The 72,089-nt window shown below is 36.7% G+C and overlaps 2 protein-coding genes across 3 annotated transcripts; one reads left to right on the top strand and one right to left on the bottom strand.

Annotated features, from left to right (window-relative positions):
* Nucleotides 1–44,193: 44,193 nt before the first annotated feature.
* Nucleotides 44,194–61,711, top strand: LOC131177740 (probable protein phosphatase 2C 44). Of its 2 annotated transcripts, none has more exons than XM_058142835.1 (5): nucleotides 44,194–44,430; nucleotides 44,523–44,771; nucleotides 44,866–45,142; nucleotides 45,223–45,377; nucleotides 61,124–61,711. In XM_058142835.1, the coding sequence occupies exons 1-5, from the start codon at nucleotides 44,374–44,376 to the stop codon at nucleotides 61,262–61,264; spliced, it is 879 nt and encodes a 292-aa protein (XP_057998818.1). In that variant the 5' UTR covers nucleotides 44,194–44,373; the 3' UTR covers nucleotides 61,265–61,711. The 2 variants fall into 2 exon arrangements, with proteins under 2 accessions (XP_057998818.1, XP_057998819.1); XM_058142836.1 differs by having other exon boundaries at nucleotides 44,196–44,430; nucleotides 61,127–61,711.
* A 2,232-nt stretch (nucleotides 61,712–63,943) lies between these two features.
* On the bottom strand, nucleotides 63,944–66,497 carry LOC131177741 (leucine-rich repeat extensin-like protein 4). The gene has a single exon (XM_058142837.1). The coding sequence runs from the start codon at nucleotides 66,480–66,482 to the stop codon at nucleotides 64,116–64,118; it is 2,367 nt and encodes a 788-aa protein (XP_057998820.1). The 5' UTR covers nucleotides 66,483–66,497; the 3' UTR covers nucleotides 63,944–64,115.
* Nucleotides 66,498–72,089: the final 5,592 nt, after the last annotated feature.

Below are 72,089 nucleotides of genomic sequence, written 5' to 3'. Positions count from 1 at the left end.
GTATACCATGAATTTCGGCAGCCCTAAGGAAAGAATGAATTTGATTGTTTTAATAGACTTAGAATGAATTAGAGATTATATTTAAAGTGCATATATATATATATATATATAAGGAATGAAAGAGTGAGATTATATTTCAAGTGCATATATATATATATATATATATATATATATATATATATAAGGAATGAAAGAGTTAACTAAGGTGTGTGGTGTGAACCTTGAATTTGAGCTACGGTTTGGGAGTGAAATTTAGATTGGGCTTATGAAGTGGTAAGTGAACATTATAATGGTAAATTAGTGACTATTTGAGGTAAGTTGACCATAATTTGAAGAGATTTAGAGTAATACAAACTGAATTGGTGGGCTGCCTAGTGAGTGCAGCAGGGAGGCTGGGTATCCAGCCTGTTTGGACTGCCATATCTTTGGCTGTGTAGGTTCAATTGGTGTTTGGCCAATTGAACATGAAACTAGACATATAATGGCACAATTTTTCTGAAGAAACCATGCCCAAAAGACCAAAGCAAGTGGACCAAAAGTTGGCCCCAATCCGGATACCCTGCAAGCAGATTCTGCAGAATGACCAAATGAATAGTAACTGTTCATTTGGCCATAACTCACTGTAAAATGGTCCATTTGACCTGAAATTTTTACAGCAACAAGATAAGATATAAACAAACAACTTTCATGAAGAAACCTATCCCAAATTATGACCAGAACCTATCCAACAAGGCACTCACAATCACTGTTCATTGTACTGTAGATTTGGTAAATTCTGCAGTTTTCCAATCCGGCCAGCTGTGGTTTTTGGACCATATCTAGAGCTACAAAACTCCAAATGGAGTGATTCAAAAAAAGAAATTCAACTAGACAAAATAAGGAACAACTTTCATGTTTACCATTTCCTCAAATTTCCACTGTAACAGTCCCTAATGGAACAGTAAATTTATGGTACAAAAACTGAAAATTCTGCCCCTTAGTGCTAAGTTTGGAAATGGATTTGGTGATTAATTCCAACAAGTTTTAAATACAAAATGTGATATACTGGGAGTGTTAAAACCAATACACCTATTTTCTATCCAAAAGTCAACATTTTTGTTGACTAATGAAGTGAATAGTGACACCAAAACTTGAAATTCACAAATTGAAGAATTTTAAAGTATCAAATGCCCTAGTATACCTAACAAGATTGGTTTGGATAGTTTGGCATGCCAATAGGGTTCAGTTAGCAGTACTGCACATGGCATTATGCCATTCTGTGATTTTATGGCTTTTAGCCATTTTGATATTGTGTTGAGACTTGGCCTCGTGCCTAATATTATTTACAGCTTGTTAGTCGCTGTACACCGGGAGATACATATGTAACCGATGGTGTGACGGCCCGAGGTACTTGATACCCAGTGCCAGTTTACCCGCTTATCCAGTCCAGTCGTCCAGTATAGGTTACTTGGGCAACCAAATGAATGAAAATGGACAAATTTAAAGAAATAAATGAATATAACAAATACAAAACAAATAAGACATATACATTCAATACATATTTATTTTCTGCTATTTTCTTTTATTTTATTATTGCACCACTAAGCATCATTGCTTAGCGCGTTGCTTTTGCCACGCGTAGGTTCTGGAGATCCTGATCGTGAGCCCAGTAGACCGCAGACTGGGTGAGTCCATCCTGCAGCTCTGCATAGTGTCCGTGTCACCTCACCCTCCACAGTGCATTGGTAGGACACTAGGTTTCATTTTGGTATTTTGTAACTAAATTTTTATTTTCTCATATGTAATTGAACTTATGTAATGTATTTTGATGTTCATGTAAATAATGAGAATTGGGTTTGTGAATGGAAAAGTGAATGTTTATCTGTGATTTATACATGATCATCACATGAGATGCATGACTGAGAAATAGTGAGATTTTGATATTGGAGTTTGAGGTGATTGAATATGATTATTGGAAGTGTTTTTCACAGGTTCCGAAGAACTGTTTTCTCCATGTATAGTCGGTACTCTGCCGGATTTTCTTTAAAATCTTCGGAACCTCAAATAAATTATAATTTCGATAAATGGCTCAAATATATTATATTTCACAAGTTATATTCAAAACCATGATAAAAATTAATTAAGGTAAAATAGAGTGTGCCGATACACCGTGTGACATTGCTTACTCGGATATTCTGTACACGGGTAAGGGGTGTCACATTTAGTGGTATCAGAGCACGGTTTAGGCGTTTCTGGGCCTAGATTGAGTCCATACCATGCATTGCATTTGTAGGAGTCGAGGTGACATTAATGCAGATCTGTTTGTCTTTCTTATTTTGAATAGGATATGGACCCTACATCCCAGAGAGCAGTTGAGGAGGAAGTGGAGAGTCATGCTCCACCTACAGCAACTGAGACTGGGGGTATGGGAGAACCTGCTCCGCCAGCTCAAGCAGAGCCTGCTCAGCCTCCACAGGCCATGTTGCATTAAATGGCCGAATTCTTTAAACAAATGGTGGGGTAATACCACCACCACCACCACCTCCACAACCAAAATCACATCTGGAAAAATTGAGAAAGTTTGGAGCAGCGGATTTCTTTGGCAAGAGAGAAGATGATTACATTGCGTAGAAAATTGGTTGAATGCAGAGCAGAGTTCTAAAACAACTCCACTGCACTCCAGAGCAAAATCTAGAAGCTGCTGTATCTTTGCTGCAAGACGATGCATATGAATGGTGGGGTACTGTGTCTAGTGAAGTACAGCCAAAAATAGTAACTTGGGACTTCTTCCTCTCTAAATTTAAGAAGAAATATGTGGGTAGTGTATACCTAGAAGAGAGAAGAAGAGAGTTCATTAACCTGAGGCAGAGGCAGCTGTCAGTGGCCGAGTATGAGAAGGAATTCGTTAGATTGAGCCGCTATGGAAGGGAGATAGTCCCTAATGAAGCTGAAAGGTGCAAGAGATTTGAAGAGGGACTAAATGACAACATAAAGATCATGATCACTGCCTTGGGAATCACAGACTTTACCAAGCTAGTGGAAGCTGCAATAAAGGTTGAAAAAGTAAGAATCAGTGAGCAGACTAGAAGGGAAAGACAGCAGAAGAGGGGCCCAGGTCAGTCTAGTTCAGCTCCTGCATCTGGGAAGAGGTTCAAGGGTCCACCGCATGCAGTTCAGTCAACCACAAGGTCGTGGTCTCAGGGCCCAGGCCACGCTTACCCCTAGGAGAGGTCACCCACACTATCGCGCCTCTCGTGGATGGGGTTCAGGGGACCAGCCCCAGCATCTTCTGCATGTCCACACTGTTTGAAATGGCATAAGGGGGAGTGTTGGAGAGTGACTGGTGCCTGCTTAAGGTGTGGGTCAACAGAGCATCAGTTGAAGAACTGTCCACGCAGAACTACTACAGCTGCTCCAACACAAGCAGACAGACCTGCTCCTGCACCACAAAGGGGTAGGAAATCTGGCAAATCTGACGCAGTGGGACCATCACAGAGGCCTGCATCTGAGCCAGCAGAGAGGCCAGATAACAGACCACCTGCCAGAGCCTATGCCATTAGAGCTCAGGAGGAGCAAGATGCCCCGGACGTCATCAGGGGTACGTTCTCCCTCTACAATACATCTGTGCATGCATTAGTGGATCCAGGATCCACTCATTCATACATCTGCATCAACTTACCCGTAGAAAGGGGGATACTAGTAGGGGAGAGTGACCAAGACATTCTGGTCACTAATCCATTGGGCCACAGTGTGGTAGTGAACAAAGTGTACAAGGGTTGCCCGTTAAGGATTCAGGGGTATGAATTCTTGGCAAACCTGATTGACTTGCCCTTCCACGAGTTTGACGTGATTTTGGGAATGGATTGGTTGTCACGTCATCAGACAATAGTTGATTGCAAATTGAAGAGAATTTCTCTGAAAACTTATAAGGGTAATGAGATCACTGTTGTGGGTGAAAGGACAGATTTCTTATCCAATGTCATCTCAGCCACGGTTGCAAGAAGAATGATGAGAAAAGGCTGTGAAGCCTACCTAGCACATGTGGTGGATACTAGGCAGGCTAAGCCAGATCTGTGTGACATACCCACAGTAAGAGACTTCCCAGATGTATTTCCTGAAAAATTGCCTAGTTTGCCACCAGAAAGGGAAGTCGAATTTGCTATTGAGACACTGCCGGGTACAACACCCATTTCTATTGCTCCTTATAGGATGGCACCCACTGAATTGAGGCAGTTGAAAATTCAGTTGCTAGAGTTGCTTGATAAGGGGTTCATACGCCCCAGTGTGTCACCATGGGGAGCTCCAGTGCTGTTTGTAAAGAAAATGGATGGGACTTTGAGGCTATGCATCGATTACCGGCAGTTGAATAAAGTGACTGTGACGAACAAATATCCGTTGCCTAGAATTGATGATTTGTTTGATCAATTGAAGGGAGCAGGAGTGTTTTCCAAAATTGATCTCAGATCAGGGTATCATTAGTTGAGGGTGAAGGATGCAGATGTGCCAAAGACTGCATTCAGGACCCGATATGGGCATTATGAGTTTCTTGTGATGCCCTTTGGCCTAACTAATGCACCAGCGGCATTCATGGACCTAATGAACCGTATCTTCCATCCACACTTAGATCGGTTCGTAGTGGTCTTTATTGAAGATATTTTGGTGTATTCCAAGACCAGGGAAGAACATGATGAGCATTTGAGGATTGTTCTGCAAACCCTGAGAGAAAAGAAGTTGTATGCTAAGTTGTCCAAGTGTGACTTTTGGTTGAATGAGATTGCATTTCTTGGACACATAGTGTCAGCTGATGGGATTAGGGTGGATCCCAAGAAAATAGAAGCAGTGATGGAATGGAAGCCTCCCAGGAATACAACTGAGGTCAGAAGTTTCTTGGGGATAGCTGGGTATTACAGGAGATTTGTGAAGGGATTTTCCTTAATAGCTGCTCCAATGACCAAGTTGTTACACAAGAATGTTAGATTTGACTGGAATGATAAATGTCAGACCAGTTTTGAGAAGTTAAAGGCTATATTGACGGAGGCACCAGTGTTAACACAGCCAGTGTTAGGAAAGGACTTTGTGGTCTTCAATGATGCCTCACATAATGGGCTAGGGTGTGTATTGATGCAAGAGGGGAAAGTGATTGCCTATGCTTCCAGGCAGTTAAGGCCACATGAACAGAACTACCCTACCCATGATCTAGAGCTTGCAGCAATTATCTTCGCACTGAAGATATGGAGGCATTACCTGTTACAGTATTGGTGGCCTGGTATGAAGAACGGACAGCTAGAACGTTCTGAAAAATATTTAAACTAAAGTGAGGAACCATAATTAACTCAAATATTAATAAGAAAAATTTAGAAAAAAATTTTAGAAATAAAATACAACCAAGTTAAATGAGCCGGTGCCCAAGCGATGGGTAACCCAGAGGGAAGTTGCGATTCTCGCAACTAGGAGCCCTAGACCCGGGTAAAAATTCATAAAATAATTTTTGGGACTCCAGAGAAGGGTCATTGAGGTTCCTATGGCATTAGAATTCCAAGAAAATATTTAGAAAAATTTTTCAATCGGTACAGACAATTTTGACCCGTTAAGCCAAACGGAGGGCATTTTGGTCATTTCGCCTTCAGAGGTGATTTTTGGCCGACTTGTCCAGTTGAGTAAATAATTATTATGACATAAAATATGAATTAATGTTGATGAAAATTTAATTTAAAGTTAGTAGAAAAGAAAAGAAAAAAAAAATGGAATCAAATTAGATTTATGACATAGGATGACATCATTAAAAAGCTTCCCACCAATTAGAAATTGACAAGCCAATTAAAATGAGATAAATATAACTAAAATGAACTAAAAAAATAAACACAATTTCTGCAATTCTCTTCCATTTCCCGTAACCCATTTTCCCTTCCACCCAAACCACCATTAAAGCTCCCTGAAACTTCATTTCCCACTTCAATTCACCTCAAAACCTTATCCTCCCTTCACAAAAAATTATACCCACATCAAGGAGAAGTGTTTGACAGCCAAGAAAACAAAAGAAAGTGGAAGAAAGTGAGGTTTGAACAAGCTTAGAAAATCACCAAAGAGGTTAGTGCCATAACCTTTGCTTTTACATCTTTCTAATCATGAATTTGAGCTAAGTTAAGTTAAAAATTTGACAAAAATTGAATTAATGAAGCATGGTTATATTCCATGAAGTTTTGGCAGCCTTGACATGAGTTAGGGTTAGGAGAAATCTTTGGTTTAAAGTGACATATTGCTGCCCCTCTTATAAATTATATGATTAGTATAGCAAATTAGGAGTGGGATGCATGAATTGGAGGCTTGGTCAATTAGGGTTAGGGTTTTGGGAGTGAAACTTGGACTTTGCTTATGAAATGGTGAGTGAACATTCTAATGGTCAATTAGTGACCATTTGAGGTAAGTTGACCATAATTTGAAGTGAATTAGAGTATTACAAACTGAATTGGTATGCTGCCTAGTGAGGGCAGCAGGGAAGGCTGTGAGTCCAGCCTGTTTGGACTGCCATATCTTTGGCTGTGTAGGTTCAATTGGTGTTTGGCCAATTGGACATGGCCAATTGGACATGAAAGTAGACATATAATGGCACAATTTTTCTGAAGAAACCATGCCCAAAAGACCAAAGCAAGTGGACCAAAAGTTGGCGCCAATCCGGATACCCTGCAAGCAAATTCTGCAGAATAACCAAATGAACAGTAACTGTTCATTTTGCCATAACTCACTGTAGAATGGTCCATTTCACCTGAAATTTTTACAGCAACAAGATGAGATATAGACAAACAACTTTTGTGAAGAAACCTATCCCAAATTATGAGCAGAACCTATTCAACAAGGCAGTAGCAGTCACTGTTCATTGTATTATAGATTTGGTAAATTCTGCATATTGGAAATCCGGCCAGCTGTGGTTTTTGGACCATATATGGAGCTACAAAACTCCAAATGGAGTGATTCAAAAAAAGAAATTCAACTAGACAAAATAAAGAACAACTTTCATGTTTACCATTTCCTCAAATTTCTAATGTAACAGTCCCTAATGGAACAGTAAACTTATGGTACAAAAACTGAAAATTCTGCCCCTTAGTGCTAAGCTTGGAAATGGATTTTGTGATTAATTCCAACAAGTTTTAAATGCAAAATGTGGTACATTGGGAGTGTTAAAACCAATACACCTATTTTTTATCTAAAAGTCAATATTTTTGTTGGCTAATGAAGTGAATAGTGACACCAAATCTTGAAATTCACAAATTGAAGAATTTTAAAGTATCAAATGCCCTAGTATACCTAACATGATTGGTTTGGAAAGTTTGGCATGCCAATAAGGTTCAGTTAGCAGTACTGCACATGGCATTATGCCATTTTGTGATTTTATGGCTTTTAGCCATTTTGATATTGTGTTGAGACTTGGCCTCGTGCCTAATATTATTTACAGCTTATTAGCCGCTCATGCACACCGGAGATACATATGTGACCGATGGTGTGACGCCCGAGGTACTTGATACCCAATGCGGTTTGCGTTTATCCATCCGATCGCCCAAAGATAGGTTACTTGGGCAACTGAAAGATTGAAAGTGGACAAAGTTAACGAAATAAATGAATATAACAAACACAAACAAATAAGACATATACATTCAATACATATTTATTTTCTGCTATTTCCTGTTATTTTATCATTGCACCACTAAGCATTATTGCTTAGCGCATTGCTTTTGCCACGCGTAGGTTCTGGAGATACTGATCGTGAGCCCAGTAGACCGCAGACTGGGTGAGTCCATCCTGCAGCTCTGCATAGTGTCCGTGTCACCTCACCATCCACAGTGCATTGGTAGGACACTAGGTTTTATTTTGGTATTTTGTAACTAACTTGTCTTTTCTCATATGTAATTGAGCTTATGTAATGTATTTTGATGTTCATGTAAATAATGAGAATTGTGTTTGTCAATGGAAAAGTGAATATTTGTTTATGACTTTTACATGATTATTACATGAGATGAATGATTGAGAAATGGAAATGTTATTGAAAAATATATTGAGATTTTGATATTGGAGTTTGAGAATAATTGAATATGATTATTGGAAGTATTTTTCACAGGTTCCGAAGAACTGTTTTCTCCATTTTTAGCCGGTACTCTGCCGGATTTTTTTTTTTTATAAAATTTTCAGAACCTCAAATAAATTATAATGTCAACAAATGACTTAAATGAATTATATTTCACAAGTTATATTCAAAACTATTATAAAAATTAATTAAGATAAAATAGAGTGTTCCGGTACACCGTGTGACATATCTTACTCGGATATACTGTAGACGGGTAAAGGGTGTCACAAGTGTTAACACAGCCAGTGTCAGGAAAGGACTTTGTGGTCTACGGTGATGCCTCTCATAATGGGTTAGGGTGTGTATTGATGCAAGAGGGAAAGGTGGTCGCTTATGCTTCCAGACAGCTAAGGCCACATGAACAGAATTACCCTACCCATGATCTAGAGCTTGCAGCAATTATCTTTGCACTGAAGATATGGAGGCATTACTTGTATGGTGAAAAGTGCTACATTTACACATACCACAAGAATCTAAAATATTTGCCAACTCAGAAGGAGCCCAACCTTAGACAGAGGCGATGGATTGAGTTCCTGAAGGACTATGATTGTGTGATTGACTATCATCCTGGGAAGGCAAATGTTGTTGCTGATGCTTTGAGCAGAAAATCCATGACAGCCTTGAGATCATTGAATGCCTGTCTATCTTTGGTTCGAGATGGAGCTATTTTGGCTGAGTTGCAAGTGAGGCCAAACCTGCTACAGCAGATTTTAAATGAGCAGAAGGTAGATGAGAAGCTAATGGCTATTATGAGCAAAATCTCAGAAGGAAAAGCAACTGACAATGGGGTGAAAGCAGATGGGTGTCTGTATTACAAAGGAAGACTGTGTGTACCAAATGATGGGGAATTAATGGCCAGTATTCTAAAAGAGGCACACACCAGTGTATATGCTATGCACCCAGGAAGTACAAAGATGTATCATGATCTGAAGTTTCAGTATTGGTGGCCTGGTATGAAGAAAGATATAGCTGACTATGTGACTAAATGTTTGACATGTCAGCAAGTCAAGGCAGAACATCAAGTTCCATCAGGTTTGCTACAGCCTATACTCATACCTGAATGGAAATGGGATCTGGTCACCATGGATTTTGTAAGTGGTCTACCTCTCACCCAGAAGAAACATGAGGCAGTATGGGTGATAGTTGATAGATTGACAAAGTCAGCACACTTTCTGCCAGTTAGGACTGACTACTCACTGGAGAAGTTAGCAGAATTGTACATCAGTGAGATAGTTAGATTGCATGGAATTCCACTTTCCATCATATTTGATCGAGACCCAAGGTTTACATCGAGATTTTGAAAGAAGTTGCATGAGTCCTTGGGTACACAACTCCACTTCAGCACAGCATTCCATCCTCAGACGGATGGGAAATCCAAAAGAGTAATCCAGGTAAACAATTGAAACTAATTAAACAAATACACATATTGAACTGAAATGATAATAATAACATGAAATATATGTCAGGTCCTTGAGGATATGCTGAGGAGTTGTGTCATTGAATTTGAGGGAAGTTGGGATAGATACCTCCCACTGGCAGAATTTGCATACAACAATAGCTACCAAGCTAGTATCCAAATGGCCCCGTATGAAGCACTGTATGGGAGGAAATGTAGAACTCCAGTGTGCTGGACTGAATTGGGTGAAGACAAACTGGTAGGCCCAGACTTGGTGAAACAGACTGAAGAGAAAGTGAAACTAATCATAGCTAATCTGAAGGTTGCCTCGCATGCATGTAAATCTTATGCCGACCTGAAGAGAAAAGAAATAGAATATGCGGTTGGTGACAAAGTGTTCCTCAAGGTGTCACCGTGGAAGAAGGTATTGAGGTTTGGAAGAAAAGGTAAATTAAGCCCTAGGTTCATTGGCCCATATGAAGTCATTGAACATGTGGGTCCAGTGGCCTATAGGCTAGCTTTACCACCAGAGCTGGACAAGATTCACAATGTGTTCCACGTGTCCATGCTCAGAAGATACCGCTCAGATCTTTCACATGTCATCTCCAGGGAAGAAATTGAAATACAACCAGATTTGACATATGAAGAAGAAACTCTACGGATCCTAGCTCGGGAAGTAAAAGAATTGAGGAATAAGCAGATTCCACTGGTGAAAGTGCTTTGGAGGCACCACAACACCGAGGAGGCAACTTGGGAAAGTGAAGAAACGATGAGGCAACAGTTCCCTCAACTGTTTGCATCAGGTAAATTTCGAGGACGAAATTTAAATTAGAGGGGAAGAGTTATAACACCCTCCCGGTAGAAACTCCGTACATTCTACTGTTTCGGTGACCAGTGTCGGTCCGGACAGCTAGAACGTTCGGAAAAATATTTAAACTAAAGTGAGGAACCATAATTAACTCAAATATTAATAAGAAAAATTTAGAAAAAATTTTAGAAATAAAATACAACCAAGTTAAATGACCCGGTGCCCAAGCGATGGGTAACCCAGAGGGAGGTTGCGATTCTCGCAACTAGGAGCCCTAGACCCGGGTAAAAATTCATAAAATAATTTTTGGGACTCCAGAGAAGGGTCATTGAGGTTCCTATGGCATTAGAATGCCAAGAAAATATTTAGAAAAATTTTTCAATCGGTACAGACATTTTTGACCCGTTAAGCCAAACGGAGGGCATTTTGGTCATTTCGCCTTCAGGGATATTTTTGGCCGACTTTTCTAGTTAAGTAAATAATTATTATGATCTAAAATATGAATAAATATTGCTAAAAATTAAATTAAAAATGAATAGAAAAGAAAGAAAAAGAAAATGACTTAAATCCTTAATTATGACATCACTATGATGTCATTTAAATGCCCTCCACTAATCACCATTCAACAACACAACAAAAATTATTTAAAAAGGGAAAAATGACAAATTAAGAAACCATTTTCTGGTTTCTTCTTCTTCCAAAGCCGTGACCCTCTCTTCCACTCCCTCCATGAAAATTTTCTTTCACTACTTCCATTTCTCATGAATTTCTACTACTAAACCCTAGACACCTTTCATTAAAGCTTGTCCATACCTCTTGGGAAAGTGTTTGGCAACCTAGAAAAGGAAAGAAAGTGAAGTTTAAGTTTGGAAAATTCTGCCCTACAAGAGGTTAGTGCTTACTTATGCAAATATTTCTTTATTTCCATGTTAGGGACTTCAATTTGGCATGAAATTGTAAATTAAATGGACTAAAACTCATGTGTATGTATACCATGAATTTCGGCAGCCCTAAGGAAAGAATGAATTTGATTGTTTTAATGGACTTAGAATGAATTAGAGATTATGTTTAAAGTTTATATATATATATATATATATATATATATATATATATATATATATATATATATATATATATATATATATATATATATATATATATATATATATATATAGGGAATGAAAGAGTTAACTAAGGTTTGTGGTGTGAACCTTGAATTTGAGCTAGGGTTTGGGAGTGAAATTTAGATTTGGCTTATGAAGTGGTAAGTGAACATTATAATGGTCAATTAGTGACCATTTGAGGTAAGTTTACCATAATTTGAAGAGATTTAGAGTAATACAAACTGAATTGTTGGGCTGCCTAGTGAGTACAGCAGGGAGGCTGGGAGTCCAACCTGTTTGGACTACCATATCTTTGGCTGTGTAGGTTCAATTGGTGTTTGGCCAATTGGACATGAAACTAGACATATAATGGCACAATTTTGCTGAAGAAACCATGCCTAAAAGACCAAAGCAAGTGGACCAAAAGTTAGCCCCAATCCGGATACCCTGCAAGCAGATTCTGCAGAATGACCAAATGAATAGTAACTGTTCATTTGGCCATAACTCACTGTAAAATGGTCCATTTGACCTGAAATTTTTACAGCAACAAGATAAGATATAAACAAACAACTTGCATGAAGAAATATACCCCAAATTATGACCAGAACCTATCCAACAAGGCACTCACAATTACTGTTCATTGTACTGTAGATTTGGTAAATTCTGCAGTTTTCCAATCCGGCCAGCTGTGGTTTTTGGACCATATCTAGAGTTACAAAACTCCAAATGGAGTGATTCAAAAAAAGAAATTCAACTAGACAAAATAAGAAACAACTTTCATGTTTTCCATTTCCTCAAATTTCCACTGTAACAGTCCCTAATGGAACAGTAAATTTATGGTACAAAAACTGAAAATTCTGCCCCTTAGTGCTATGTTTGGAAATGGATTTGGTGATTAATTCCAACAAGTTTTAAATGCAAAATGTGGTATGCTGGGAGTGTTAAAACCAATACACCTATTTTCTATCCAAAAGTCAACATTTTTGTTGACTAATGAAGTGAATAGTGACACCAAAACTTGAAATTCACAAATTGAAGAATTTTAAAGTATCAAATGCCCTAGTATACCTAACAAGATTGGTTTGGATAGTTTGGCATGCCAATAGGGTTCATTAGCGATTACACATGGCATTATGCCATTCTCGGATTTTATGGCTTTTAGCCATTTTGATATTGTGTTGAGACTTGGCCTCGTGCCTAATATTATTTGACTTGTTAGTGCTCTATTGCACACCGAGAGATACATATGTGACCGATGGTGTGACTACGAGGTACTTGATACCCAAAGGCGGTTACCGCTTATCGATCCGATCGTCAAAGATAGGTTACTTGGGTAACCAAATGAATGAAAATGGGCAAAGTTAAAGAAATAAATGAATATAACAAATACAAAACAAATAAGACATATACATTCAATACATATTTATTTTCTGCTATTTTCTTTTATTTTATTATTGCACCACTAAGCATCATTGCTTAGCGCGTTGCTTTTGCCACGCGTAGGTTCCGAGATACCGATCGTGAGCCCAAAGAGACCGCAGACTGGGTGAGTCCATCCTGCAGCTCTGCATAGTGTCCGTGTCACCTCACCCTCCACAGTGCATTGGTAGGACACTAGGTTTCATTTTGGTATTTTGTAACTAAATTTTTATTTTCTCATATGTAATTGAACTTATATAATGTATTTTGATGTTCATGTAAATAATGAGAATTGGATTAGTGAATGGAAAAGTGAATGTTTATCTGTGATTTATACATGATCATCACATGAGATGCATGACTGAGAAATGAGATTGAAAAATATTGAGATTTTGATATTGGAGTTTGAGGTGATTGAATATGATTATTGGAAGTGTTTTTCACAGGTTCCGAAGAACTGTTTTCTCCATGTATAGCCGGTACTCTGCCGGATTTTCTTTAAAATCTTCGGAACCTCAAATAAATTATAATTTCGATAAATGGCTCAAATATATTATATTTCACAAGTTATATTCAAAACCATGATAAAAATTAATTAAGGTAAAATAGAGTGTGCCGATACACCGTGTGACATTGCTTACTCAGATATTCTGTACACGGGTAAGGGGTGTCACATTTAGTGGTATCAGAGCACGGTTTAGGCGTTTCTGGGCCTAGATTGAGTCCATACCATGCATTGCATTTGTAGCAGTCGAGGTGACACTAATGCAGATCTGTTTGTCTTTCTTATTATGAATAGGATATGGACCCTACATCACAGAGAGCAGTTGGGGAGGAAGTGGAGAGTCATGCTCCACCTGCAGCAACTGAGACTGGGGGTATGGGAGAACCTGCTCCACCAGCTCAAGCAGAGCCTGCTCAGCCTCCACAGGCCATGTTTCATCAAATGGCCGAATTCTTTAAACAAATGGCTGGGGTAATACCACCACCACCACCACCTCCACAACCAAAATCACACCTGGAAAAATTGAGAAAGTTTGGAGCAGTGGATTTCTTTGGCAAGAGAGAAGATGATTCTGTTGCAGCCGAAAATTGGTTGAACAGAACAGGCAGAGTTCTAAAATAACTCCACTGCACTCCAGAGCAAAATCTAGAAGCTGCTGTATCTTTGCTGCAAGACGATGCATATGAATGGTGGGATACTGTGTCCAGTGAAGTACAGCCAGAAATAGTAACTTGGGACTTCTTCCTCTCCGAATTTAGGAAGAAATATGTGGGTAGTGTATACCTGGAAAAGAGAAGAAGAGAGTTCATTAACCTGAGGCAGAGGCAGCTGTCAGTGGCCGAGTATGAAAAGGAATTCGTTAGATTGAGCCGCTACGGAAGGGAGATAGTCCCTAATGAAGCTGAAAGGTGCAAGAGATTTGAAGAGGGACTAAATGACAACATAAAGATCATGATCACTGCCTTGGGAATCACAGACTTTACCAAGCTAGTGGAAGCTGCAATAAAGGTTGAAAAAGTAAGAATCAGTGAGCAGACTAGAAGGGAAAGACAGCAGAAGAGGGGCCCAGGTCAGTCTAGTTCAGCTCCTGCATCTGGGAAGAGGTTCAAGGGTCCACCTGCACAGAGTTCAGGTCAACCACAAGGTCGTGGTCACCTCAGGGCCCAGCCACGCTTTACCCCTAGGAGAGGTCACCCACACCATCGTGGGCGCTCTGTGGATGGGGCTCAGGACCAGCCCCAAAGATCTTCTGCATGTCCACACTATTTGAAATGGCATAAGGGGGAGTGTTGGAGAGTGACTGGTGCCTGCTTAAGGTGTGGGTCAACAAAGCATCAGTTGAAGAATTGTCCACGCAGAACTACTACAGCTGCTCCAACACAAGCAGACAGACCTTCTCCTGTACCACAAAGGGGTAGGAAATCTGGCAAATCTGACGCAGTGGGACCATCACAGAGGCCTGCATCTAAGCCAGCAGAGAGGCCAGATAACAGACCACCTGCTAGAGCCTATGCCATTAGAGCTCAGGAGGAGCAAGATGCCCCGGACGTCATTAGGGGTATGTTCTCCCTCTACAATACATCTGTGCATGCATTAGTGGATCCAGGATCCACTCATTCATACATCTGCATCAACTTACCCGTAGAAAGGGGGATACTAGCAGGGGAGAGTGACCAAGACATTCTGGTCACTAATCCATTGGGCCACAGTGTGGTAGTGAACAAAGTATACAAGGGTTGCCCGTTAAGGATTCAGGGGTATGAATTCTTGGCAGACCTGATTGACTTGCCCTTCCACGAGTTTGACGTGATTTTGGGAATGGATTGGTTGTCACGTCATCAGGCAATAGTTGATTGCAAATTGAAGAGAATTTCTCTGAAAACTTCTGAGGGTAATGAGATCACTGTTGTGGGTGAAAGGACAGATTTCTTGTCCAACGTCATCTCAGCCACAGTTGCAAGAAGAATGATGAGAAAAGGCTGTGAAGCCTACCTAGCACATATGGTAGATACTAGGCAGGCTAAGCCAGATCTGTGTGACATACCCACAGTAAGAGACTTCCCAGATGTATTTCCTGAACAATTGCCTGGTTTGCCACCAGAAAGGGAAGTCGAATTTGCTATTCAGACACTGTCGGGTACAGCACCCATTTCTATTGCTCCTTATAGGATGGCACCCACTGAATTGAGGGAGCTGAAAATTCAGTTGCAAGAGTTGCTTGATAAGGGGTTACGCCCCTATGTGTCACCATGGGGAGCTCCAGTGCTGTTTGTAAAGAAAAAGGATGGGACTTTGAGGCTATGCATTGATTACCGGCAGTTGAATAAAGTGACTGTGAAAAACAAATATCCGTTGCCTAGAATTGATAATCTGTTTGATCAGTTGAAGGGAGCAGGAGTATTTTCTAAGATTGATCTCAGATCAGGGTATCATCAGTTGAGGGTGAAGGATGTAGATGTGCCAAAGACTGCATTCAGGACCCGATATGGGCATTATGAGTTTCTAGTGATGCCGTTTGGCCTAACTAATGCACCAGCGGCATTCATGGACCTTATGAACCGTATCTTCCATCCACACTTAGATCGATTCGTAGTGGTCTTTATGGATGATATTTTGGTGTATTCCAAGACCAGGGAAGAACATGATGAGCATTTGAGGATTGTTCTGCAAACCCTGAGAGAAAAGAAGTCAGATGCTAAGTTGTCCAAGTGTGACTTTTGGTTGAATGAGATTGCATTTCTTGGACACATAGTGTCGGTGATGGGATTAGGTGGATCCCAAGAAAATAGAAGCGATGATGGAATGGAAGCCTCCCAGAATACAACCGAGGTCGAAGTTTCTTGGGGCTATTTGGGTATTACAGGAGATTTGTGAAGGGATTTTCCTTAATAGCTGCTCCAATGACCAAGTTGTTACACAAGAATGTCAGATTTGACTGGAATGACAAGTGTCAGACTAGTTTTGAGAAGTTGAAGGCTATGTTGACAGAGGCACCAGTGTTGTAACACCCTCCCGGTAGCAACTTCGTACATTCTACTGTTCCGGTGACCGGTGTCGGTCCGGACAGCTAGAACGTCCGGAAAAATATTTAAACTAAAGTCAGGAACCATAATTAACTCAAATATTAATAAGAAAAATTTAGTAAAAATTTTAGAAATAAAATACAACCAAGTTAAATGAGCCGGTGCCCAAGCGATGGGTAACCCAGAGGAAAGTTGCGGTTCTCGTAACTAGGAGCCCTAGACCCGGGGAAAAAATCATAAAATAATTTTTGGGACTCCAGAGAAGGGTCATTGAGGTTTCTATGGTATTAGAATGCCAAGAAAATATTTAGAAAAATTTTTCAATCGGTACAGACAATTTTGACCCGTTAAGCCAAATGGAGGGCATTTTGGTCATTTCGCCTTCAAAGGCGATTTTTGGCCGACTTGTCCAGTTGAGTAAATAATTATTATGACATAAAATATGAATTAATATTGATGAAAAATTAATTTAAAGTTAGTAGAAAAGAAAAGAAAAAGAAAATGGAATTAAATTAGATTTATGACATAGGATGACATCATTAAAAAGCTTCCCACCAATTAGAAATTGACAAGCCAATTAAAATGTGATAAATATAACTAAAATGAAGTAAAAAAATAAACACAATTTCTGCAATTCTCTTCCATTTCCCGTAACCCATTTTCCCTTCCACCCAAACCACCATTAAAGCTCCCTTAAGCTTCATTTCCCACTTCAATTCACCTCAAAACCTTATCCTCCCTTCACAAAAAATTATACCCACATCAAGGAGAAGTGTTTGACAACCAAGAAAACAAAAGAAAGTGGAAGAAAGTGAGGTGTGAACAAGCTTAGAAAATCACCAAAGAGGTTAGTGCCATAACATTTGCTTTTACATCTTTCTAATCATGAATTTGAGCTAAGTTAAGTTAAAAATTTGACAAAAATTGAATTAATGAAGCATGGTTATATTCCATGAAGTTTTGGCAGCCTTGACATGAGTTAGGGTTAGGAGAAATCTTTGGTTTAAAGTGACATATTACTGCCCCTCTTATAAATTATATGATTAGTATAGCAAATTAGGAGTGGAATGCATGAATTGGAGGCTTGGTCAATTAGGGTTAGGGTTTTGGGAGTGAAACTTGGACTTTGCTTATGAAATGGTGAGTGAACATTCTAATGGTCAATTAGTGACCATTTGAGGTAAGTTGACCATAATTTGAAGTGAATTAGAGTATTACAAACTGAATTGGTATGCTGCCTAGTGAGGGCAGCAGGGGAGGCTATGAGTCCAGCCTGTTTGGACTGCCATATCTTTGGCTGTGTAGGTTCAATTGGTGTTTGGCCAATTGGACATGAAACTAGACATATAATCGCACAATTTTGCTGAAGAAACCATGCCCAAAAGACCAAAGCAAGTGGACCAAAATTTGGCCCCAATCCGGATACCCTGCAAGCAAATTCTGCAGAATGACCAAATGAACAGTATAACTGTTCATTTGGCCATAACTCACTGTAGAATGGTCCATTTGACCTGAAATTTTTACAGCAACAATACTGTGGCAGTGGCAGTCACTATTCATTGTACTGTAGATTTGGTAAATTCTGCAGATTGGAAATCCGGCCAGCTGTGGTTTTTGGACCATATCTGGAGCTACAAAACTCCAAAAGGAGTGATTCAAAAAAAGAAATTCAACTAGACAAAATAAGGAACAACTTTCATTTTTACCAATTCCTCAAATTTCCAATGTAACAGTCCCTAATGGAATAGTAAACTTATGGTACAAAAACTAAAAATTCTGCCCCTTAGTACTAAGCTTGGAAATGGATTTGGTGATTAATTCCAACAAGTTTTAAATGCAAAATGTGGTACATTGGGAGTGTTAAAACCAATACACCTATTTTTTATCCAAAAGTCAACATTTTTGTTAACTAATGAAGTGAATAGTGACACCAAATCTTGAAATTCACAAATTGAAGAATTTTAAAGTATCAAATGCCCTAGTATACCTAACAAGATTGGTTTGGATAGTTTGGCATGCCAATAGGGTTCGATTAGCGATCGCACATGGCATTATGCCATTCGTGATTTTATGGCTTTTAGCCATTTAGATATTGTGTTGAGACTTAGCCTCGTGCCTAATATTAATTACATCTTGTTAGCTGTTATATTTCACACTGGGAGATACATATGTGACCGATGGTGTGGCGAGTACTTGATACCCGGTGCCATTTTACGTTTATCGATCCGATCGTCGGTATAGGTTACTTGGGCAACTAAAAGAATGAAAGTGGACAAAGTTAACGAAATAAATGAATATAACAAAAACAAACAAATAAGACATATACATTCAATACATATTTATTTTCTGCTATTTCCTGTTATTTTATCATTGCACCACTAAGCATTATTGCTTAGCGCGTTGCTTTTGCCACGCATAGGTTCTGGAGATACTGATCGTTAGCCCGCTTGATCGCAGATCGGGTGAGTCCACCTGTGACTCGCATAGTGTCCGTGTCACCTCACCATTCACAGTGCATTGGTAGGACACTAGGTTTCATTTTGGTATTTTGTAACTAACTTGTATTTTCTCATATGTAATTGAACTTATGTAATGTATTTTGATGTTCATGTAAATAATGATAATTGTGTTTGTCAATGGAAAAGTGAATATTTATTTATGACTTTTACATGATTATTACATGAGATGAATGATTGAGAAATGGAAATGTTGTTGAAAAATATATTGAGATTTTGATATTGGAGTTTGAGAATAATTGAATATGATTATTGGAAGTGTTTTTCACAGGTTCCGAAGAACTGTTTTCTCCATTTTTAGCCAGATACTGCGAATTTTTTTTTATAAAATTTTCGGAACCTCAAATAAATTATAATGTCAATAAATGACTTAAATGAATTATATTTCACAAGTTATATTCAAAACTATGCTAAAAATTAATTAAGATAAAATAGAGTGTTCCGGTACACCGTGTGACATATCTTACTCGGATATACTGTAGACGGGTAAGGAGTGTCACATTTAGTGGTATCAGAGCACGGTTTAGGCGTTTCTGGGCCTAGATTGAGTCCATACCATGCATTGCATTTGTAAGAGTCGAGGTGACACTAATGCAGATCTGTTTGTCTTTGTTATTTTGAATAGGATATGGACCCTACGTCACAGAGAGCAGTTGAGGAAGAAGTGGAGAGTCATGCATCACCTGCAGCAGCTGAGACTGGGGGTATGGGAGAACTCGCTCACACTCAAGCGAGCCTCGCCACCTCACAGGCCATGTTTCAGCAAATGGCCGAATTCTTCAGACAAATGGCTGGGGTAATGCCAGCACCACCACCACCACCTCCACAACCAAAATCACACCTAGAAAAATTGAGAAAGTTTGGAGCAGTGGATTTCTTTGGCAAGAGAGAAGATGATTCTGTTACAGCCGAAAATTGGTTGAACAGAACAGGCAGAGTTTTAAAACAACTCCACTGCACCCTAGAGCAAAATTTGGAAGCTGCCGTATCTCTGCTGCAAGATGATGCAAATGAATGGTGGGACACGATATCCAGTGAAGTGCAGCCAGAAGTTATAACTTGGGACTTCTTCCTCTCCGAATTTAAGAAGAAATATGTAGGTAGTGTATACCTGGAAGAGAGAAGAAGAGAGTTCATTAACCTGAGGCAGGGACAGCTGTCAGTGGCCGAGTATGAGAAGGAATTTGTCCGATTGAGCCGCTATGGAAGGGAGATAGTCCCTAATGAAGCTGAAAGATGTAAGAGATTTGAAGAAGGATTAAATGATAATATAAAGATCATGATTACTGCCTTGGGAATCACAGACTTTACCAAGTTAGTGGAACCTGCAATAAAGGTTGAAAAGGTTAGAATCAGTGAGCGGACTAGAAGGGAAAGACAGCAGAAGAGGGGCCCAGGTCAGTCTAGTTCATCTCCTGCATTTGGGAAGAAGTTCAAGGGTCCACCTGCACAGAGTTCAGGTCAGCCACAAGGTCACGGTCAGTCTCAGGGGCCTAGGCCACAGTTTACCCCTATGAGAGGTCAGTCCACACCGTCAGTGGGCAGCTCTCCAGGGATGGGGTTCAGGGGACCAGCCCCAGCAACTTCTGCATGTCCACACTGCCTGAAGTGGCATAAGGGGGAGTGTTGGAGAGTGACTGGTGCCTGCTTAAGGTGTGGGTCAACAGAGCATCAATTGAAGAACTGTCCACGTAGAACTACTATAGCTGCTCCAACACAAGCAAACAGACCTGCTCCTACACCACAAAGGGGTCGAAAATCTGGCAAATCTGATGCAGTGGAACCATCACAGAGGCTCGCATCCGAGCGGCCAGAGAGGCGGATAACAAACCACCGCCAAAGCTTATGCCCTGAGAGCTCAGGAGGAGCAAGATGCCCCGGACGTCATCAGGGGTACGTTCTCCCTCTACAATACACCTGTGCATGCATTGGTGGATCCAGGATCCACCCATTCATACATCTGCATCAACTTACCCGTAGAAAGGGGGATACTAGTAGGGGAGAGTGACCAAGACATTCTAGTCACTAATCCATTGGGCCACAGTGTAGTGGTGAACAAAGTATACAAGGGTTGCCCATTAAGGATTCAGGGGTATGAATTCTTGGCAGACCTGATTGAGTTGCCCTTCCATGAGTTTGACGTGATTTTGGGAATGGACTGGTTGTCACGTCATCAGGCAATAGTTGAATGTAAATTGAAGAGAATTTCTTTAAAAACTTCTGAAGGTAATGAGATCACTGTTGTGGGGGAAAGGACAGATTTCTTGTCCAATGTCATCTCAGCCACAGTTGCAAGAAGAATGATGAGAAAAGGCTGTGAAGCCTACCTAGCACATGTGGTGGATACTAGGCAGGCTAAGCCAAACCTGAGTGATATACCCACAGTAAGAGACTTCCCAGAGGTATTTCCTGAAGAGTTGCCTGGTTTGCCACTAGAAAGGGAAGTTGAATTTGCTATTGAGACACTGCCGGGTACAGCACCCATTTCCATTGCTCCTTATAGGATGGCACCCACTGAATTGAGGGAGTTGAAAACTCAGTTGCAAGAGTTGCTTGATAAGGGTTTCATATGCCCCAATGTGTCACCATGGGGAGCTCCAGTGCTGTTTGTAAAGAAAAAGGATGGGACTTTGAGGCTATGCATCGATTACCGGCAGTTGAATAAAGTGACTGTGAAGAACAAATATCCGTTGCCTAGAATTGATGATTTGTTTGATCAATTGAAGGGAGCAGGAGTATTTTCCAAAATTGATCTCAGATCAGGGTATCATCAGTTGAGGGTGAAGGATGCAGATGTGCCAAAGACTGCATTCAGGACCCGATATTGGCATTATGAGTTTCTAGTGATGCCCTTTGGCCTAACAAATGCACCAGCGGCATTCATGGACCTTATGAACCGTATCTTCCATCCACACTTAGATCGGTTCGTAGTGGTCTTTATTGATGATATTTTGGTGTATTCCAAGACCAGGGAAGAACATAATGAGCATTTGAGGATTGTTCTGCAAACCCTGAGAGAAAAGAAGCTGTATGCTAAGTTGTCCAAGTGTGACTTTTGGTTGAATGAGATTGCATTCCTTGGACACATAGTGTCAGCTGATGGGATTAGAGTGGATCCCAAGAAAATAGAAGCAGTGATGGAATGGAAGCCTCCCAGGAATACAACTGAGGTCAGAAGCTTCTTGGGGCTAGCTGGGTATTACAGAAGATTTGTGAAAGGATTTTCCCTAATAGCGGCTCCAATGACCAAGTTGTTACTCAAGAATGTTAGATTTGACTGGAATGATAAATGTCAGACCAGTTTTGAGAAGTTGAAGGCTATGTTGACGGAGGCACCAGTGTTAACACAGCCAGTGTCAGGAAAGGACTTTGTGGTCTACAGTGATGCCTCACATAATGGGCTAGGGTGTGTATTGATGCAAGAGGGGAAAGTGATTGCCTATGCTTCCAGGCAGTTAAGGCCACATGAACAGAACTACCCTACCCATGATCTAGAGCTTACATCAATTATCTTCGCACTGAAGATATGGAGGCATTACTTGTATGGTGAAAAGTGCTACATTTACACAGACCACAAAAGTCTGAAATATTTGCCAACTCAGAAGGAGCTCAACCTTAGACAGAGGCGATGGATTGAGTTCCTGAAGGACTATGATTGTGTAATTGACTACCATCCTGGGAAGGCAAATGTAGTTGCTGATGCTTTGAGCAGAAAATCCATCACAGCTTTGAGATCATTGAATGCCCGTCTATCTTTGGTTCGACATGGAGCTATTTTGGCTGAGTTGCAAGTGAGGCCAAACCTGTTACAGCAGATTTTAGATGGGCAGAAGGTAGATGAGAAGCTAATGGCTATTATGAGCAAAATCTCAGAGGGAAAAGCAACTGACTATGGGGTGAAAGCAGATGGGTGTCTGTATTACAAAGGAAGACTGTGTGTACCAGATGATGGGGAATTGGAGGCCAGTATTCTGAAAGAGGCACATACCAGTGTTTATGCTATGCATCCAGGAAGTACAAAGATGTATCATGATCTAAAGCTTCAGTATTGGTGGCCTGGTATGAAGAAGGACATAGCTGACTATGTGACTAAATGCTTGACATGTCAGCAAGTCAAGGCAGAACATCAAGTTCCATCAGGTTTGCTACTGACCATACGCATACCGAATGGAAATGGGATCGATCACCATAGATTTTGTAAGTGGTCTACCTCTCACCCGTAAGAAACATGATGCAATATGGGTGATAGTGGATAGATTGACGGTCAAGACACTTTCTCGCCGATTAGGACCGACTACTCACCGGAGAAGTTAGCGAATTGTATATCGCTGAGATAGTTAGATCGCATGGAATTCCACTTTCCATCATATCCGATCGAGACCCAAGGTTTACATCGAGATTTGGAAGAAGTTGCATGAGTCCTTGGGTACACAACTCCACTTCAAAGACAAAGATTCCATCCTCAGACGGATGGGCAATCCAAAAGAGTAATCTGTAAACAATTGAACCAATTGAATTAATACAACTATTGAACTAAAATGATAACAATAACATGAAATATATGTCAGTCCTTGAGGATATCCGAGGAGTTGTGTCATTGAGTTTGAGGGAAGTTGGGATAGATACCTCCCATCGCAATTTGCATACAACAATAGCTACCAAGCTAGTATCCAAATGGCCCCGTATGAAGTAATCGTATGGGAGGAAATATAGAACTCAGCAGGTCTGGACTGAATTGGGCGAAGACAACCGGTGGGGCTGCACTGTGAAACAGATCGAGGAGAAAGTAAAACTAATCAAAGCCAATCAAGGTTGCCTCGCATGCATGTAAATCTTATGCCGACCTGAAGAGAAAAGAAATAGAATATGTGGTTGGCGATAAAGTGTTCCTCAAGATGTCACCGTGGAAGAAGGTATTGAGGTTTGGAAGGAAAGGTAAGTTAAGCCCTAGGTTCATTGGCCCATATGAAGTCATTGAACGTATGGGTCCAGTGGCCTATAGGCTAGCATTACCACCAGAGCTAGACAAGATCCACAATGTGTTCCACGTGTCCATGCTCAGAAGATACCGCTCAGATCCTTCACATGTCATCTCCAGGGAAGAAATTGAAATACAGCCGGATTTGACATATGAAGAAGAACCTCTACGGATCCTGGCTCGGGAAGTGAAAGAGTTGAGAAATAAGCAGATTCCACTGGTGAAAGTGCTTTGGAGGCACCATAACACCGAGGAGGCAACTTGGGAAAGTGAAGAAACGATGAGGAAACAGTTCCCTCAACTGTTTGCATCAGGTAAAATTTCGAGGACGAAATTTAAATTAGAGGGGAAGAGTTGTAACACCCTCCCGGTAGCAACTCCGTACATTCTACTATTCCGGTGACCGGTGTCGGCCGGATAGCTAGAACGTCCGGAAAAATATTTAAACTAAAGTCAGGAACCATAATTAACTCAAATATTAATAAGAAAAATTTAGTAAAAATTTTAGAAATAAAATACAACCAAGTTAAATGAGCCGGTGCCCAAGCGATGGGTAACCCAGAGGGAAGTTGCGGTTCTCGCAACTAGGAGCCCTAGACCCGGGGAAAAATTCATAAAATAATTTTTGGGACTCTAGAGAAGGGTCATTGAGGTTCCTATGGCATTAGAATGCCAAGAAAATATTTAGAAAAATTTTTCAATCAGTGACATAATTTTGACCCGTTAAGCCAAACGGAGGGCATTTTGGTCATTTCGCCTTCAGAGGCGATTTTTGGCCGACTTGTCCAGTTGAGTAAATAATTATTATGACATAAAATATGAATTAATGTTGATGAAAAATTAATTTAAAGTTAGTAGAAAAGAAAAGAAAAAGAAAATGGAATTAAATTAGATTTATGACATAGGATGACATCATTAAAAAGCTTCCCACCAATTAGAAATTGACAAGCCAATTAAAATGAGATAAATATAACTAAAATGAAGTAAAAAAATAAACACAATTTCTGCAATTCTCTTCCATTTCCCGTAACCCATTTTCCCTTCCACCCAAACCACCATTAAAGATCCCTTAAGCTTCATTTCCCACTTCAATTCACCTCAAAACCTTATCCTCCCTTCACAAAAAATTATACCCACATCAAGGAGAAGTGTTTGGCAGCCAAGAAAACAAAAGAAAGTGGAAGAAAGTGAGGTGTGAACAAGCTTAGAAAATCACCAAAGAGGTTAGTGCCATAACCTTTGCTTTTACATCTTTCTAATCATGAATTTGAGCTAAGTTAAGTTAAAAATTTGACAAAAATTGAATTAATGAAGCATGGTTATATTCCATGAAGTTTTGGCAGCCTTGACATGAGTTAGGGTTAGGAGAAATCTTTGGTTTAAAGTGACATATTGCTGCCCCTCTTATAAATTATATGATTAGTATAGCAAATTAGGAGTGGGATGCATGAATTGGAGGCTTGGTCAATTAAGGTTAGGGTTTTGAGAGTGAAACTTGGACTTTGCTTATGAAATGGTGAGTGAACATTCTAATGGTCAATTAGTGACCATTTGAGGTAAGTTGACCATAATTTGAAGTGAATTAGAGTATTACAAACTGAATTGGTATGCTGCCTAGTGAGGGCAGCAGGGGAGGCTGTGAGTCCAGCATGTTTGGACTGCCATATCTTTGGCTGTGTAGGTTCAATTGGTGTTTGGCCAATTGGACATGAAACTAGACATATAATGGCACAATTTTGCTTAAGAAACCATGCCCAAAAAACCAAATCAAGTGGACCAAAAGTTGGCCCCAATCTGGATACCCTGCATGCAAATTCTACAGAATGACCAAATAAACAGTAACTGTTCATTTGGCCATAACTCACTGTAGAATTGTCCATTTGACCTGAAATTTTTACAGCAAAAAAAGGAGATATAGACAAACAACTTTCATGAAGAAACCTACCCCAAATTATGACCAGAACCTATTCAACAAGGTAGTGGCAGTCATTGTTCATTGTACTATAGATTTGGTAAATTCTGCAGATTGGAAATCCGGCCAGCTGTGGTTTTTGGACCATATCTGGAGCTACAAAACTCCAAATGGAGTGATTCAAAAAAAGAAATTCAACTAGACAAAATAAGGAACAACTTTCATGTTTACCATTTCCTCAAATTTCCAATGTAACAGTCCCTAATAGAACAGTAAACTTATGGTACAAAAACTGAAAATTCTGCCCCTTAGTGCTAAGGTTGGAAATGGATTTGGTGATTAATTCCAACAAGTTTTAAATGCAAAATGTGGAACATTGGGAGTGTTAAAACCAATACACCTATTTTTTATCCAAAAGTCAACATTTTTGTTGACTAATGAAGTGAATAGTGACACCAAATCTTGAAATTCACAAATTGAAGAATTTTAAAGTATCAAATGCCCTAGTATACCTAACATGATTGGTTTGGATAGTTTGGCATGCCAATAGGGTTCAGTTAGCAGTACTGCACATGGAATTATGCCATTCTGTGATTTTATGGCTTTTAGCCATTTTGATATTGTGTTGAGACTTGGCCTCATGCCTAATATTATTCTGACTTGTTAAGCGTTACATTTGCACACCGGGAGATACATATGTGACCGATGGTATGACAGCCCGAGGTACTTGATACCCAGTGCCAGTTTACCCACTTATCCAGTCCAGTCGTCCATTATAGGTTACTTGGGCAACCAAATGAATGAAAATGGACTGATCGTGAGCCCAGTAGACCGCAGACTGGGTGAGTCCACCCTGCAGCTCTGCATAGTGTCCGTGTCACCTCACCATCCACAGTGCATTGGTAGGACACTAGGTTTCATTTTGGTATTTTGTAACTAACTTATATTTTCTCATATGTAATTGAACTTATGTAATGTATTTTGATGTTCATGTAAATAATGAGAATTGTGTTTGTCAATGGAAAAGTGAATATTTATTTATGACTTTTACATGATTATTACATGAGATGAATGATTGAGAAATGGAAATGTTGTTGAAAAATATATTGAGATTTTGATATTGGAGTTTGAGAATAATTGAATATGATTATTGGAAGTCTTTTTCACAGGTTCCAAAGAACTGTTTTCTCCATTTTTAGCCGGTACTCTGCCGGATTTTTTTTTTTTTATAAAATTTTCGGAACCTCAAATAAATTATAATGTCAATAAATGACTTAAATGAATTATATTTCACAAGTTATATTCAAAACTATGATAAAAATTAATTAAGATAAAATAGAGTGTTCCGGTACACCGTGTGACATATCTTACTCGGATATACTGTAGACGGGTAAGGGGTGTCACAAGTGTTAACACAGCCAGTGTCAGGAAAGGACTTTGTGGTCTACAGTGATGCCTCTTATAATGGGTTTGGGTGTGTATTGATGCAATAGGGAAAGGTGGTCGCTTATGCTTCCAGACAGCTAAGGCCACATGAACAGAATTACCCTACCCATGATCTAGAGCTTGCAGCAATTATCTTTGCACTGAAGATATGGAGGCATTACTTGTATGGTGAAAAGTGCTACATTTACACAGACCACAAGATTCTAAAATATTTGCCAACTCAGAAGGAGCTCAACCTTAGATAGAGGCGATGGATTGAGTTCCTGAAGGACTATGATTGTGTGATTGACTATCATCCTGGGAAGGCAAATGTTGTTGCTTATGCTTTGAGCAGAAAATCCATGACAGCCTTGAGATCATTGAATGCCCGTCTATCTTTGGTTCGAGATGGAGCTATTTTGGCTGAGTTACAAGTGAGGCCAAACCTGCTACAGCAGATTTTAAATGGGCAGAAGGTAGATGAGAAGCTAATGGCTATTATGAGCAAAATCTCAGAAGGAAAAGCAACTGACTATGGGGTGAAAGCAGATGGGTGTCTGTATTACAAAGGAAGACTGTGTGTACCAGATGATGGGGAATTAAAAGCCAGTATTCTAAAAGAGGCACACACCAGTGTATATGCTATGCACCCAGGAAGTACAAAGATGTATCATGATCTGAAGTTTCAGTATTGGTGGCCTGGTATGAAGAAAGACATAGCTGACTATGTGACTAAATGTTTGACATGTCAGCAAGTCAAGGCAGAACATCAAGTTCCATCAGGTTTGCTACAGCCTATACGCATACCTGAATGGAAATGGGATCGGGTCACCATGGATTTTGTAAGTGGTCTACCTCTCACCCAGAAGAAACATGATGCAGTATGGGTGATAGTTGATAGATTGACAAAGTCAGCACACTTTCTGCCAGTTAGGACTGACTACTCACTGGAGAAGTTAGCAGAATTGTATATCAGTGAGATAGTTAGACTGCATGGAATTCCACTTTCCATCATATCTGATCGAGACCCAAGGTTTACATCGAGATTTTGGAAGAAGTTGCATGAGTCCTTGGGTACACAACTCCACTTCAGCACAGCATTCCATCCTCAGACGGATGGGCAATCCGAAAGAGTAATCCAGGTAAACAATTGAAACTAATTAAACAAATACACATATTGAACTGAAATGATAATAATAACATGAAATATATGTCAGGTCCTTGAGGATATGCTGAGGAGTTGTGTCATTGAGTTTGAGGGAAGTTGGGATAGATACCTCCCACTGGCAGAATTTGCATACAACAATAGCTACCAAGCTAGTATCCAAATGGCCCCGTATGAAGCACTGTATGGGAGGAAATGTAGAACTCCAGTGTGCTGGACTGAATTGGGCGAATACAAACTGGTAGGCCCAGACTTGGTGAAACAGACTGAAGAGAAAGTAAAACTAATCAAAGCTAATCAAGGTTGCCTCGCATGCAGTAAATCTTATGCCGACCTGAAGAGAAAAGAAATAGAATATGTGGTTGGCGACAAAGTGTTCCTCAAGGTGTCACCATGGAAGAAGGTATTGAGGTTTGGAAGAAAAGGTAAATTAAGCCCTAGGTTCATTGGCCCATATGAAGTCATTGAACGTGTGGGTCCAGTGGCCTATAGGCTAGCTTTACCACCAGAGCTGGACAAGATCCACAATGTGTTCCACGTGTCCATGCTCAGAAGATACCGCTCAGATCCTTCACATGTCATCTCCAGGGAAGAAATTGAAATACAACCAGATTTGACATATGAAGAAGAACCTCTACGGATCCTAGCTCGGGAAGTAAAAGAATTGAGGAACAAGCAGATTCCACTGGTGAAAGTGCTTTGGAGGCACCACAACACCGAGGAGGCAACTTGGGAAAGTGAAGAAACGATGAGGCAACAGTTCCCTCAACTGTTTGCATCAGGTAAATTTCGAGGACGAAATTTAAATTAGAGGGGAAGAGTTGTAACACCCTCCCGGTAGCAACTCCGTACATTCTACTGTTTCGGTGACCAGTGTCTGTCCGGACAGCTAGAACGTTCGAAAAAATATTTAAACTAAAGTGAGGAACCATAATTAACTCAAATATTAATAAGAAAAATTTAGAAAAAATTTTAGAAATAAAATACAACCAAGTTAAATGACCCGGTGCCCAAGCGATAGGTAACCCAGAGGGAAGTTGCGATTCTCGCAACTAGGAGCCCTAGACCCGGGTAAAAATTCATAAAATAATTTTTGGGACTCCAGAGAAGGGTCATTGAGGTTCCTATCGCATTAGAATGCCAAGAAAATATTTAGAAAAACTTTTCAATCGATATAGACAATTTTGACCCGTTAAGCCAAACGAAGGGCATTTTGGTCATTTTGACTTCAGAGGCGATTTTTGGCCGACTTGTCCAGTTAAGTAAATAATTATAATGATCTAAAATATGAGTAAATATTGCTAAAAATTAAATTAAAAATGAATAGAAAAGAAAGAAAAAGAAAATGACTTAAATCCTTAATTATGACATCACTATGATGTCATTTAAATACCCTCCACTAATCACCATTCAACAACACAACAAAAATTATTTAAAAAGGGAAAAATGACAAATTAAGAAACCATTTTCTGGTTTCTTCTTCTTCCAAAGCCGTGACCCTCTCTTCCACTCCCTCCATGAAAATTTTCTTTCACTACTTCCATTTCTCATGAATTTCTACTACTAAACCCTAGACACCTTTCATTAAAGCTTGTCCATACCTCTTGGGAAAGTGTTTGGCAGCCTAGAAAAGGAAAGAAAGTGAAGTTTAAGTTTGGAAAATTCTGCCCTACAAGAGGTTAGTGCTTACTTATGCAAATATTTCTTTATTTCCATGTTAGGGACTTGAATTTGGTATGAAATTGTAAATTAAATGGACTAGAACTCATGTGTATGTATACCATGAATTTCGGCAGCCCTAAGGAAAGAATGAATTTGATTGTTTTAATGGACTTAGAATGAATTAGAGATTATGTTTAAAGTGTATATATATATATATATATATATATATATATATATATATAAGGAATGAAAGAGTTAACTAAGGTGTGTGGTGTGAACCTTGAATTTGAGCTAGGGTTTGGGAGTGAAATTTAGATTTGGCTTATGAAGTGGTAAGTGAACATTATAATGGTCAATTAGTGACCATTTAAGGTAAGTTGACCATAATTTGAAGAGATTTAGAGTAATACAAACTGAATTGGTGGGCTGCCTAGTGAGTGCAGCAGGGAGGCTGGGAATCCAGCCTGTTTGGACTGCCATATCTTTGGCTGTGTAGGTTCAATTGGTGTTTGGCCAATTGGACATGAAACTAGACATATAATGGCATAATTTTGCTGAAGAAACTATGCCCAAAAGACCAAAGCAAGTGGACCAAAAGTTGACCCCAATCCGGATACCCTGCAAGCAGATTCTGCAGAATTACCAAATGAACAGTAACTATTCATTTGGCCATAACTCACTGTAAAATGGTCCATTTGACATGAAATTTTTACAACAATAAGATAAGATATAAACAAACAACTTTCATGAAGAAACCTACCCCAAATTATGACCAGAACCTATCCAACAAGGCACTCACAGTCACTGTTCATTGTACTATAGATTTTGTAAATTCTGCAGTTTTCCAATCCGGCCAGCTGTGGTTTTTGGACCATATATGGAGCTACAAAACTCCAAATGGAGTGATTCAAAAAAAGAAATTCAACTAGACAAAATAAGGAACAACTTTCATGTTTTCCATTTCCTCAAATTTCCACTATAACCGTCCCTAATGGAACAGTAAATTTATGGTACAAAAACTAAAAATTCTGCCCCTTCGTGCTAAGTTTGGAAATGGATTTGGTGATTAATTCCAACAAGTTTTAAATGCAAAATATGGTATACTGGGAGTGTTAAAACCAATACACCTATTTTCTATCCAAAATTCAATATTTTTGTTGACTAATGAAGTGAATAGTGACACCAAAACTTGAAATTCACAAATTGAAGAATTTTAAAGTATCAAATGCCCTAGTATACCTAACAAGATTGGGTGGGCTAGTTTGGCATGCCAATAGGGTTGATTAGCAAGATCGCACATGGTATTATGCCATTCTGTGATTTTATGGCTTTTAGCTATTTTAATATTGTGTTGAGACTTGGCCTCGTGCCTAATATTATTCTGACTTGTTAGCTGTACATTGCCTGGAGATACATATGTGACCGATGGTGTGGCCCAAGGTACTTGATACCCAATGCGGTTACCGCTTATCGATCCGATCGTCCAAGATAGGTTACTTGGGCAACCAAATGAATAAAAATGGACAAACTTAAAGAAATAAATGAATATAACAAATACAAAACAAATAAGACATATACATTCAATACATATTTATTTTTTGCTATTTTCTTTTATTTTATTATTGCACCACTAATCATCATTGCTTAGCGCGTTGCTTTTGCCACGCGTAGGTTCTGGAGATACTGATCGTGAGCCCAGTAAACCGCAGACTGGGTGAGTCCATCCTGCAGCTCTGCATAGTGTCCGTGTCGCCTCACCCTCCACAGTGCATTGGTATGACACTAGGTTTCATTTTGGTATTTTGTAACTAAATTTTTATTTTCTTATATGTAATTGAACTTATGTAATGCATTTTGATGTTCATGTAAATAATGAGAATTGGGTTTGTGAATGGAAAAGTGAATGTTTATCTGTGATTTATACATGATCATCACATGAGATGCATGACTGAGAAATGAGATTGAAAAATATTGAGATTTTGATATTGGAGTTTGAGGTGATTGAATATGATTATTGGAAGTGTTTTTCACAGGTTCCGAAGAACTGTTTTCTCCATGTATAGCCGGTAGTCTGCCGGATTTTCTTTAAAATCTTCGGAACCTCAAATAAATTATAATTTCGATAAATGGCTCAAATATATTATATTTCACAAGTTATATTCAAAAGGAAGAATAAAAATTAATTAAGGTAAAATAGAGTGTGCCGATACACCGTGCGACATTGCTTACTCGGATATTCTGTACACGGGTAAGGAGTGTCACATGACAGATGTATACATATTAGACATATGGATATTTAATTAGTATACTCCCGTGCATTTAGTCTTTATAGTCTGTTATAGGTTACTTGGGCAAAGATATCAGTAATAAACCTTAAATTTAAATAATTACATGAAGAGATTACAAATATGAGTAATAAGACTAAATATGGAATAAATAAATAGAAAAGATCTTGATTAACTTAATTGCTTCCAAAGTTCTATAAACATGTAAAAGACTTTAAACTCATGAAATCTATATTTCTTTATAAAGTTATACGTGGAATAATTATTTTAATTATTTAGTTATTTTTATTTCAATTTATGCACTACTAAGCAATATGCTTAACGTGTTGGTTCTTACCACGCATAGGTACGGAGGACCAGTACCAGCAACAGCAGCAGTAGAGATTGAATAGGATTTTGATCAGAACTGCTACAGTGTAGGTTGTCACTTCAACAGTCCACTTTGATAGGGCTCATATATATTTAGATTTTACATTTTAGTTACTGTATGTAAGTAAACAATGTAAATCATTTTGTAATTGTAAATAAAATTATAAATATTGTACTTGATTCTATAAAAATGAAATGAAGTATTTTATTTGCTTGAAATGATTATGTCACACCCTACCCCTCTGTAAGGCATAACATGATCCCGTAGTATACCTAATGAATTACCAACTCCGTCTACTGATAACCCATTAAATACACTACAAGGGATTTTCAAAACTTTTCTTACTTCCTGGTGAGCACTATTTACAGTGCTAAAACCTTTTTGAAGTGATAGAATTGACACATTTGAATTATTTGGAATTTCTATAAAAATTTTGTGAGTGCCCTCTGTATTTTGGATAAAACTTCGCAGTAAAAAAACATTTCAATATGTATTTGCAAATCTCAACTCCAACATATTTCTCAACACAACATTTTTCTCAACTCAAATCCGCAGTGATTTTTCAAAGATTGAGATACAAGAAATATAATACAAAACTATTCAAGTAAATAAAATCTCAAATTTACATTTACAATAATTTACATTTAATTACATACTAAAATATTTTACAAGAGTTTCTATACACCAAATAATTTACATACATATTATTACATGCATACATCAAAACCTATGTACATGGGTATACCTATGATATAATATATCTTCAAGGAAATTTACTTCTATGCTCTTCTTACAAAGCTATCATGAGTGGTGAACTGGTGCACAACTATAATTTAAAACATAGTACAATATACATTGACAAAATTAGAAATAAATTGGGAATCAATACTCATCAAATTTCAAAACTCAAAATATTCAATAATGTAAATCATTTGTATAAATGACTTTGATCACAAAATTCAATTTATCAAATCATGACTAACCATTTAAGTAATTTCAACAAAATCAATTATACATAAACCATAATTAAAATCACCATTCTTTACCATTCAAAAGCCATTCTGTATCTCAAAAATCAAGCTGTATCTCAAAAATCATGTTGTATCTCAAAAATCAATATGTATCTCAAAAATCATGTTGTATCTCAAAAATCAATCTTTATCTCAAAACCATGTTGTATATCAAAAAGCTCAAAAATCATGCTGTATCTCACAAATCATTCTTTATCTCACTAACTATGCAAGACTAATCCGATAGGGCCATCTTCGATGTGATTCTAACTCCCAATGGTCGGGGAGGTCGAATCAGATTCTAACTCCCTATGGTCGGGGAGGTCGAATCATCGACCATCACAATAATGAATCTTCCGCAAGGGCCATAACGATAAAATAAACTTAGATCTAACCTCAAATCAGAGGAAAATCTAAGCCTATGCACGTACCATGGTAATCAAAACACAACTAACTCCATTGTCTTCTCAACAAATGAGAGAGACGGGTAATAACCTAGTCAAGCATCTATAGTGAGATACAAACAATATCACAATCCTTTTAGTGAGCATAAATCACAATATAATTCGATTCAAATTCAATTCCAATATCCAATAATTTTTATGCTCATCACAATTCAAATTATAAATTTGCATTTTTCCATGAAAATTACCATCATAATTCAAAACATGTTCTATCACAATTTTCCAAAACATAATTTATTCAATCCATAATAATGCTTAATACTTGTGGAAATACCATTTCACAAAGCTAAATTCATACATACAATAACAATTTCAATAATCATTGAATTAAATCCAATGCTTGTTAAACATCATACATAAGAAAAATATGTCATTTAATCATATGAAATATTCAAAACAAAGTCAGTTAAAAACTAGTTGTGCACAAACCTGTTTCCTTCCCTTTTCCTGAGTCTTTGATAACTGAGAAACACAATTTGAAGTGTTTTAGTACTAAATTAAATTGTCTCTAACGATAATGTTCGATAAACAATTCATTGAATACCTTTATTTGCTTAATCACCTAATATACGGACCCTCGATGCGTTTTAGGTAAATTAGGTTTTAGCGTCATTAATATGTCACATTCGATAGGGTTTTAGGGTTGGTACGTGTTACCAAACTCAATTCTATGTATATTGCGTTTTCTTGCATTTCATTGCAAATTGCTGGATTTCGGGATACTAGTTTGACCTAGCCGGACGACCTAGTTCCCTCGGTTATCGGGTTTTGGTCAAAACTACAAACTTGTAGATCTATGTCTTATTGCACGCGGGGCAAAATTTTAGGTCAATCCGAGTTAAGTAGACCAAGTTATGGTCATTATACTATTGCTGGTCAATTGATATCAAATTAGGTCAATTTTAGGTCAATTTGGTCAACTTTGGTTCGGCCAGTTTTTGGACCCGAACTTGTGCAAGCTTTTTGACTTACTTCTGGTCATTTCTGGGCTTTTGTGTCTTCATAAGACTTGTAGGTATGGGTCTTAACTATTCATGGTTAAAATTTCAGGTCAATTGGACCTGTTTTGAGTGAGTTATGGCCTAAACACTCACTGCTGCCCAATTGGTCATTTTTCAGGTCCTAATTGTACCTAATCCGAATTGGTCATTTTCTTAGGTCACCTTGCAAGCAGAATTTTGGTATGTTTTCTCAATGAAAGTTGGCACATTTTGTGCCTAGTTTCACCTCCAATTGGTCTCATACCAATTGAGGTTACACATTTAAACTTATTGGCTAAAATGTACACTGCCCTTGGTTACTTTGCTTAACACACATCAATTACACACATTTACCTTGCAATATGTTTACTTCCCTACCAAATCTGTTTTGGTACATTACCAAAACTATATATTACTTTACATTAACATCACTTTGGGCAGATTACAATTATCTTCAATACACCAAATATAACTCTAATTCCCAAAGTCCAAACACAATTACACATACACATAACATTACTAGTTTTTACATACTCTTTACACAACAAGTTCATATACATATCCATCAATCCTTCTATGTCAATATTCTGCCAACACTTCCATGAATACATACATTTATTCAAGTGTCCCCAAGCTGCGAAAATCTTCTTCAACACCAAATTGTCCTACAATTCATCAATTCCCATCCAAGTGCCAAAAATCACCATATAAATATGAAGTAATTCACTAGGTTATTAAATCATCACAACCAACATAATTCTCATCAATTATATGTACAAATACTTCATCAATACATGATTACATGGCTGCCCAAAAATGGATATCTCAATACTCTTCAAACTTAAAAATTTCCCTCACAAAACCAACACCCATAACATGTATACAAAGTTTATCAAAGACATCTTCAAAATGCTAACTTACCTTATGGTTGGAGCTTGTTAAACCTTGCTTAAACTTCTCAAATTTGGTATCAAACTCTTCCTTGTGATGAGTAGACAAACTTTCATGAATGGACTTGTTGGATTTATGGCATGAAAGTGAAGATTGGGGTTCATGCATGGAGCTTGGAAGCTTTGGCCATGGAGTTCTTCTTGGAGGCTCACGGCTGAATTTTTGAGGTTGAAGAAGGAAATGAATCTGCTGTCCAAATGCAGATTAAGTGGTCCACTTTAGGTGTGAGTGGAGCACTAAGTGGAAAGATAATGTTAATTTATTCAAAAGTTTTAATTTCCCACATTTAACTCCCCATTTTGCTATTTACATTAGGTACCCTAAATTAATTTTTCATTATATTTTCCAAGTGTAATATTATTTATTTTTGATGGAAATTTAGGTCAAAAGACAATTCGGGATGTCAAATGACCATAATGCTTGCATTCGATTTTTTTTTGATTTCTCACTTTTCTTTGTACTAATTATTTAATTTTTCTTTGATCTTTCTAATGATATTTATTCTTCTATAAGGGTCTATTTAAGTCCTAAAAATGTTTTCTAGTCAACGGTCCAGTGACTTCCACCCATCGCTAGGTTTCGCTTAACTTGATCACATTTCTTTGCTATTATTTTGTCTTTGTTTTTCTTGTATTTTCTTTTCTTGTATTTCATTATTTTATGTCTCCTCCCTCATGTCAAAGTGTAGTTCTAGGCATCCAACTTTGGGGTGTTACAATTCTCTCTTCAAATAAATTTCGTCTAAATTTTACAGCATTAGTCTCCGAAGTCTCCTCATAACCTCTTCACGTTCCCAAGTAGCTTAATGATGGTTCCACAAACTTTAACCAGTGTATCTGTTTGTTCCTCACCGCTTCACCTCATATGCAATTTTTATGGGTTCTTCCTCATATGAGAGGTCCGGATTTACCTCAATCTCTTGATAATACATGAGATGGGTTCCTTAACATAAACACATGGAAGACACTGTATCCTTGCTAGCTCTGGAGGTAATGCCAACCGATATGCCAAAGGACCCACTCTTTCCGTAACCTCATATGGTCCGATGAAACGAGGATTCAGCTTCTCGCCAAATCTCATAATTCTCTTCCAAGGAGAAACTTTGAGGAATACCTTATCACCATACTCAATATCTCTTCTTTTCAAACCAACATAGGACTTGAGTCTATCTCTAATCAACTGATCTTTTCCTCTGCCCAATCATCTTCCTTTCACCTACCTCATCCCAACATAGGGAATCGCACTTTCTACCATACAAAGCTTCATATGGAGGCATCCCAATGCTTGATTGGTAGTTATAAGCAAACTCAATCAAAGGCAAGTGTGTATCCCAACTACCTTCAAATTCAATCACACAAGCCCGTAGCATACCCTCCAATATCCGAATAACCCTCTGGGTGGAATAAGTTCAATCTAGTTCCTAGGGCTCTAAGACTTCCAATCTAGAAGTGAACCTAGGATCTCCACAATTGATATGGCACTCCATGCAATTTTACAATTTCATATATGTACAATCCGCCAATCTTTTTAGGCTATAGTCCATCCGATGGCAAAAAGTGACTGGTTAGTCTGTCAATTATAACCTATCTTGCATCATGACTATTCTGTGTCTCTCAAATCTCATCACAAAATCCATAGTTATCTGTTCCCTTACAATGTTTCATAGGGTGCCACTTGTATGCTAGCTTGACACTCATTATTGTATACAAATAGTGGGATGTATATGTCCCATCTCCCCTGATTCAGAGGAAGTTCTCAAGATATTCTCGAGGGTTTATTACATTTGTTATTATTATCATTTCATTTCATTATTTATAGAACTCAATGAGTTTCAAAATTTACCGAATCACTTGTTTATTTGTCCATCCATCCGAGGATGATAAGTGATATCTCTAAGCTTATAGCAATTAATTCACATTAATGTAACACCGACTCTAGCTACCTTACAAGTGTAGTCGTTTGATAGGCTAGTTCAAGTCTTAAATTTACTAAAATTTTCATATTTATTCTAGTACTCTATTCTGTGTAATCTGTATCAATTTATAGATTACTTACAAATATTCTTAATTTATTGTACCGAGGGAAGACGTAGCTCTACACAATAATACAATACAAACATTGAGAACACTATATAGTCACTACGTTATAACCTCATGGACTAGGTTTTCTAACATCTTATCTTTCTCGAATCCACTAATATCCCAAACCGATTCTGATTACAATTTCCTTTGACAATTACTAACAGTAACATCTTTGCCCTCATCTAGAGTAATTCTATTACTGTAACTTACTTTTAGGTCCTCTTGCCTTACATTAAGTAGGCTCGCCATTTAGCTTTATAATTTATGGTATGTTAGAAAATACTTTTAGTTAACAATTCTTCCAAATTAATGTCAATCATACTTGTTATTATAGTTATTACCCTAAAGGACTAGTCACTAATACATCAAAATTCATTCCCATGTAAAGGAATAACAAGAACATATAGTTCGACACTAACACACAACTAAGTAGGGATCAAATAATAACTAATTGTTTCTTTCAAAATTAAAAACTTACCCTTTTACTTGGCGCATAGTGGACTCTCTGCGCTACTATATTCGGGTTGATTCATCGTGTTATAATGGTGAGGAGTACCAACTCTATTTCTATCTTGACTGTGAACTGGAGACGAGGTGGTTTAGCACAATCTTTAGCAAAGTGTCCAAGTTTTCCACAATTGGAGGCCTTATGACAAATACCTCCATGATATCTTCTACAAGTTTCACATTGGCGGGAAGGGTAGGAACTTCTAGTTGTTCGACTAGACCTTGGTGGTCTCTGCCTTAATGATCCACCTCTATCGTATCCCCGAGCTCGGGTTCCTCAAATTCTTTTCTCTTTCTCAAATACCCATAGGTTTCTCCTCTTTTCCATTTCTTGTGGGGTTGCCATTTGTTGGAAGAAAGTGGCCATTTGTCGGGCCATTTGTGCAGTAATTTGTACTAGTAAACCTTCGACACTTTGTGGGCCTCAACTTGTACTCTCGCCATCATGGATGGTCTCATTTTCTCTTCCATATCTTTTCACAAGATTCTCTATTCTGTACAACCAACATAAGGAGATTCCTCTCCATTAGTTCATATTTATGATGTAAATGTACTATATGTATCAAACATTTGTAGTTATCGACAAAAGATTTCAAATTCAAAATTTACTTTAAAACCATTGCTCGATACCACTAAACATGTCACACCCTACCAGGCATAACATGATCGTAGTATACCTAATGAATTACCAACTGATAACCCATTAAATACACTACAAGGGATTTTCAAAACTTTTCTTACTTCTTTTACAGTGGTGAGCACTATTTACAGGTGCTAAAGAAAAATGCTCCCAATATGTTTTCTCAAATACAACTTCAGTAACTTCAATTCAATTCACAATTCAATTCTCAATACACAATCAATTCATTTTCAAACTAATCCCATCATAAAGAAATATCTCATTCATTTCAAGACTCAAAATTTATATTACAAACTATTTAGATAATTGAAATCCCAAATTTATATTTACAATAATTTACATTTAATTACATACTAAAATATTTTACAAGAGTTTCTATACAACTGCTCAAATAATTTACATACATATTATTACATGCATACATCAAAACCTATGTACATGGGTATACCTATGATATAATATATCTTCAAGGAAATTTACTAAAGATACAAAGCTATCGAGTGGTGAACACAACTATAATTTAAAACATAGTACAATATACATTGACAAAATTAGAAATAAATTGGGAATCAATACTCATCAAATTTCAAAACTCAAAATATTAATAATGTAAATCATTTGTATAAATGACTTTGATCACAAAATTCAATTTATCAAATCATGACTAACCATTTAAGTAATTCCAACAAAATCAATTATACATAAACCATAATTGAAATCACAATTTCTTACCATTCAAAAGCCATTCCAGATCTCAAAAATCAATATGTATCTCAAAAATCATGTTGTATCTCAAAAATCAATATGTATCTCAAAAATCATGTTGTATCTCAAAAATCAATCTTTATCTCAAAACCATGTTGTATCTCAAAAGCTCAAAAATCATGTCAGATCTCACAAATCATTCTTTATCTCACTAACTATGCAAGACTAATCCGATAGGGCCATCTTCGATGTGATTCTAACTCCCAATGGTCGGGAGGTCGAATCGATTCTAACTCCTATGGTCGGGAGGTCGAATCATCGCATCACAATAATGAATCTTCCCATAACGATAAAATAAACTTAGATCTAACCTCAAATCAGAGGAAAATCTAAGCACTCCACGTACTCATGGTAATCAAACACAACTAACTCCATTGTCTTCTCAACAAATGAGAGTAATAACCTAGTCAAGCATCTATAGTGAGATACAAACAATATCACAATCCTTTTAGTGAGCATAAATCACAATATAATTCGATTCAAATTCAATTCCAATATCCAATAATTTTTATGCTCATCACAATTCAAATTATAAATTTGCATTTTTCCATGAAAATTACCATCACAATTCAAAACATGTTCTATCACAATTTTCCAAAACATAATTTATTCAATCCATAACAATGCTTAATACTTGTGGAAATACCATTTCACAAAGCTAAATTCATACATACAATAACAATTTCAATAATCATTGAATTAAATCCAATGCTTGTTAAACATCATACATAAGAAAAATATGTCATTTAATCATATGAAATATTCAAAACAAAGTCAGTTAAAAACTAGTTGTGCACAAACCTAGTCTTTGATAGAAACACAATTTGAAGTGTTTTAGTACTAAATTAAATTGTCTCTAACGATAATGTTCGATAAACAATTCATTGAATACCTTTATTTGCTTAATCACCTAATATTTTAGGTAAATTAGGTTTTAGCGCCATTAATATGTCACATTCAATAGGGTTTTAGGGTTGGTACGTGTTACCAAACTCAATTCTATGTATATTGTTTTATCTTGCATTTCATTGCAAGGATTCGGGATACTAGTTTTTTTGGTCAAAACTACAAACTTGTAGATCTATGTCTTATTGCACGCGGGGCAAAATTTTAGGTCAATCCGAGTTAAGTAGACCAAGTTATGGTCATTATACTATTGCTGGTCAATTGATATCAAATTAGGTCAATTTTAGGTCAATTTGGTCAACTTTGGTTCGCCAGTTTTGGACCCGAACTTGTGCAAGCTTTTTGACTTACTTCTGGTCATTTCTGGGCTTTTGTGTCTTCATAAGACTTGTAGGTATGGGTCTTAACTATTCATGGTTAAAATTTTAGGTCAATTGGACCTGTTTTGAGTAAGTTATGGCCTAAACACTCACTGCTGCCCAATTGGTCATTTTTCAGGTCCTAATTGTACCTAATCCGAATTGGTCATTTTCTTAGGTCACCTTGCAAGCAGAATTTTGGTATGTTTTCTCAATGAAAGTTGGCACATTTTGTGCCTAGTTTCACCTCCAATTGGTCTCATACCAATTGAGGTTACACATTTAAACTTATTGGCTAAAATGTACACTGCCCTTGGTTACTTTGCTTAACACACATCAATTACACTCATTTACCTTGCAATATGTTTACTTCCCTACCAAATCTGTTTTGGTACATTACCAAAACTATATATTACTTTACATTAACATCACTTTGGGCAGATTACAATTATCTTCAATACACCAAATATAACTCTAATTCCCAAAGTCCAAACACAATTACACATACACATAACATTACTAGTTTTTACATACTCTTTACACAACAAGTTCATATACATATCCATCAATCCTTCTATGTCAATATTCTGCCAACACTTCCATGAATACATACATTTATTCAAGTGTCCCAAAGCTGCCGAAAATCTTCTTCAACACCAAATTGTCCTACAATTCATCAATTCCCATCCAAGTGCCAAAAATCACCATATAAATATGAAGTAATTCACTAGGTTATTAAATCATCACAACCAACATAATTCTCATCAATTATATGTACAAATACTTCATCAATACATGATTACATGGCTGCCCAAAAATGGATATCTCAATACTCTTCAAACTTAAAAGTGAACACCCATTTCCACAAAACCGACACCCATAACATGTATACAAAGTTTATCAAAGAAATCTTCAAAAATGCTAACTTACCTTATGGTTGGAGCTTGTTAAACCTTGCTTAAACTTCTCAAATTTGGTATCAAACTCTTCCTTGTGATGAGTAGACAAACTTTCATGAATGGACTTGTTGGATTTATGGCATGAAAGTGAAGATTGGGGTTCATGCATGGAGCTTGGAAGCTTTGGCCATGGAGTTCTTCTTGGAGGCTCACGGCTGAATTTTTGAGGTTGAAGAAGGAAATGAATCTGCTGTCCAAATGCAGATTAAGTGGTCCACTTTAGGTGTGAGTGGAGCACTAAGTGGAAAGATAATGTTAATTTATTCAAAAGTTTTAATTTCCACATTTAACTCCCCATTTTTGCTATTTACATTAGGTACCTAAATTAATTTTTCATTATATTTTCCAAGTGTAATATTATTTATTTTTGATGGACATTTAGGTCAAAAGACAATTCGGGATGTCAAATGACCATAATGCCCGTTTTGCTTTTTTGATTTCTCACTTTTCTTTGTACTAATTATTTAATTTTTCTTTGATCTTTCTAATGATATTTATTCTTCTATAAGGGTCTATTTAAGTCCTAAAATATTATTTTTCTTTGTTTTTCTTGTATTTTCTTTTCTTGTATTTCATTATTTTATGTCTCCTCCTCATGTGATTATGAGTATTATGATGACATGACATGGTTTGTGGAAAATTATATGAATATGAGATTTTAACAGGTAAATAATAGAACTCGCTAAACATAAATAAAACAGAGGAGACTCTGTCTGGGTCTTCATAAAATTGAAATGGGATAAAAAAAATTTCACACGTAAGATAATATAATTAAATTAATATTGTACACGATAAGACATGATAGAATGCTCCTACACTGAATATAGTACGCCTTACTCGACTACACTGTAGAAGTGTGAGATATGTTACATTGGCTTTCTAATTATTAATTATTATAATTTTCTTCAATATTATTATATTAATGTTTAATAGCTATCACATGACAAGTTTTTCCTTGAAACTACTGGGTGTCACAACAAAAGTTTGACTTACTTATTATTAATTATTATTTTTTCTAAAATGTTGTTATATTAATATTTTAATTTTTTATTTAATTATTTAAGTTATATTTAAAAATAATACATATTGTAACTTATATAATTAATTAATAAAAAAATAATAAATTTTTTATAATATTAATTGTCATTCAATAATAATAATAATAATAATAATTATTATTTAAAATAAAAAAATAATTTAATTTAATACTATTTTCTTGCTGACTAACTCAGCTTATGGAGTTGTTACTCTCTTGCTATAAAAGAGATTTGCATTCCAAGATAATACCATCAAACTCAATTTGATCATCAGAAGATTCCATAGCCGAGATAACATTTTGAGATTCAACCTCTATATCCACATCATCGATTCCAGAATCCATCAATCAAAAGGCAATATAATTTAGTTTAACGCTACAATTATGACTAAAACCTACAAAATATGTAACTATATATAATTAATTAAATTTGAATAAATGAATAATTCTATGATTATTTATTTATTAATCATCATAATAATATTTTTATATTATTTATTTATTTATTTTTATAAGAGATAATATATTTTAATTATATATATTAACTAATTTTTTTAAAAAAATAGATTATAAAAAAGCATAAAAAAATATAATTTCATTGAAATATCTAAATGAGGTAAGTAAGGATTAAAAATAAAATATTAAAATGAGATTATTATAATTATATACTATAAATTTTAATAATTAATTATATAAAAATATTAAAAATATAATATTAAGATTTAAATTAAATATAAAAAATATTAGTTTTTACTGAACTTAAACTTGTAGCACAAGTATTTAGCTAGATTATTGATAAGAAGAAAAAAGGGAAATTGCCAATGGGAATCCGCGTGATTTGATTTTAATATTATTAAAAAAAATCTGAGGTTTGACCGACGAAGAATTCTAATAAGAAAAATTAAAAAAAAAAAAAATTGGTAAACGCTCCTTTCTTCGTCTTCTTCGTCTTCTCCTCTGTAATTTGTTTGTTTCTGCGCTTCCTCAACACGATACAAGGGAAGAGAAAGCAAGTGATTTTTGTTTATATGTGTGAAATTGGAAGATAATACTATGAGTAGGCACTCAGTTGCAGGTGCTTCTCGCACCACCTTCTTCCAAAGGATCAAGGTTCGTTTTCCTTCATTACGATTGTTTGATTTTTCTTGATTTCTTCATCAAAATCGATCAATCAATCAATATTTCTGTTGTTGTTGTTGCAGAATACATGCCTCAATTCATCTTTCCCTGACTCAGGGAAAGGGAGAAGTAAATCCTCTGGCAAGAGGTTGTCTCATGGATTTCAGTTGGTGGAAGGAAAATCCGGCCATGATATGGAAGACTATCATGTTGCTGAGTATCGGAAAATCAAGAATCACGAGCTTGGATTATTTGCTATCTATGATGGTCATCTTGGGGATCGAGTGCCTAGTTATTTGAAAGACAATCTTCTCCGCAACATCCTTCAAGAGGTCTATTTTCTTTTCCTTTTTGTTTTCAATTGCTTAATAACTTGATTTCACTTACTTCATCACGCTTCTCTGTTAACTCTTGGTTTCTTTGCAGCCCAACTTCTGGGATGACCCTAAAACCGCAATTAAGAATGCTTATAAAAAAACCGATAAGTTTATTTTGGAGAATTCTATGCAATTAGGCGCTGGTGGCTCTACTGCTGTTACTGCAATTGTCATTGATGGCAAGGACTTGTGGGTCGCCAATGTTGGCGATTCTAGAGCTGTTATCTGTGAGAGAGGCTGTGCCAATCAGCTTACCGTGGACCATGAGCCACATACCGAAAGGAAAAGGATTGAGAAGCAGGGTGGCTTTGTCACAACTCTTCCGGGTAATATACCTCTGTTGTTGCTTGCTACTAGAATGCTCAGCTTTTAATTGGCTACTCAATAGCTGATAAAATCATTTCAGGAGATGTGCCTAGGGTTAATGGCCAACTTGCGGTTGCCCGAGCTTTTGGAGATCAAAGTCTTAAAGCACATTTAAGTTCGGAACCTGATGTAAGACATGTGCCCATAGACTCAACTATGGAGTTCGTTATATTGGCAAGTGATGGTTTGTGGAAGGTCAGTTGTACTATCTTACAGTCCCACATTGGCAGTGTATAAGAAAATTAAAGAAGATATAAGTGTTGGCAAACCAAATTAAAATGGCTTAGTCCATTTTCGTGATCAGAGCCCAATTTCAAGTTAAGTTCAGCATTTAGTTCTATTAGTTTATTGATCCACACTCCTTGACCTCTATTTCTACCACCAAAACAGTGGAGGATGCTAGGGCATGTTTAAGACTGATGAAAGCATCTTGATCCTTCTAAGTCCATATTAATGACATTTTTTTTTTAATTATTTAAAGTCAAATAAAAGAAAAATTCTTAAAACACCTGCCTCAATCCTCACGAGAAAGGAAGATCCACACTCTCAAGTCTCAACTGGCATTCAGCAGCACTTTCAGGTCTCTCTCTCTATCCGTCTTTCATTCAAGTCTCAACTGGCATTCAGCAGCACTTTCAGGTCTCTCTCTCTATCCGTCTTTCATCTTCTTCTTTTTCTTCCCCTATACCTTGCTGCTGCTACGACCTGAGAAACCTTTTTTTTTTTTTTTCTTTTCCTCTCCTCCTTCTCTAATGATGCTGTATGGGCATTATTCGCCTGGGAAACCTTTTTTTTTTTTTTTTTTCCCTTTTCCTCTCCTTCTCTAATGCATTCTTCTTCTTCTTCCCTATTCTGTGGTGCACTATGTTTTGTGTACCTTTTTTTTTTTTCCTTTTCCTCTCCTTCTTATATAATTTTGCTGTATGGGTACTAGGTATGCAGTAGTCTTGTTAATGTTCTATTTTGTTCAGTTTTTTTTTTAATTTTTTTTATTTTAATTATTGATTTGTTTACTTTTTTTTTTCTTTTTATTCTTAATATTTTGTTGTTAATTAGTTGGTCATTAGTTGTTTAAATTATATGGGTAATGTTATTTTGTTAATTTTTTTACTTTAACTTTGTTAATTTATTAATTTGTTATTAATCTTGTTACTTTAATTTGATATTCTTATTGATTAATTGTTTAATTTAGATGGGATTGTTAATTTGTTTACTTTCACTTTGTTAATTTGTTCTTATTTTTGTTAATTTAATTTGATATTCTCATTAATTAATTGTTTAACTTTTATAGATATTGTTAATTTATTGTTTTTCTTATTACTTTAACTTGACATTCTTGTTAATTAGTTATTTAATTTATTGTTTAATTTGTTAATATGTAAGAAGTACACACACACACAGATATATATATATATATATATATATATATATATATATATATATATATATATATATATATATATATATATATATATATATAGGTAATTTAGACTATGGCGCCTCGCTTCAAAACGGCTTCGCCTCTCGCCTCTCGCCTAAGGCCATAAAGCCCCTATCGCCTTATATATATATATATATATATATATATATATATATATATATATATATAATTTAGGTAATTTAGACTATGGCGCCTTGTTTCAAAACAGCTTCGCCTCGCCTCTCGCCTCTCTCCTAAGGCCATAAAGCCCCCTATCGCCTTAGTGTCGCCTTTCGCCTTGATAACACTGAATTTCCCATAGGCTTCAATTGGATTAATGACTAGGCCAATTGGCTATATCCTTTTATAAGCCAGCATTAATAGCCTGTTAACCGCAAGAACCCATGGACTGCTTTTAAAGTTTTGGGTTGAGGCTAATTAACCACACTGAAGGCTTTGCCCGAGTCTATGGCTGCTCCATAAGTTGAAATGCGGTGGCCTAGTTATTTCACAATCATCTTCTCCAATGAGCTCTTCTTTGCGTTGATTCAAAATTAGTTTTATAATAGCAATTGCAATAGTCTTCAAGTGTACCATATGCTCTTGGCAGGTCTTGCTATAGGCCGAGATATCATTGAAAAAATGAACACAAATTGACGGAGATAAGCCTGAACAATTCGTTCATTATCACTTGGAATGTCGTTGGAGCATTTGTTAGCCCAAAAGACATGACTAAGAATTCATAGCAGTCAGAATGTGTTCAAAACATAGTTTTATGAATGTCTTCCTCTATCACTTGAATTTGATAATAGCTCGATCTCAAATCCATTTTCAAAAAGCACTTGGTATCGTTTAATAAATCCAACATTTTATTGATGATTGGAATAGAGTACGTGTTGGCAATTCAAAGGAATATAATTGCCTAAAGAATAAGATGGATTTTAATAATCCAAACAGACACTTAAATAATTTATTGATTAAAAAGAGAACGAACACTATCTCACAAATACAAAACGTTATGCTCACATGCCACAGCTCGTAAAAGCTTTTTTCTTAGCTCGTTGGAGCTAATTACACACAATTTTCAAATGCTAGGACGAGATCCTTTATATAGCAAAATAAATGGCGGTTCAAAAGACAAAAGTTTTCTCCTATCTATATAATAATTTGTTGGTAATTCTACAAGGTTAAGAAATTCAACTTTGGTTATTCTTAACAAAGAAGAAAATAAGAAAAAAAATGATGGGCTGAGCCCAACATTCTTTGCTAACGACAAATATGGCTGGACACTTGCTTAGTATTCTCGTGCTAATGCGCAATGATTCCAACAAAAGTCAAGTTATGTTTTTGACTAAGTACAAGGCTACTTGTTTCCTACAAATAGTTTACATGGTTAAGAAAACTAGCTAATTCTTAAGAAGGAAAAGCCAAGTTTAGTTTCTAGCATCTTTCGTTAAAAGGTTGATGTGGGCTCTGCCCATTGCTCTAATGATTCATGATAACTCAACGAATCGCACAGACATCATGCAGGTGATGTGTAGAAAGAGATGATTCTCCTTAATTTCAATTAATCTGTACATGGGTATATATATATATATATATATATATATACATACAATTGATTTCTATAATTGTGTTCTACTAATTAGAAAGAAATCCTAAATAAGAATACAGAAAATAGAATATACAGAGAAATAATATAGTGATTGACTTTTCATAATACTCCCCCTCAAGTTGGAGCATAGATGTTAATCATGCCCAACTTGTTACAAATGTAGTCAATCCTAGCTCCATTCAGAGCTTTTGTGAAAATATCTCCTAACTGCTCTCCAATTTTGATGTGTCCTGTTGAGATGGTCTGTTGTTGAATCTTTTCACGAACAAAGTGACAATCAATCTCAATATGTTTGGTCCGCTTATGAAACACCGGATTAGAAGTAATATGGAGAGCAGCTTGATTATCACACCACAATTTTGCAGGCAGGGAGGTCTTAAAACCTGTCTCATTTAGTAATTGAAGTATCCACATTACCTCACATACTGATTGTTCCATGCCTCTGTATTTCGATTCAGCACTAGATCGAGAAACTACACTATACTTCTTGCTTCTCCAAGACACTAAATTTCCTCTAACAAAAATGCAATATCCAGTAGTTGACCTCCTGTCAACCTTAGATCCAAATTTCCAAGATCTGAAAAACATTCAACATTCAAATGCCCATGATTACCATATAACAAACCTCTTCCTGGAGCGCCTTTTAGATAACACAAGATTTGTTCCAAGGCTTCCCAATGAGCAACAATTGGGGAAGACATAAACTGACTTACCACACTAACGGCATAAGCAATGTCAGGACAAGTGACTGTAAGGTAGTTCAATTTTCCTATCAATCTCCTGTATCTCTCTGGATCTTCAAATAACTCACTATCCCCTGCTAACAGTTTTAAATTTGGAGTCATTGGTGCACTGCAAGGCTTAGCGCCTAATTTTCCTGACTCTGTCAATAGATCGAGGACATATTTTCTTTGGGACAAGAACATACCCTTCTTACTTCTCATAACTTCAATACCCAAGAAATACTTTAACAATCCCAAGTCTTTGGTTTGAAACTGGGTTTGGAGGAAAGTTTTAAGAGATGACATACCTGCAGAGTCACTCCCAGTGATGACAATGTCATCCACATAGACTACCAGGAGAATTAGACCAGCCTCAGATTGCCTATAAAATACTGAGTGATCACACTTACTCTTTTGCATACCAAATTTCTGTACTGCTTCACTGAATCTCCCAAACCAGGCCTTAGGACTTTGTTTCAAGCCATAAAGAGACTTCCGAAACCTACAAACTTTACCAAACTTCCCCTGAGCAACAAACCTAGGTGGTTGCTCCATGTATACTTCCTCCTGAAGATCACCATGAAGGAAAGCATTCTTGATATCCAATTGGTGCAGGGGCCAATCATATGTAGCTGCTAAAGAGATAAACAAGCGAACATAAGTAAGTTAAAGTAATCAACCCCGTATGTCTGAGCATATCCTTTTGCCATAAGGCGTGCTTTTAACCTAGCCACAGAACCATCAAGATTTATCTTTACTGTAAATGCCCATTTGCAATCAATAGCTTTCTTACCAGTGGACAAAGGCAATAGTTCCCATGTACCATTAGTATCTAAAGCCTTCATATTCTCTTTCATAGAGGCACACCAGCCAGGATGAAATAATGCCTCACTAACAGTATTAGGGATAGGAACAGAGTCTAAAGAAGTAACAAAACACTAAGAATAAGACAATTAATTATAAGAAACAAAAGAAGAGATAGGGTAAGTGCATGAACGCTTACCTTTACGAAGAGCAATAGGTAAGTCTAGGTCAGAATCATGATCAATATGAGGTACAGGATCTCCCAACGAAATAGCTGGTGGAGAATCCGAGTCAGGAATCTCCAATCTCCTGGAATAAACATGAATAACGGGAGGTCGAGTAGGTCTAGAGACAGAAGGAACAGGCTGTGGGAGAGGACTAGACATTGGTTGGACAATATATATTAAGAGATCATCCTCCTCCACCTGACTCTCATACACAGATGATTGAGGAAAGAATGGAGTGGACTCAAAAAATGTGACATCTGCAGAAACAAAATAACGATTGAGAGTAGGAGAGAAACAGTGGTACCCTTTTTGAAGCCGGGAGTACCCAAGAAAGATATATTTGAGAGACTTCATATCCAATTTAATAACCTGTGGACGAACATCACGCACAAAACAGGTACAACAAAAAATACGGGGTTCAACAAGAAACAAAGATTTTGTAGGAACAAAGCAGTATAAGGAATATCCCCATTAAGGACAGAAGACGGCATACGATTGATAAAAAAATATGCCATAGAAACTGCATCAACCCAAAAGTGTTTAAGAACTTTAATATAAAAAAGAAGAGCACGAGTTACCTCAAGAAGATGTCGATTTTTTCTTTCGGCCACGCCATTTTGGAATGGGGTATCAACGTAGGAAGACTAATGAAGAATGTCATTTTGTCATATGAGACTGAAATTGTGCTGAAAAATATTATTTGGCATTGTCACTTCTTAATATGCGCACAGAAATATTAAATTGAGTTTTGATTTTATTACAAAAGGCACAAAAGATAGAAAACAACTTAGAACGATTCTTCATTAAATATAACCAGGTAACACGAAAGTAATCATCAACAAAAGTAACAAAATAACGAAATTCAGTTTTAGAAGTAACAAAACAAGGACCTCAAACATCAGAATGAACTAACTCAAAAGGGGATGAAGTACGTTTATTGACTCTAGACACAGAAGGCAAACGATGATGTTTTGCAAACTGACACGACTCACATTCTAGTACTGATAAAGACTGAAACTGAGGACACAACTTCTTCATGTTAGACAAAGAAGGATGGCCCAATCTACAATGAGCTTCAAGAGGTGTTAAGGTACTGGAACAAACGAGCGACTACGGTACATGATTTTTCAGAATATAGAGACCACCTGACTTACGTCCTCTACCAATAATCTGATTCGTCGTAAGATTCTGAAACAAACACTGATCAGGAAAAAATAAAATAGAACAATTTAAGGTACGAGTAAGTTTACTAATAGAAAGTAGATTAAAATGGAATTTTGGTAGACATAAAACAGATGACAAAGAAATTGATAAAGTCGAGTTCGCAGTTCCAGAATCCATGACACAAGAAGTAAAACCATCAGCTAAAGTAACAGTAGAGGAAGTGAGATTAGATTGAAAACAGATTAAAAGAGAATTTTGATAGACATAAAATAGATGAAAAGAAATTGATGAAGTCGGGTTCGCAGTTCCAGAACCCATGACACAAGAAGTAGAATCATCAGCTAAAATAACTGTAGAGGAAGTGAGATTAGACTAAAAAGTAGATAGAAGACTAGAATTACCTGTCATGTGATTTGTCGCACCAGAATCAATAACCCATTTAGATGAGGAAGACATAAGGCATGTAGTGGATTTACCTGACTCAGTGATCGCAGTGACATGGAAACTGGTAGGCTTTAGAGATGCCTGATACTGAGAAAACTGTGCAAAATCCTTTGCAGATACCAAAATAGTTTTCTCTGAGGAAGATACTGTAGAATCCTCTGCTGCTATATTTGCCATCTGTGATTGCTGATTTTTCCTCTGAAGTTGCAGACAATTATATTTTGTATGGCCAGGCTCATGGAAATAATAACAAATGACTCCTCTTGAGTCCTGATTAGAACTAGCCTCCCCATTACGCTGATTACCTCTGTTGCCCGTAATTTCTCCTCTACTTCCTCTTCTATTACCCTGTTGTCCATTTGGATTACGGCTAATAAGAGCACTACTGACAGGTTGTGAAGATTGAGTACTCTCTGTACGAAGGACCCATGTGAACGTTTTATGCAAAGAGGAAATCTCAGAATTGGAGAGAATCTGAGATTTAGCAGTCTCATACTCTGAAAGAAGGCCTGCAAGAAAACTCATAACAACCAGTTGCCCCCTTTGGGCCTACTGAACTTTCACATCAGAACTAAAAGGCAACAATACATTAAGTTCCTTATATACCTGTTTAAAATCCATAAAATAAGCCGTGAGAGACTTATCCTCTTTCTCAGCACGGTAGAATGCCTTACAATCATCATAAATAAGGGAGATATTCCCTTTACCAGAATATAGAAAATCTAAGTAATCTATCAATTTCTTAGCAAATTCACAGTGATTAATTAAACTTGTAGAAAAAGATGATTCTTATTGATTTCAATTAATCTGTACATGGGTATATATATACAATTGATTCCTATAATTGTGTTCTACTAATTAGGAAGAAATCCTAAATAAGAAATCCTAAATAGGAATACAGAATATAAAATATACAGAAAAATAATATAGTGATTGACTTTCCATAACATAGTGATTGACTTTCCATAACACTCCCCCTCAAGTTGGAGCATAGATGTTAATCATGCCCAACTTGTTACAAATGTAGTCAATCCTAGCTCCATTCAGAGCTTTTGTAAAAATATCTCCTAACTGCTCTCCAGTTTTGATGTTTCCTGTTGAGATGATCTGTTGTTGAATCTTTTCACGAATAAAGTGACAATCAATCTCAATATGTTTGGTTCGCTCATGAAACACCGGATTAGAAGCAATATGAAGAGCAGCTTGATTATCACACTACAATTTCACAGGCAGGGAGGTCTTAAAACCTGTCTCATCTAGTAATTGAAGTATCCACATTACCTCACATACTGATTGTGCCATGGCTCTGTATTCGGATTCAGCACTAGATCGAGAAACTATACTCTGCTTCTTGCTTCTCCAAGACACTAAATTTCCTCCAATAAAAACGCAATATCCAAAGAGTTGACCTCCTGTCAACCTTAGATCCAGCCAGTCGGCATCGAAAAACATTCAACATTCAAATGCCCATGATTACCATAAAGCAAACCTCTTCTGGAGCGCCTTCGGATAACACAAGATTTGTTCCAAGGCTTCCCAATGAGCAACGGTTGGGAAGACATAAACCGACTTACCACACTAACGGCATAAGCAATGTCGGGACGAGTGACTGTAAGGTAGTTCAATTTTCCTACCAATCTCTGTATCTCTGGATCTTCAAACAACTCACTATCCCCGCTAACAGCTTGTAAAGTTGAAGTCATTGGCGCTACAAGGCTTAGCACCTAATTTTCTGTCTCTGTCAATAGATCGATGACATATTTTCTTTGAGACAAGAAAATACCCTTCTTACTTCTCATAACTTCGATACCCAAGAAATACTTTAACAATCCCAAGTCTTTGGTCCAAACCGAGTTTGGAGGAAGGTTTTAAGAGATGAAATACTGCAGAGTCACTCCCGGTGATGACAATGTCATCCACATAGACTAACCAAGAGAATTAGACCACCTCATTGCCTATAAAATACTGAGTGATCACACTTACTCTTTTGCATACCAAATTCCTGTACTGCTTCACTGAATCTCCCAAACCATGCCCTAGGACTTTGTTTCAAGCCATAAAGAGACTTTCGAAGCGTACAAACTTTACCCAACTCCCCCTGAGCAACAAACCCAGGTGGTTGCTCCATATACATCTCCTCCTGAAGATCACCATGAAGGAAAGCATTCTTGATATCCAATTGATGCAGGGGCCAATCATATGTAGCTGCTAAAGAGATAAACAAGCGAATAGAAGTAAGTTTAGCTACAGGAGAAAAAGTATCAGAGTAATCAACCCCATATGTCTGAGCATATCCTTTTGCTACAAGGCGTGCTTTTAACCTAGCCACAGAACCATCAGGATTTACCTTTACTATATATACCCATTTACAACCAATAGCTTTCTTACCAGTGGGTAAAGGCAATAGTTCCCATGTACCATTAGCATCTAAAGCCTCCATTTCCTCTTTCATAGCATCACACCAGCCAAGATGAGACAGTGCCTCATTAACAGTATTAGGGATAGTAACAGAGTCTAAAGAAGTAACAAAACACCGAGAACAAGAGGACAATTGATTATAAGAAACAAAAGAAGAGATAGGGTAAGTACATGAACGTTTACCTTTACGAAGAGCAATGGGTAAGTCTAGATCAGAATCATGATCAGTATGAGGTATAGGATCTCCCAACGAAGTAGCTGGTGGAGGATCTGAATCAGGAATCTCCAATCTCCTGGAATAAACATGAACAACGGGAGGTCGAGTAGGTCTAGAGACAGAAGGAACAGGCTGTGGGAGAGTACTAGACATTGGTTGGACAGTATATATTAAGAGATCATCCTCCTCCCTCTGACTCTCATACACAGATGATGGAGAAAAAAATGGAGTGGACTCAAAAAATGTGACATCTGCAGAAACAAGATAACGATTAAGAGTAGGAGAGAAACAACGGTACCCTTTTTGGAGCCGGGAGTACCTAAGGAAGACACATTTGAGAGATTTTGGATCCAATTTAGTAACCTGTGGACGAACATCACGCACAAAACAGGTACAACAAAAAATACGGGGTTCAACAGGGAACAAAGATTTTGTAGGAAACAAAGTAGTATAAGGAATATCCCCATTAAGGACAGAGGACGGCATACGATTGATCAAAAAACATGCCGTGGAAACTGCATCCGCCCAAAAGTGTTTAGGTACTTTATCCGAAAAGAAGAGCACGAGTTATCTCAAGAAGATGACGATTTTTTCTTTCGCCACGCCATTTTGGGATGGGGTATCCACACAGAAGAATGATGAAGAATGCCATTTTGTGTCATATAAGGAAATTGTCTTTGAAAAGTATTCTTTGGCATTGTCACTTCTTAATATGCGCACAGAAATATAAATTGAGTTTTGATTTCATTACAAAAGGCACAAAAGATAGAAAACAACTCAGAACGATTTTTCATTAAATATAACCAGGTAACACGAGAGTAATCATCAACAAAAGTAACAAAATAACGAAATTCAGTTTTAGATGTAACAGAACAAGGACCCCAAACATCAGAATGAACTACCTCAAAAGGAGATGAAGCCCGTTTATTGACTCTAGACACAGAAGGCAAACGATGATGTTTTGCAAACTGACGCGACTCACATTCTAGTCTCGATAAAGATGAAATTGAGGACACAGCTTCTTCATGGTAGACAAAGAAGGATGACCCAATCTACAATGAGCTTCAAGAGGTGTTAAGGTACTGGAGCAAACAAACGACCGCGGTACATGATTTTTCAGAATGTAGAGACCACCTGACTCGCGTTCTCTACCAATAATCTGCTTCGTCGTAAGATCCTGAAACAAACACTGGTTAGGAAAAAAAGGAAACAGAACAATTTAAGGTATGAGTAAGTTTACTAACAGAAAGTAGATTAAAAGAGAATTTTGGTAGACACAAAATGTAAGACAAAGAAATTGTGAAGTCGGGTTGCGATTCAGAACCCATGACACAAGAAGTAGAACCATCAGTTAAAGTAACAGTAGAGGAAGTGAGATTAGAGTGAAAAGCAGATAGAAGACTAGAATTACCTGTCATGTGATGCATGCTTTGAATCAATAACCCATTTGGATGAAGAAGACACAAGGCATGTAGTAGATTTACCCGACTCGTGATCGCGATGTGAGGAACTGGTAGGCTTTAGAGATGCCTGATACTGGGAAAATTGTGCAAAATCCTCTGCAGATACCAAAATAGTTTTCTCAGAGGAAGATACTGTAGAATTCTCTGCTGCCATATTTGCCATCTGTGATCGCTGATTTTTCCTCTGAAGTTGCGGACAATTATATTTTGTATGGCCAGGCTCATGGCAATAATAACAAATGACTCCTCTTGAGTCCTGATTAGAACTAGCCTCTCCATTCTGATTATACATTTGCTGTAATTCCTCCTCTACTTCCTCTTCTATTACCTGTTGTCCATTTGGATTACGGCTAATAAGAGCACTCTGTGACAAGTTGTGAAGATTGAGTACTTTCATGCGAAGTACCAGTGTGAATGTTTCATGCAAAGAGGAAATCTCATTACTGGAGAGAATCTGAGATTTAGCAGTCTCATACTCTGAAGGAAGGCCTGCAAGAAAACTCATAACAGCCAGTTGCTCCCGTTGGGCCTGCTGAACTTTCACATCAGGACTAAAAGGCAACAATACATTAAGTTCCTCATATACCCGTTTAAAATCCATAAAATAAGCCGTGAGAGACTTATCCTCTTTTTCAGCACGGTAGAATGCCTTACAAACATCATAAATACGGGAGATATTCCCTTTACCAGAATACAGAAAATCTAAGTAATCCATCAATTCCTTAACAAATTCACAGTGATTAATTAAACTAATTACCTCACTATGAATCGAATTCCGAAGCTGCAAAAACAATCGAGCATCCTCCCTTAGCCAAGTTTGTCGTGTATCATCAGTGGGTGGATCTTTAGTAAGGTGATCATCCTTATCAATGCTACGCAAATAGACCCTAACAGTCTTACTACATTCCAGGTAATTCGAACCATTAAGTTTGTGTTCCGTGATCTTAGTAATCACCGGAATCACATCAGAAATAATATTCTTATTGTCTGCCATTTGTTGAGACAAAGAAAACTAACCGAAACGCTAATCCAAAGTGCTTATAGCAGCAAAATAACCCAAAATCACAAATCAAGCAAATACCAAAATAGGATCTGAGAGCCAAACCTCAGAAGTCCTTTAATGGTTATACTGGATCAGGTAACAGCACACGGTGGTGGAATGAGGGGGTTGAGACGACGCTGGCAATGTTGATCGGGGTTGAAACGGTCGGTCGGCGACCAAGGTCTCTCCTAAGCTGGGTAGTGAGAACAAATAGTCACCCTAGATTGATGACCTGCTCTAATACCATATAGAAAGAGATGATTCTCTTTAATTTCAATTAATCTGTACATGGGTATATATATACAATTGATTCCTATAATTGTGTTCTACTAATTAGGAAGAAATCCTAGATAGGAATACAGAATACAGAATATAAATAATATAGTGATTGACTTTCCATAACAAAGACAAACAACAAAACAAAATAACCAAGAGAACCAGGAGACACCTCCCAAACTAGCAATGCTAGCCCCAGCTAATGGCTGCCAATCAACAGAAAATACCCATGCCTCTTCTTCTGTGATGGCTCTTATTTATACTGGAATTAAATCCTTCATTCTGTCAGTAGACCACATGTGTCTCAGCACCCGCAATTCCCTCTACAGATGCTCTTTCTGGCCAACCAAATCTAGCTGCATAATTCTAGATGTTTCCATTCCACTCCCTTCAGTTCTTCCCCCCAACTTGCTCTTTCTTCCTTCTATTTCTTCTGTAATACTCTCTCAATGGCTTTGGTCCTTGAACCCCATTCCTGGGACTTTAGCTGAGCTTCCATCAATTAAGTTTAGGAATTTTATTCATTTGTAACACTAGGAAGTTTAGAATTTATTATTATTATTATTATTATTATTATTATTATTATTATTTGAGTTTGTTTAGAATTCTTAATTAGAATTATATTAGGGTTCTTAATCCTGATGTGATTAAGGTCTCAAAAACTCTATAAATAGGTCTAGATTTTATATTATTTAGTAGCTTTGGTTACTATGAATTTTCAATGTTCTCAATATGAATTTTCAATGTTCTCAACCTTTCATACTGGTACGTTTGCTGTTCTACAATTCACATGTCCTTGCTATTTTAATTCGCTGCTCTTAACTTTCCCTCAACAGGAGCTACTTCCACCTTTCTGTGAACATAATCATTCCTCATCTCATCCATACTTTTGTTTCTACACGTCAGTGTTATCAAGACGGGAGGCGCTAGTCAAAAGATAGGGTACTGTCACCTTAGAGGCGAGGTGAGGGGCGAGGCGAGAGCTTTTTTAAAGTGAGTCGCCCTGCTGTAACATAGCCTAAAATTATATATATATATATATATATATATATATATATATATATATATATATATATATATATATATGATCATTAAGAATAAACTAGTTAAAAGTATGATATTTCATATTAAAAGAGTGTGTGTGTGTATACACATACTTTTAACATAAAAATATGGTACTTTTAACTAGTTTAGTAAATAAAGAAGCATACTTTTAACTAATTTATTCTTGATGGTGGCTTTTTATATTGTCTTCAAGAAAAAATAAATAGCATTCTTAAGAAGAGGCAGAGTGTTGATAAACGAAAAAAATTGGGCAGCATAACGGCATGACGCCATGAATTCAAGTGGTAAAAAAAAAAAAAAAACCCAAATGGATGGGAGAAGGAGAAGATAGAAGGATGAAAGCTAAAAATAAGTACCTGGATGCTTGGCAGTAATGGAGCTCACTCAAGAAGTAGAGATTTCATAGCTGGAATTGGAGTAAAAGAGCATAGTTTTGGAATTGGAGTAAAAGAGCATAGAACACTTACCTGAGAGAGTGAGATGCCATGGCTGGAGCTAGAACACAGGAAACCCTAAAGAAAAAAGCAAATATGAGCTTAAAATGAAAGAGGCAGCTCCTCTCTCGCCGTGGCGCCTAGGCGAGAGAGGCACTCGCCTCTGTCAATCAAGGCGAGGAGAGGCAGCATCGCCTTGCCTGGCGCCTTTTTGCGCCTTTAACCACACTGCTACACGTCCATCTTAAATTGTCATTTATTTCATGCTGATCTGGATACTTGTTTCTTCACTGTCCAACATTTGCTAATGCATCATACATGAAGCTGGTCAAATATTGATCGATAAAACTTCACCCTCTACTTAACAGTATTTTGCGATTATTTGATACATTTTGCCACATCATCCATGCTGCAAAATCATCTATTTATATGATTTTCAAAGCATTGTACAATGAGATTTTGGTTTTTTATAGCAGGAATTCTTTGCTTAAAAATTACCTGGTGATTACTGTTTTCTGGAAATGTGTGAAAACCTCTTACTGTTTGTGGTGGTTATTATCATATTGGTTTTATCTAAATGAAGGACATGGAACTTTTAAAATTCTCCATCTTCTTAGGAATTAGAAGTGCGGAAACCTTAGGACAAATCAATCAAACATACAACCCCAAAGAGATTTATGTTCAGGAACTGAAATGTGGCAAAAAAAAAAGGGAAGAAGTACTAGGCATAAGTTCAGAGAATCCAGGGGGGGAAAAATGATATATAAAGAAGAGAAGGATCTAAAGTGGTAGTGACTTTTAAGCATAGTTTTCTTTCTTTTTTTAGTCGTAAATCCACTAAAACTTACGTTGATGTACAGATACTTTCATGTCTACACTGCATGCTGTGCTTAATCAGAATGCTTTCATAATCCAATGGACTCTCCAAGGATCTTACATTTTGTGTATTAACCAATTAATGGTTAAATTGGTTTGGTTGTAAAGCCTTTCAAGACCTTTTGTTAGTTGAAGAAGTTTGTGGATTTCTTGGGGAACATTAGCCTCCTTAATATGATGCAGATGTTTTGGTGGCTACTTCTCATTGAATTGAATGTTTAATAGAGGGGAAAAAAATCTGTTTTTCTGAAAAATACTCGAGTAGCATTAGCCATATATACAAACTGAATCAGTTATTCATATATCATAACAATGAAGTGTTGAGAGAAAAAGTAAACATGTTAGGATTTTGCCATATCACATACCATGACTCATCGTTACAGTTTAAGGTAGAAAAGTGTTGATATTCTCCATAGTAAAGTTAAGGAGGCACTTATTTGTGGGATGCTGACCTACAATCTTTTTTCCCTGAATTCTTGGATCACACATGCATCTGCTGGTAAAGCGATAGTTGTGGAGGATATGATAAGTGTTACAAGGTTGAACTAGGCATTCTTCTTTATTGATCAAATTCCACATGTGTATTCAAAGTTTTTCCTCTTGACAAACTTGTCATCTGACAGTTTTTTTGTGAATATGATATAAGTCAGTTACCAAGTATTATACGAATGGACTGTTACAAGAAGTGATTCAGAAATTAGGATTCTGGTCAAGCTACTGTTAAATCCATATCATATGTTGCAACTCACTTTTACAAGCTTGAGGTTGAAAAACAGTACATTGATATTTTCCAGAGTCAGCTTAAGGAGCCATTATTTGAGAGATGTTGCCTTTGAATCTTTTGTCCCTCATTCTTGGACCATACAGCCAGTGGTTTTGTTAGGAAAGTTGACTTCTAATTTTCCATTGATGGCCACATTGACCAGGCTATTAGGAAAATGACGTGCTACAAAGTTAAGTCTTTCTTGTTCATCAAGCAAACACTGCATGAGTGTTCAAAGTTGTTCCTCAGTGAACTTATCATCGATAGTTACATGAGAGTATGATCCATGTCAGTTACTTAAGCTTTAGATTAGTAGTCTTGTGGAAAGGATATTCAAGTAGAGGGTGCAAGTCCTTCAAAAGCTAGAATTTCCTTTCACAGAATTTCTTCTCGCATTCATTATAGTTGCTACTCTTCCAGTCCATATCATGATCTAGTGGGTGAGATCACAGTGATTATAATGCTGTTAACATCCCTATCAATGGTTTTTCCACTGCCCAATAAAACCAATGGTATATAATTATATTCTATGCTGTTATTTTACTCTGGCCTGTGCATACTTATAATAATAGTAGGACAGATTCTTTAAGGAGCACTATTTGTACTAATTCATTGGAATGTTTTTGGGACTTGCATCTTCACAGCAGAGACCACAATGATTTAGAGTGGAGAATGTAAATAAATGTTAGAAGGATATTCTTGATGATATCTCGAATTAATCATGTCCATGCATAATTTAAAAGTAATATGAGCCTTCATATTCTTTGTTCCAGTTTGAAGCTGTCTATCGTTGGATTTTCAAAGTCTTTTTGCATTTGCATATATTCTGTGGACAACCATCTAACCATATATGCTTATTGATTAATATGAAAAGCCGGGAAAAAAAATTGCTAGGGATTGGGGGGTTAGTAGTCCTGAATTTTCTCCAAGTTGCAATTTCTGCTAATGATCTATGCTAAAGTTTGTATGCTCATTGGTTATCTAATATTAGCAGGTCATGCAGAATCAAGAGGCAGTTGATTTGGTGAAACCCATCAAGGATCCACAAGCTGCTGCTAAGCGCTTAACGACCGAGGCATTGGCAAGAAAGAGTAAGGATGATATATCGTGCATTGTGATCCGTTTTGGTTGAGTCTGCTTACTGTCCATTTTCAATTAAGAGCTGGTTGGGTGTGTTTGAAGCTGGAAATAGGGGACTATATCTGGGTCTGAGGCTTTGATTTATGTAGTTTTTTTTGTTAGAAATGTTCATGCTAGAGCAAAGTTAAGATGGAAGTGATGAAGAATTTTTATTTGACCAAGGGAAGAGATACCCTCATTAATCCACGAGTGATGGGCGATCTCCTCACACGGGTGAGTCCATGTAGATTGCTGGGTTGGAGTGCAGTTAATGAGGTTAATTCTTTCACTGGACGAATGATAGGAATTTTAAATAAAAATGCTTCAGATTCTAAATCTGTGTATAGGTTGTGAACATAAATAAGATAATATGATTGATGCTTGTAATATATGTAGTGGTGGCTGCTATATATAGGACTCTGCTTGCTGCTTGGGTAATGCAATCTTGTTATTTCACTTATTTACTCTCTCATGATCCCTTGGGTTTTTATGCATGGGAAAAACTTATTTAGATCTGGTCAATCATGGAGTTAAAACACAAACATGTGGATCTTATGGATTTAAAACACAAACATGTGGATCCTACTTATTTTACATGTAAATTTCACTATACATGTTATGTCTTAGATCCATTATAAACTCAGCTTTTTCCCACTAATGGTTTGACTGTGCAATGAGGCCTACATGAACCCCAAAACGACCTTATCATCCGAGCTCTGGAAATGAGAAGCTACTATTGAAGGCCCGAGAGTTTGTGCATTCCATGCCTCTTGCAGCGCCAAACTCAAAACTCCCCCGTAATTATGTTAGGTAAGCAGTTATTCAGTGCGCAAAAGCCACCTCTGGATGCTGTTCTCATCAGGTAACAAAATCATAATTTTCAAACCAATTAGAAAAATTGAAAAATTTTATTCAACCCAGAATTTGGCTTGATAAAATATTAGGTATGTTATAGACTTCTTAATTAGTTAATGAATAAATTTATGTACTAGGTCGGTAATTTCTAGCTTGAATCCATTAGCCATTTACTCATGATTAATGAGGGTTTAATTGATTCTATCAACAGGTTGAATATGATTTTGAAGTCACAGTTTTTTTTTTTTTTTTTAATTAAATTTTAAACTTAAAGTCTGTGGACTCATTGGCATATTTCATCCATCCTAGCATTGCATATAAGGTATTTCCTTTTTTGGGGGTCATATATGATATAAGTAGTTTGGGATACGTGAGCCTTTATTGATGCCACAAAATTATTGCTATGAACCTCTAGAAGAGCAAAAATCAAATGATGCTCCATCAACATTCCAATGCTATCCTTTGTACACAGACACTAAAGTGATGGGCAGAATATAGCTTTGAGTACGATTACAAGCATTAATAATTTCATTTCAGAGGCAGAGGGTCCCAAAACCATCAGAAAACTTAATGGAAGCATTTATGAGATTTTCTTCTTGTGATACATTAGTGGATGCAGCTATAATTCAATAGTTTTTAAATTAAATATTTATGTTAAAATTTATATAATATTAATATATTTATTATTTAATTATATGTATACCTTTGTTAATTTAACAAGAATGTCAATTAGATATTTAATTTAAAACTATTAAATAAGAATGCCAATTAAATATTTAATTGAAAATTATTAAATTTATTTTTATATAAACTTAATATTATAACATTGTAAAGTGAGAATTAGATCACTTGAGAGTCAACTCTGTTAGCATTTTTATTAAATTGAGAGTTTGAGTTATTGTTAAATCTTTTTGTTAATTTTCATCCATAATTCCTTAAATTTAAGTATTTTTTAATATCATCACTTAATTTTTTTTTTAACTCTTTTAATTTTAATTTAAAAATATTAAAATTATTTTAATCAGATATTACAAATTTTCGCGTCAATATATTAACCAATCACATCTCACAAAAGAAATCATCTGGTTAAACCTTCATGATTAGTCTTGTAACCTAACCCTTCTTTATCATTTTACTTTTCTTTTTCCATCTTCTATGCCTCTCTTATTGGGGATGGGCTCACCCACTCTCGCCCACCTTCTTCTTTTTTCCTCTTCTTATTCTGATGAGTGAAATCACAAACAAAATCCGAGAAAAAAAAAAAAAAAAACATTTTGAAAATGTCCACTTTCCCAGTTCTTGCCAAAATTCGCAGAAAAATCCCAGTCCAACCATGCACCACCTCTCAAATTGAAGTGGAAAGAATTTTAAGATATAAATTTAAGTTAAATGATACTACATAAAAACAAAAAAATTTAACGTTGTGAGACGCTCAATGAAAATTGACCCATTTTTATATAAAACAACGATCATTATTTAAGAAATTAATAAACTTTAATTAAATAATATTACAATTATTTTAAGACAATTATAAATTTGAGTTTTAATTGAGTTCGATGAAACCATAATTATTGGTGTAATTCTTAGTTTCATTATTAAAATTTGACACAATGATGTTAAAAGTCATAAAGGCTAATGCGACCACTTAGAATTAGAGGTAAATAAACAGGCAATGCTCGAACTAGACAAAACCAAGAGAATTTTATGGGACTATTAATCAATCACTCAATCCTGTGTACTGAATCCAAAATATAAACAGTAATTGTATAGCAAAGCTTGGCTTAGTGCATATAAATATACATATAATAAGAATACAAATATATATGGATTTAATTAATAACCAGAAATGAAACTATATATTAATTATTGCTACGGATTAAAATTCTCAGAAAAATAAAATAAAATAAATATGATTTAACAAAAAACACTAAATAGGGAACCAGTCCTCATTGTTGCAGAGCAAAAGAATTAGACAGTGAAATCAGAAGCCGATGATGCCACAAAAGTGTTTAGTAGTATGGAATTGTTGGAGGAGGAGGAGATGCGTATGATACTCCTACGATTGGTGGGAGTGGAGTGTTATCAACTGGAGGTGGTGATGGTGGCGGTGGTGGTGGGGGTGAGGGATTTGAATACTCAGCATGTGGAGGAGGAGGAGGAGGAGGTGGGCTTTGTTGATGGAATGATGGTGGTGGACAATGCCATTGTTGTTGAGGAGGTGGGGGAAATGGTGAGTGGTGATAGCTTGGCGTAGATGATGGTGGTGGTGCTAATGGTGATGAGGGTGGAGATGGTGGTGGTGATCCTGGAATTATGCACCCAGTTGGTGGTAGAGGTGGTAGGGGATGGAATGGCTCTCGTGGAGGTGGTAAAGGTGGAGTCTTCACATACGTTGGAGGTGGAGGTGGAGGTGGAGATGGAGTTGCTGTTTTGGGAGGGTAATGCTCTACTGGCGATGGAACTGGAGCTGCGGAATGCTCATGAGTTGGAGGAGGAGAGGGTTTATATTCATTCTTTGGTGGTGGCGGCGGCGGCGTTGCATTGTGTTGATATGGGGGTGAATGGTACTCGACAGGTGGTGGCGGTGGTGGTTCACTGTGTTGATATGGGGGCGAATGGTACTCGACAGGTGGTGGCGATGGTGGTGCATTGTATTGATAGGGAGGTGGGTGGTACTCGACAGGTGGTGGCGGTGGTGATGCTTCATGTTGATAGGGAGGTGGATGGTACTCAACTGGTGGCGGTGGCGGTGGTGGTGGGGGTGGAGCTTGATGAGTACTTGGTGAAACCTTTTCTTTTGGCGGTGGTGGAGCGTAAGAATGGTAATGGCATGGTGGAGGTGGCAGTGGTGGTGGTACGTGATGATAAGTAGGTGATGAATGCTCTACTGGAGGGGGTGGTGGTGGGAGATGTGTTTTGGGTGAGACCCTTTCAGTGGGTGGAGGCGGCGAAGGTGGAGGGTGGAAAGACGACCTCGTTGGGGGTGGTGGAGGATGTGATCTGCTAGAAGACGAAGACTTGGAAGTGGGTGGTGGAGGAGAAGGTTTAACAAACGGCCTTCTAGTAGGAGCAGGTTTTGGTGCTGACGGCCTTCCAACTGGAGGTCTTTTCCTTGGTGAAGGTGAGCCTCCTCTACCAGCACCGCCTTCACCGCTACCAGAACTTCCACCACATTTGAACTTGCTACAATCCACTGGACGTGCAGCTTCTGAAGAACACTCTTTAGCAGATCTCTGATCCATCTTTCCAGGAATGCAATTCTTGGAACCATTAGTGACCACCCTGCTTCCAATAGCAGCACAACTTGGTGCTTCACCAGAGAAGTAGTTGAAAGAATAGGTAAAGTTCTGCAAATTAGGCAATTGGCAGACACTAGCAGGAATAGAACCAGTAAAACCATTGTGTGCAATATCAAGTTGCTCAACCTTCTTCAAGTTACCAATGGAAGAAGGCAGAGAGCCCTGAAGATGATTAAAACTCACATCAAAAACTGTCACTTCCTTGAGCATACCTATCTGGGGAGGCAAGCAACCTGTGAGATTATCATTCAGAAGGATGATCTCATTAAGGGTTTTACCCATATTTCCAATGCTACCAGGAATGCAACCACCAAGATTGTTGTTTGCAAGAACAAGAACAGAAACAGGAGAGTTACCAAGATTCTGAGGAATACCAAACTGGAATCTATTGTCGTTTAAAAATACAGCATCAAGTGGTTGATCAAAGAGCTTGGAAGGGACAGAACCTTCAAAGTCATTGAATCTAAGATCCAAATATTTGAGAGAAGGTAAAGACAGAACAACCTTGGGAAATTTTCCCACAAAACGGTTGTTACTGATGTCAAGCTCATAGAGAAGCTTCAGTTTGCGGAAACTAGTAGGCACAACCCCACAAAATCTGTTGGAGTTGAGATGCAATAGAGCTAGATCTGTCAAGAGGCCAAGCTCTGGAGGGAGGTAGCCGGCAATATCACCATGGTTGAGGTCAATACCAGCAACCACCCTGAGTTTAGCATTGTTAGGAGAAGGAGCACAATATACACCCATGTAAGAGCACACATCAGGACCATTCCAGTTGGCTGTGAAGTTAAAAGGGTCAGAGAAAATGGCTTGTTTCCAAGCTTGCAAAGCAATGTAGGCTTGACGAAGCCTGGGATTTTCAAACTGGAAGCTTGGATCTACATCTACATCCAGAGATTCATCTTCATGGGTTCCAGAAGAGATCTGAAGAAGCAAAGCAAGGAAGAAAAGAATAAAGAAGAAACGAAGAGAAGACATTGATTGCTTTGGTGGAGGCAGAAATGGCAGCGATTCACACGAAGGGAAATGGAGATTGTCTACCATGTGCCATGAATGTGTCCATACCCATCTCCCCATGCATCCTTTTATAAAGCCACCTTTTTTAAGCCTTTGGGGGTGGATTTGTTTTCACTTTTCACTTCTAGGATGGCTTTAAAAAAAATTATAAAATTTTAAGTAAATTTTAATAATTAAATTACTATATGAAATTAAAAAATAATTTGTGCCGTCCATTCATTCTTGAGTTCTTGTATTAATACTTATGTTGCCACATCTATTATTTAACAATAAAAGAAAAATAAGAGAAGGAGGAAAATAAAAATTATTTTACTTTTATTATTTTTTCTTTAATTTGAAAAAAAAATAAAATAATTGAAAATAAAATAATTAAAGAGAAAAATTATACTTCAATTGACAAAATTATATATATACCCTTATTTTCTTATTTTAATTTTTAAAATAATTTAAAAAAATATTATTTTATTTTTTTTATCTTTTTCTAAATATAAAAAAAATAAATTTAATTTTCTTTCTACTTACAATTTTTTTATTTAAAAAAATAAAAATAAAAAAATAAAAAATATTTTTTCTATTATTTTTCTTTCTTTCTCATTTCATATCCCAACCTAACATAAGAGTTATAATATCCCATTTTTTTAATATTATATTAAATTTTAATCTCCTAACTGCTCCAATATGGGGGGGAAATTGCTCTTGGTGATTGAGAATTACGGGTTTGAAAAAATAAAAATAAAAAGAAAGAAAGAAATAATGAGATGGAGGCACGTCTTATGTGACGTGTGAATATGAACAAGGATTTTATGAAGCAAAGTTATTGGTGCTATTGACTTTCCATTCTAATGCCATAGAGGACGTGACGCCCACTGTCTTCGTCACCAACTCTCCCCCATATCAAAATCATTCCAAATTGCTATCACCTTAAATTCCCATTTCACTTTATTTCTAAAAAAAATTATTTTTTAACATATTATATCATAATTAATATTTAAATATTTAAATTTTAAAACAAATAAAAATATTTATAAACTTTAATTTTAGAGTACACTTTCATTTTATTTTTTAAAAATTTTATCATAAATGAAAAAAAAAATTTTATATCATTTAAAACATAATATTATTTCTTCTCTTAGAATTTATCATTACTAATGGTTTATTTCTTTATTGACTATCATTTAATCCTTAAATTGATAAAATAAATGAATGGACGAAAATATATAACAAAATTACAATTTATCAGTATTTATTTTTTAAAATATTTTTAAAAATAAATATTTATAAATTTTAATTATGATATAATATAGAAATAAAAACAAATTTTCTTTTCTAAACATGAAATTTTCATTCCATAAATATGGTGAAATACAGAATAACAACATGAAAAACTAAAATCAAACGAAGTTTATTTAAAAATTAGAAATTTAAATGATTTTTGTTTTCTTGAATTTTATATTTTAAAAATGATTTAGTATTATTAAATTCAATTTATTAGTAAAGTACCTAAATGATAAATGTAGCTTTAAAAGTTAATATTTGGATAATTATAGAGAAATATAGAGAAAAAAAATTGAATCATGTTAGAAAATTATAATAAATATTAGTGTTAAAATTTTTATTATTAAATCAAAACATTAATAGAATTAGAGCCGCCCACGGTTTTTGAGATTTTGAATTAAATTGAATAATCATATAGAACTATATCAAATCAAACGAGAACCGAAAAAAAAAATCGTTACTATAAAAATCGAATTTATATTTAATGTTGTGGTTCTATTTTGATTTTTTATTAAAAATAAAATCAAAATTATACTGAATTGAAATCCAATTAAAATTCTTTTTTTCATATATATATATATATATATATATATATATATATATATATATATATATATATGTCATGACTCTATCCCACCGACAGGATAGACACTCGGGTCTAGACCAGTATAAAGCTCCCGATGCCCATAGTAAGTCTCACTATTTCCAAATCCATAACTAGGGTCAAAAACTGAGGCGCAACATGTGAATAAAATAAAATAGAATGTTACAATTTATTTCCGAGTCAACTCAACTTGATAACCATTCAGAACCAAAATCGGGGGAGCCCAGCTCAACCTTGATACCATCATTTATAAATTATTTAATATCATAAAAATTTTTCACTTATTAAAAATAAAAAACTCAAATTAACACTGTCTCTGACAAGATTCATGCTACAGCTAACACATGCGGAGTTCTATATTACAATTTTAGAAAATAATAATATAAATAAATAACTGCTAATAAACCTGCGAGGAATGAAGCATATTATTCTTAAAAGGAACTCCTCTTGTAGCATGAAAAAATAGGGTGAACAGGAGTGAGCGTTCGACTCATAAAGTAAGATATTGATTTTAAGTACAATTTCTATAATTATTTAGCACTAATGCATTCCTAAGAATGAAATGCAACACATATCATCATATTCAGCTAAATTCAAACAATATTCGAATAAAAAATGATTTGGAGCACTCATACACCCATATATCACACCAAAAATGTATACATATGGGAGCTGATCCTCTATACAACTCTCTTAATCAAATACCTGCCAGCGAGATTAACTTGAGCTGGACTTTCGCTTAATAATCCAAATGTGGGGATCAACGAGATCAACTAAAAGTTGTACTCACCCTAACTTTCACAAAAAGGACCAAGCCCCAAGTGAGACTAGATCAAGTCGACTTGCCCGTCCTACTCATATCCATTACACTACACCACACGCATGTCGATATACGCACACAGCTCTAAATTACCCTAAGGTGATATCTACATCTATTTTTGCAAATAAAAAAATGCAACATAATGCACGCCTAGTATTTCACTGCATACATATATTTATATGTGATACATAAGCATGTATTGAATATATAATAATATTGAAATTATAAATAAAATTAATATCTACTCACTGATCACCGAAAACTACTGTGGCAGCTGGATGAAGAAGGATGGCTGACCCTAATTACCTAAATAGTTATATTATAAATTTTATTAGTACTAATTTAAAATAAAACTTTAAAAAGACTACTCCTTAATTTATGTTGAAATTCTGGTAGAGTTTCTCTTGTACCTAAGACCTACCCATCCTATAAAATGGTTCAAATAACACTCTTAAAATCATACATCTCAATTTATATCTCATCAACATTATATGGCCCCTCTTGGGCCCTCCAAACTAGGCAATAATCACAAAATTGAAAAATTATATTTTGACCCCTAAAACTAACATTATGCAAAAATCACTCAAATAAGCTCTAAAAATTCTAAAATTTTGCCCAGTGGTCCTTAACAAGATTATAAGACAATTGCAAAAGGAATTATAATTTTCTACTTATCCATGAATATTTTATGAATTTTTATTTTAAACCCGATGCTAGCTAATTAAGAAAACTTAGGGTTCAGGTTTACCTACATCAATTCTGATGCTTGGAACATGTCCGAGGCATCTGAAAACACTAGGATCTATTATAATGTTGGCCATGTTTCTGGACGATCTGCCAGACAGCTGGATTTGGCTGAAAACACGGTCCTAGGCATCGGTAAGCTATCATTGATCCGATCGTACCTAAATTAAGTCCAAAAATTGTCAATAATTATCAAAAAAATATTTTTAATTCTTGAAAATTGAAAGAGCCCGAAAACCTCACCAAGTGATTTAGATTGTCCGATGATCGCCTTTTTCAAACGGTGTCTGATCAGAGTGGGGCTAGTATCATCTCGAAGGTTTCGTCGCATTGAGTTCATCGGTGGTCTCAGATTTCTGATCCAACGGTCATATCGTCAGGAAATTAACTGGAAACCCGCTGCCATTACTTTCTCTCTCCACAATTCTCATCGGAAACCTCGATGGAACGAGACACCGCCCATCGAGATGAGAAGCACGTGGTCCCAAGAGTCGAATGCCACCTTCCTTCCTTTGAACAATCACCGGAGCTGGCCACAAATGGCTTTGAAAAGTGGAGCATCGTGTCACTCTCTCTCTCCTCCAAAGTGCGTCGGACCTTCATCGAATAGGGTGCTGCAGTTGCCATGAAGCTTGCCTGTCGCCTTTAGAGTCCGATGGTCCACCATCGGCGTTGCTGGTTTATTGACTGGAAGGGAAACCGGAGAGAGAAAGTGAGGGAGGGAGAGAGGTTAAAGAGAGAGAAAGAAAACGGGGGAGGGGGGTGTTCTGCAGAAATTTTGAAAATTTGTGTAACAACCTGATTTTTATATATATATATATATAGAAAAAATTTTGATTATAATTTATTACTATCTTATTCAAGGAACTAAATTAGTATTTTCATAATAATACTATTTTACTTTATGAATGTCATTTTTACATGTATTGTTATTATTATTACAACTATTTTAAACTGTTATTTGTAATATTGTCTTTATTAAAAATAAATTAAAGTTAATTTATTAAATTAAAATAAAGATAATTAAAATTCTTTAGAGTATATTTATTTTTAATACTACTAAAGTTTTATTAAATTTAAATATAATAAAAGAATTTTAGACCAAATAAAAAATGTCTAAAAAGTTCAGGGGCCAATAGTGTAATTAACAGTTAAAAAAAAACCCAAAAATTTGTCGTGCAGAACACCCCCCCCCACCCATTTTCTTTCTCTCTCTTCTACCTCTCTCCCTCCCTCACTTTCTCTCTCCCGTTTCCCATTGGGCGGCCAACCAGTGCTGCTGATGGTGGACCATCAGACTCCTGAGGCGACAGGCGAGCTTCACGACAGTTGCAGCACCCTGTTTAGCAAAGGTTTAATGCATTTTGGAGGAGAGAGAGAGCGACGCAGTGCACCACTTTCCAAGGCTGTTTCTGGCCAGCTTTGGTGACCGTTCGACAAAAGGAAGGTGGCGCTCGACTCTTGGGACCACAGGCTTCTCATCTCGATCGGCGGTGTCTCATTTCATAGAGGTTTCTGGCGAGAATGAGAAGAGAGAAAGGGGAGAGAGAAAATGGTGGCAGCAGCTTTCTAGCCATTTTTCTGGCTATTCGACCGTTGGATCCATTATTTGAGACCACCGTTGGATCAGGGTAATGAAATCTTCAAGACGAGATCAAGCCCGCTCTGATCAGACACTATTTAAAAAAGGCGATAATCAAACGATCTATATCGCTTGGTGAGATTTTTAGACTTTTTCAATTCTTAAAAATCAAAAATAATATTATGATAATTATTGACAATTTTAGGCTTAATTTAGGTGTGATTGAAATGATGATAACACACCAGCCTCGGGATCGAGTTTTTGACCCGGTTTGGACGTCTGGCAGGCTGTCCTAGAAAGGGGTTGTGTTTACAATCTATCCTAGCATTTTTAGACATTTTGGATGCATTCCAAGTAACAGATTTGGCATAGGTAAACCCGAACTTTAAGTTTCTTTAATTTCATAGTGTTGGATTTAGATTAAAAATCTATAAAATATTCATGGGTAGTTAGAAAATTATAATTCCTTTTGTATTAGCTTTTTAATATTTCTAAGGATCGCGGGACAAAAGTTTAGAATTTTTAGAGCTCGTTTGAGTGATTTTTGCAAAAAAGTTAGTTTTAGGGACTAAAATGTAATTTTTTAAGATTGTAAGTATTGACTATTTTGGATGGCCCAAGAGGGGACATATTATGTTGATG

The sequence above is a fragment of the Hevea brasiliensis genome, unplaced genomic scaffold (genome assembly GCF_030052815.1).
Source record: "Hevea brasiliensis isolate MT/VB/25A 57/8 unplaced genomic scaffold, ASM3005281v1 Scaf78, whole genome shotgun sequence".
NCBI lineage: Eukaryota > Viridiplantae > Streptophyta > Magnoliopsida > Malpighiales > Euphorbiaceae > Hevea > Hevea brasiliensis.
Note: the sequence above shows the minus strand (reverse complement) of the source record. Positions and strands in the feature narration are given on the sequence as shown.

Bases quoted from the DNA above. Each gene is read 5' to 3' on its own strand.
- LOC131177740 (XM_058142835.1), top strand. From the start codon at position 44,374: ATGAGTAGGCACTCAGTTGCAGGTGCTTCTCGCACCACCTTCTTCCAA. The intron at 45,143-45,222 runs GTAATATACCTC...AAATCATTTCAG, and splicing joins CTTTGTCACAACTCTTCCGG to GAGATGTGCCTAGGGTTAAT. The intron at 45,378-61,123 runs GTCAGTTGTACT...ATCTAATATTAG, and splicing joins CAAGTGATGGTTTGTGGAAG to CAGGTCATGCAGAATCAAGA.
- LOC131177741 (XM_058142837.1), bottom strand. From the start codon at position 66,482: ATGGGGAGATGGGTATGGACACATTCATGGCACATGGTAGACAATCTC.